We start from the raw sequence: 72,089 nt of genomic DNA on the forward strand, positions 1-72,089 counted from the left end.
GTTAACCGGGGGTCCACTGTAGTCCCGTCTGAGCCCAGGACAGCATTATTATTGTTGTTAGGTAAGACACATATGCAACATTTAGGTATCTTTATTATGAAACGTTTCGCCTACAAAGTAGGCTTCTTCAGTCGAGTACAGAAAAGTTGATAGAAGCAGAAGAGACGAAGACGATGTAATCAGTCCATCACCCTTAAAGTTTTGAGGTGGTCAGTCCCTCAGTCTGGAGAAGAGCATTGTTCCATAGTATGAAACAATCCAGCGGCTGGATTTGAGAGGGACCTGACCTCTCAACATCTGAGTTCTTACCTCTTCTAGTGACCTACGTCTCACCTCTTGGCGCTATATAAAGCTCCATCCTATCACTTCATCTCCATATTGTTTCATACTATGGAACAATGCTCTTCTCCAGACTGAGGGACTGACCACCTCAAAACTTTAAGGGTGATGGACTGATTACATCGTCTTCGTCTCTTCTGCTTCTATCAACTTTTCTGTACTCGACTGAAGAAGCCTACTGTGTAGGCGAAACGTTTCATAATAAAGATACCTAAATGTTGCATGTGTGTCTTACCTAACAACCTGTCGGTATTTTATACCATTTTAATGTTCAGCATTATTATTATAATCAAGGGGGAAGCGCTAAACCCGTAGGATTATACAGCGCCAGGGGGGGATGTGTTAGGCATTCAGGCTTAATTCGGGGAACTGGAGCACAGATCCGATTCCCTAAATCAAGAGCCCCCACCAACATCAAGTATAACTTACGCTTAACGTTGACAAAACCTACTACATTATGTTTGGTAGCAGAGCAGGAGATGCGCAAATTAACATTAAGATCGACAACACTCTAATTACCAGGCATAATGAGGGCAAATTCCTAGGCCTATACCTCGACAACAACCTGAATTTCAGCACCCATATCCAACACATAACCAAAAAAGTATCCAAAACGGTTGGGATCCTCTCCAAGATACAATACTACGTGCCGCAAACTGCCCTTCTCACACTATACCATTCACTTATATATCCATACCTCACCTATGCTATCTGTGCTTGGGGTTCAACTGCAGCAACACACCTAAAGCCAATAATAACCCAACAAAAAGCCGCAGTAAGAATAATCACTAAATCCCATCCCTGGCAACACACCCCCCCACTCTTCATAGATCTAAACTTACTCCCTGTTCAGTACATCCACACTTACTACTGTGCAATCTACATCTACAGGACCTTAAATTCCAATATTAACCTTGACCTAAAACGCTTTCTTGATAGTTGTGACAGAACCCACAGGCACAACACCAGACACAAACATCTCTATGACATTCCCCGTGTCCAACTAAACCTTTACAAAAATTCAATGTATGTCAAAGGCCCTAAAATCTGGAACACCCTACCTGAAAATTCCAAAACTGCAGACACATTCATCACCTTCAAAACTACCATCAGAAAACATCTTATCTCCCTGATACACCCTGTCAACTAATAATACGAATACCACCTGGTGGTTCATACTTACACTCACTCACCCATTTGACCATAAACAGAAATATCCATCTCAATCTCAAAATAATGAATCTTAACTAGCCAAAAGTTGGCCTGTGATACTCCAATACTGAAACTATGTATAGTGCCAAAACAAAAGCATTCACATTGCTAAACTCACAATTAGTATTTAGTCACTTAGCCATAATACCAACTTATCTCATAATTCTGTATCATTTTAAACCTAAGATTTAATATAAGTCTGCCCGAAATGCCTAGCCATGCTAGGCGTTCTAGTGGTACACTCTGTAATTATTATTTTACTACATGTAAACCACACAATAACCAAATTCTGTAAACTCAGCATTGTAATACTTATAGAGAATAAAGTTTGAATTTGAATTTGAACATCAAGGAACCTTCCATGAGGGGACCCAGGACAGCAAAAGAATTAGATACAAGAGTTACTATGGGAGGGGTAACAACAGAGGAGGCTGCAGAAGATGGGACCCCAGAAGTGGGGGAACATTTTGAAACACGAGAAAAAGAAACACTGGGTAGTCTCCCTTGGAGGCGGAGATGAGAAACTGCCATAGCATAAGGGAGACCTTCTGCTTCTTTGAGGCAACGGATTTCACGCTCATTTAAGTAGACCTGGCAATGGCGAGAGTACGAAGGGGGAGCCTCATGACAATTAAGGCAAGAGGGAGGTTGACTGCAAGACGTATTAGAATGGTCGTCGGCACCATAGACTGGGCATTCGGCTATAGATCTGCAATATTTCGCTGGGTGACCAAATCATCAGCAATTTCTACACTGTTGCTGTGTAGGGATTACCTTTCGAACTTGTTACCAATGTCCTGCGACATAAACAAAGGACGGAAATTCACGGCTATCGAAAGTCAATCAAGCCACATTGCAAGGGTATCGTCTCCGCCCACGGGCAGGTAGGACATAAGTGTCTACTTTGAGGATTGGGAGATCCTGGAGTTCCAGCTGTTCAAGAATGTCATTGCCACATGTCTGGAAATTCTGTTGGACTATGGTATGGGGCAGAATGACAGTACCACTACAAGAATTGAGAGAATGATGTTTTTCAATAGTGACAGGAATAGTATCGATATGTGAAAGGAGAGAAAGATCATGAGCTTGGGTAGCATTCTGGACAGTGACGATGCGCGTACCACTCTTGAGAGCATGAAATGAAATATCTCTACCAACATGGCGTAGGAGCGCTTTGCTAATACTATGGTCGAAAAGATAGGCAATAGAAGAAGTCGGTCGTAAAGTAAAGAATTTAGTCCATTGTGTGGTCCGAAACTGAGCGTGGAGAGGGAGTGCATGATGTGTCTGTCTTTTCCGAGTAGAATGGGAAGGTAACGAAGTAACATCATCAGGAGGTTGTCGTTGGATTTAGAAGTGGGACCAGAGTTGGTTCGATGTGGGATGGGATGGCGACTCAAAAATTGCCGCACCGTAGAGGGAGAGGCCGGAAGCATAGTCGAAGGAGGGCGGAGGTCAGACAAGATTGTAGATGAATGGTTCAGAGAACCGACACTTTTTAAATTAGATGCATGTGCAACTCTTGGGTATCTTTATTGAGGAAACGTTTTGCCACACAGTGGTTTCATCAGTCCATACAAAGGAGAATCTTGAAGAACAGGAGGAGAATGAGGTAATCAGTCCATCAACCTTGAGTCGATGTGGTCAGTCCATCAATCTTGAATAGAATACGGCATATGAATGGAAAAGGAGCTTATAAACTGTAGGCAGGAGAGGTGCAGCAGTCGTAGATGGTGTCACATTTGTTCAATGTGAAAGTAAGTTGTGCCCAAGGGTTAGGCAAGTGAAGAATTCCCAAGTACATACATGTATTAAGATCCCAAGAAGTTGCAGTGTCTGACAGGATTGTAGATGAATGGTTCAGAGAACCGACACGTTGATAAATTAGACACGTGCAATTCTTGGGTATCTCATCTACGACTGCTGCACCTCTCCTGCCTACGGTGTATAAGCTCCTTCTCCACTCATATGCCGTATCCTATTCAAGATGGATGGGCTGACCACATCGACTCAAGGTTGACGGACTGATTACCTCATTCTCCTCCTATTCTTCAAGAAAAGAAGGAGAATGAGACCCAAATTTACCACTCACAACTCATCTGAGTGAGCTGAGCTCAGTGTCATACTATGGGACTGACACTGGCTTCCAAGCCATGTTACAATGGGACTGATACTGAAAGGGCTAATGACCCCTTGAGCCATTGGTAGCAGCTGCAAGGCCCAAGGATCGCCTAGAGAAGTAGAAAAAGAGAACACCCTCCTAGAAAGCCCTGATAAGTTTTAAAGTGTAGATAAGCAACATTAAAGAAAACAGTACAAGGATTCTTCTTTCAAAAAGAAGTCTGATCACAATGGAACAAATGCAGTGCAAAATCTGCCAAAGCAGACAGAATAGCAGCATGATCAAATACAATATCCTCAAAGCCTCCCTGGCACAGGGTAGATTAGGAATTGGCTGGAAAGATATCATTTGCAAAGAGAAATCAAGTGGTGATGATGCAACTATGTGAGGTTAACAACTAGAATCCCAAGTGCTGTGAGTATCCAAGTGGCACTGGCCACCACAACAAATGTTAAGAAAAGGATACAACACTGAGCACAAAGTATTGTATAGATGTACAGTGCCCCATGTCCAGCTTGGCTACATTTACATTTCATGTGTCTGGCAGTCGAGTAAAGCAACCTGTAGCATTCTTAGTACACGTGCAGCAGTGGCAGTCATTATTTGTGACTTATTGCGGATTTTTGCTGACCACATTATGCTATTTTGGAATTTTTGGAAGCCAGCAGCTTCATCTTATAAGCCACCTGCCTGCCTGCACCCCTGCCTGACACAAATTGCAAGCCACACATTGCTCCTGTCTCTTATGCATTGGTAAGACAGTCTCCCAGAGCAGGAGCTACCTTTCTGAGGAGAAGAGGGTTCAAGTGTTGACCATGAAGGAAGACAAGTTGGTCACAAAGGAAATAGCAAGGTGGAAAGAGTAATCTGAGCCAACTACTAAGCATTTCCTCCAAGGGTAACAGAACCTGCCCACCACCATGATTCTTGCCTGTAAATCTACTCAAATCTGTTTAAAGATGTATTGGAGATGACTATGCCACAGGCTACAGAGAGACCTCCACCTTCACAGTGTGCAGCTGTAAAACCACTGTTATCGAAGGCTATGATTACCAAGACGCTGGACTTGAGTAATGAATATAATCATCGGGGTTTTGAGCAGTGGAGGAAGGTAATTTTTAGTGATATCCAACTCTTGGTGCATTCAAGGTACACCAGACCAAGTTCATCACCTGTGGTAACAAGAGGTGTAACCCAAAGTACGTATATGGAGAAAAGTATTAAACACTTGTAGTATGGTATGAACTGGGATTCTTTTAGTGATGAGAAGGGATGGATAGGCTTGTTCTTCCTTCCAATAAACAAAACAATGAATGGGAAGCAGTACACTGAGGTAGTAGAGGGTCATCTGAAATTAAAAAATGACATTCACAAAGCACTTTGTCACATCCAAAATACTTCAAAAATGGATCAGTGGTAACAATATTAATATGCTTGACTGGCCCGGTAATAGCCCAGATGTATATCCAACAGAAAGTTCATGGCACAAGACAAAGAAATACACATGGCACAAGACAAAGAAATACACAAAGAAGCAAGACACCTCATCCGTGCCAAATTGAAACAGCCCAAGCACATACAATAAGTCATCAAAGTTAAGGGGAAGATGACTAAATATTAAAACATAATATAGCTTTTATAGTGCCTTTTTGCATTCAAAGTAAACTTTTTGTGTAGAACAGGGTTGGGGCAAGGTTTTTTGCCAACCCTGTATAGTACCTCCTTAATGTTTCTTAATATATTTCTAGCTTATTTGTTACATAGGAATCAATGTCCAACTTTCCTAGGTAACTACAGTGGACCCCTGAGTTTCATGAGCCTTGGCAACTTTTTTCGTCAAAATATAGCCTTGTGTTTTGTGATTTGTCTCGCCATTCACCGGGTCGTATGGAACGCGTCTGAGCAGCCTCGAAGTGGCCGCATGCACACAAAGGCTCCCACACACCATCCAGAGTCAGTGTGGCATTGTTTCTGGGCAAGTGATCATCACCCCATGCATTCATATGATGCATTTCGTAATAATCCATTCTTTTTTGTGCTTGCAACTGCTAAATAAGCCACCATGGGCCCAAAGAAAGCTTCTAGTGCCAGCCCTTCAGTAAAGAAGGTGAGGAAACATGATAGAATTAAAGAAAAAGTTTGTAGAGAAATACAAGTGGTGGTGGTAGAGGGTGGCAGTAGTTGTGATGGTGGTAGAGGGTGGCAGTGATGGTGATGGTGGTAGAGGGTGGCAGTGATGGTGATGGTGGTAGAGGGTGGTACTGATTGTGCTAGAGGGTAGAGCTGCAAGAGCTCTCTGGACATTTATTTTGTGCGATAGGGGTCCAGTGACTTTCAAGCTGGTCCTAGTGCCATTAAAAAACAAAGAAGGGAAGTAACCCCAGACAAGCACTTGGTACCTAAAGTCTTTATGGAAGGGGATTCCCCTTCCATACAATAGAGTAATTTCTCCATCCTCTCCTCTCCTCTCCTCCTGTCTTCCATACACCAACAAGAGTCTTCAATAAAGGTAAAGGTGATGTTATTATTGTTTTATACTTGATTTCTCATTCTTTTCTGTAAATCTATATTTAATCTATAAAAAAAAATAAATTTTGTTAATACTTTTGGGTGTCTGGAATGGATTAATTGGATTTACATTATCTCATATGGGGAAAATGGTTTCGAAATTTGTGAATTTCAACTTTCAGCAGACTCTCTGGTACGGATTAATCATGAAATTCAGGGGTCTACTGTATTCAATATATATTTTAATTTTTAATAATTATATACATTTAGTCCTAGCTTAAACTTGGTGAAAAGCATTTTTGTATAACTGTTAAGTACTCTGCAGAAGTATCATAATATTTTATAGAAAGACATTACTTCTCATCTTATATACATATAAGATTATTATATTTTTAAATACAATTGCTAAAGTTAATTTTTATTATTGCATTTATTAGAAGCCTAGAGTGCTTTTACATTTAAACAAATTCTGTAGTCACAATATATATATATATAAATATTCTGAAAGCTAAATTGTACATACTCATAGCATTAAGCAACTCAAATTCTTCCTAATTACAATTTTCTTACTGTTTATATTGTAGTGGGTGAATGTTAATATTGATCCTGGGCTGAACCTCCTCTTTCATCACTGCTCTAAACAATTTATAGCAGATCAAGACTACAAATATTATACAGAAAAACATACAAAAACAAAGTGTCCTTAGTAACACAAACACAAGTATGCAGTTACAATAACAGATCACTAAGTAAATGTTATGACATTATCAGTGTACTAGTATAGTTGCTAAACAAACTTAACTTTAACTTACTAGCTTAAATAAGACAAAAATGACATTTAAAACTTACTGGGTATATAGTCATACATCACTGCAGACCTGATCAAAACAGAGGTAGAACTACAATTACTAATGACATGAAATTCATAAACACAAAATGCACTAAACATGAACATGCTGAATAACACAAGACCTAAAAGAACACTGCTAATTTACAGTACCCTTAGATCCATTGACAAAATTCATAACTATGAAAAAAGCAGTGGGTATAATCTCTTAAATACAGACAAAAATGTGCCAAGCTAAAGAAAAATGCAAACACTATTATAGCAGGATATACATGTATAAAAATAAGACCAGGTAGACTCCTTTGAATCATGTTACCATGCAAACCAAGACTAAAGGAATATTCTAACTAAACCTATTAAACTTCCCCTCCCAACCACTGAATAAGTAAATACTCTCAACTAAATCATTTAATCTTGACTATATGATCAAATGTAGCCCAAAAAAGTGCCAAACACCTAAGGAAAAGTCAAATAATAACCCATACATAATTAAGCTCTCTATACCTATCACCAACTACTGCAACAGAGGTAACATCAGTAATAAACTGGCTAAAAGCAAGGCAGGAAGCAAACTTAATAAAGCATCACTCACACACATATAAGATTCCTGCACTCGTACTATTACCCACCACTGCAGTACTGCAGACAAGTGGAGCAAAGCCAACAAGTGGTGAAAAAGACAAACCCGAGGAACTTTATTTAGAGGTTTTTGTCAGTGGACAGGCTTCTTTAGTAAACATAGGGATGTGCAAGGAGCTTTCAGTTTAGCCACATCTGTAGCCCAACTCATCTTACATAAAGAAGGTCATGGGAAGAACCTACATGTAGGCCTCCTGCAATTCTCCCATCTCACAATTCACTCCACACAGTGACCTCATGACCCAGCCACTCACCTAACTACACTTGTACAAATTTACTTTGTGTACATTACAGTACATCGACTGAAGAAATCTGGCCACAGGCAAAATGTCTTGCAGTTCCTCTCAGTAACTGTCTTTTCACCACTGCAGCAATGTTTGACAAATCTACAGAAACCGACACATGAACAAGAGTTGAACATGTCTATAAAAAAGCAGAAATTTGACAGAAATTAATAATGACAGACCAATTTCTAGGTTACCATTATTTTTTAATATACTGTATTTTTAAAACTAATGCAAATGCAAAAATATACATTCATAATTAAACAAAGTTCTTAATCCTTACCAGTTTGGTTTTAGGACAAAAGAATCACTAATGATGCAATAATAAAAATATTCAATTCAGAATCACCATTCTAGAAAATAACGAATATTTCTTTACTTATCTACTGTTTAAAATAGAAGAGCATAAATTAAAAGCCAATGCACACTCTTTCATAAAATCCTGATATAATGACACCAATATTTCTTCACTAACACGACGATTTGTTTCCACCGAGGTAGGTTAACCCAAAACAGAGGAAACACATTCACTATCATTCATTCAATCACTGTCTTCCCAGAAGCATGCTGACATTACAGTTCCCATGGCCTTCTGAACTGCAACATCCTCATCCTTCTATAAGAGTACAGGCACAGTACTCCTCGCCTCTAGGACTCAGGTCTGGCTAACCAATTTCCCAAATTCATTCATAAATGTAATCTTCCTCACACTCCAACACCACATCAAGGCACAAGAGCTATTTGCCTCCACTCACTCCACTCTAATTCACTCACATGAGCCTGTTGGATGTTTAACCCCTTCAGGGCCGAGACCACCGATCCTGAATTCGTTCTCAGGGTTGGAAAAAAAAATTATTTTTTTCTTATGAAATGATAATCTTTTCCCGATGGTAATGACACCAAAAGTATGAAATTTGATGAAAAGCTTAGGGAATTATGCTCTAGTGTTATGCGGTCTCGATGATATATACGCATCAGCGATTTCGCACACTTTGAGCCCTATTTTCAGCCAATTCCAGCTTTCCAGTCGACTAAAATCATAACTATTTCGCTACAACTCCATTTGTCCCATCAATTGAGTATAAGAAATTGCCCATTTACTGATTTCAACTACTCAATAAAGTGGCCAGAAACTGGCAATTTGGCCAATTTCACGCAAATTTCAAACTATCCAATTTCAAAACAGGGTCCAGAATAAACAAGACAGACATTCCTGGCACTAAAATAACATTTTCTCTGTTCATTAGTTATGTCTCCAGGCCCCTCTTATGTTACTCTTGCTTTCCATTTTGAATTTTTATTCTCAAAAAATAAAAGATTTACTGTTATGCAAACTTCTGTATTATTGTAAAAATGGTATAAATAATATCAGCGCACTTGCGAAAGAATATTAGACTCGCCAATTGATGTGTATTGGATGTGTGGTGTGATTTGTTTACTCTAGAACATCGGCAAAAATCAAACATTTCTGCTACTTTGAGCTCAATGTCAAGGTACTTTTTATCATGAAACCAATCAAAATCATCTCCATTTCTGTAATATATCTTCCATTCTATCAAATGAGACCAAGAAAATGAGAATACAACCTTAAATACCATATGAAAATACACTGCAAAGTTTTAAACTGAAAACAAGGTCTGAGTTTTTTTTTTTCTCATTATGCACTGTGTGCTGCAGGATTTTTTTTTATACTGCACAGACCCATTCTTTCATATGTAGGCCTACCTGCTTTCTCTCGCTAGATCTGAAGGCGTTAGAATTTACACATACAAGCACAGCACCAACCCTGGCTCTCAAGCCATGTAAGTATGGCACTGACCCTGAAAGGGTTAAGCCCCTACCAGGTAAAACATCCTTTACCCTCCTCCCTCCAACAACCAGATTCATATACCCCAGATTCATATACCCTCCTAGTCATTCAACATATAACCATACATAACATTAATTCTTCCACATCACCATCAGGGTGCCCATTAATATTTCTCCTTCAGAGAAGTAACCCTATCAAATGCATCTCTTTATGGATGAGACTATTTGTGGTCGACACAACTTTTGTCCTAAATCCAGATCTGGCTGACCTCAATATTACAGAAAATGAAGAGCCTGATAAAATCTTTTCATAAATGAAAAACCACAAACTTGTACACAATACTGATAAAATCTACTACACAATATTTGGGAACAGAACTTAAAATATACAAGAGAGTACACGCATAAATAAGACACAAAGAGATGAGGGAAAATTCTTGGCTCACCACCACAACAACAACAAAAAAATTCAATAAACATATCAAAGAAAGCTTCTAAAATGTAGTAAACCCTCTCATAACACAGGAGATTTTACTTGAAAATTGGAACTTCATGCAAATTAGTGTTATTTAAGGTGAAGAATATCTAGGAAAAGAGACTTACATTTCACAGATCTTCAAATTTACCACTTCATAAAAAATAATAGCTTATCTTATTTTACATTTTAGCTGTCACTGTTTGTTGATACTGAAGTGTGTGGAGAGGGTTGACGCAGCTATACTGGGCAGTGTTGGGTATACTTTTATTAACTTAACACTTTGCATACACATATAGTGTGTGTGTGTGTGTGTGTGTACTCACCTATTTGTGGATGCAGGGGTCGAGTCACAGCTCCAGGCCCCACCTCTTCGCTGATTGCTACTAGGTCCTCTCTCTCCCTGCCCCATGAGCTCTATCATACCTCGCCTTAAAACTATGTATGGTTCCTGCCTCCACCACATCACTTTCTAGGCTATTCCATGGCCTGACTACTCTATGACTGAAGAAATACTTCCTAACATCCCTTTGATTCATCTGAGTCTTCAACTTCCAATTGTGACCTCTTGTGTCTGTGTCCCATCTCTGGAACATCCCGTCTTTGTCCACCTCGTCTATTCCGCGCAGTATTTTATATGTCGTTATCATGTCTCCCCTGACCCTCCTGGCCTCCAGTGTCGTCAGGCCGATTTCCCTCAACCTTTCTTCATAGGACAATCCCCGTAGCTCTGGGACTAGCCTTGTTGCAAACCTTTGCACTTTCTCTAATTTCTTGACGTGCTTGACTAGGTGTGGATTCCAAACTGGTGCTGCATACTCCAGTATGGGCCTGACGTAGATGGTGTACAGAGTCTTAAACGAATCCTTACTGAGGTATCGGAACGCTATCCGTAGGTTTGCCAGGCGCCCGTATGCTGCAGCAGTTATCTGATTGATGTGCGCCTCAGGAGATATGCTCGGTGTTATACTCACCCCCAGATCTTTTTCCTTGAGTGAGGTTTGCAGTCTTTGGCCATCTAAACTATATTGTGTCTGCGGTCTTCTTTGCCCTTCCCCAATCTTCATGACTTTGCATTTGGCAGGGTTAAATTCAAGGAGCCAGTTGCTGGACCAGGCTTGTAGCCTGTCCAGATCTCTTTGTAGTCCTGCCTGATCCTCGTCCGATTTGATTCTTCTCATTAACTTCACATCGTCTGCAAACAAGGACACTTCTGAGTCTATCCCTTCCGTTATGTCGTTCATGTATACCAAGAACAGCACAGGTCCTAGGACTGACCCCTGTGGAACCCCGCTTGTCACAGGCGCCCACTCTGACACCTCGTCGCGTACCATGACTCGTTGTTGCCTCCCTGTCAGATATTCTCTGATCCATTGCAGTGCCTTTCCTGTTATGTGTGCCTGGTCCTCTAGCTTTTGCAGTAACCTCTTGTGAGGAACTGTGTCGAAAGCCTTCTTGCAGTCCAAAAATACTCAGTCGATCCACCCCTCTCTCTCTTGTCTTACTTCTGTCACCTTGTCATAAAACTCTAGTAGGTTTGTGACACAGGATTTTCCTTCCCTGAAACCGTGCTGGTTGTCAATTATACACTTGTTTCTTTCCAGGTGCCCCACCACTCTCCTCCTGATGATCTCCATGACCTTGCATACTATACACGTTAGTGATACAGGTCTGTAGTTTAGTGCCTCATGTCTGTCTCCCTTTTTAAAAATTGGGACTACATTTGCCATTTTCCATACCTCAGGGAGTTGCCCAGTTTCAAATGATGTGTTGAAGATCTTTGTTAATGGCTCACACAATATCTCTGCTCCCTCTTTAAGGACCCATGGAGAGATGTTGTCTGGTCCCACCGCCTTTGAGGTGTCAAGTTCGCATAGCAGCTTCTTCACCTCCTCCTTGGTTATATGTACCTCATCCAGCACTTGCTGGTGTGCCCCCCTGTTCTGATTTCTTGGAGTCCTACTGGTTTCCACTGTAAATACCTCTTTAAATCTTGTGTTGAGCTCCTGACATACCTCTCGGTCGTTTCTTGTGAATTCCCCATCACCCTTCCTCAGTCTGATTACCTGGTCCTTGACTGTTGTTTTCCTCCTGATGTGGCTGTACAACAGCTTCGTGTCAGTCTTTACTTTTGATGCTATGTCATTTTCATATTGTCTCTGAGCCTCCCTTCTTATCTGTGCATATTTGTTTCTGGCTCTTCGGCTGATTTCTTTATTTTCCTGAGTTCTCTGTCTTCTGTACCTTTTCCATTCTCTAGTACACCTAGTTTTTGCCTCCCTACACCTTTGGGTGAACCAAGGACTCGTTCTGTTCTTCCCATTATTTCTGTTTCCCTTGGGAACAAACCTCTCCTCTGCCTCCTTGCATTTTGTTGCTACATAGTCCATCATTTCTTGTACTGGTTTTCCTGTCAGTTCCCTCTCCCACTGAATGTCTTGAAGGAAGTTCCTCATGCCTGAGTAGTTCCCCCTTTTGTAGTTTGGTTTTTCCCAGCCTATTCTTGCTACTCTCTCCACTTGGAGCTCAACTATGTAGTCCAAGCACAGAACCACATGATCACTAGCTCCCAGGGGCCTTTCATACATGATACCCTCGATGTCCGAACTACTCATGGTGAATACAAGGTCCAACCTTGCTAGTTCATCCTCTCCTCTCTCTCTGGTAGTGTCTCTAACATGTTGATGCATGAGGTTCTCCAGTACCACATCCATCATCTTGGCTCTCCATGTTTCGGGACCCCCATGGGGCTCCAGGTTTTCCCAGTCAATCTCCTTGTGATTGAAATCACCCATAACTAGTAACTTTGCTCCCCCCATGTGTGCTCTCCTGGCCACCTCGGCTAGTGTGTTGATCATTGCTCTGTTGCTCTCATCGTATTCTTCTCTTGGCCTCCTGCAGTTCTGTGGTGGGTTGTACATTACTGCAATTATCACCTTATGTCCCTCAGACTGGATTGTTCCTACTAAGTAGTCCCTTTCGCCCATGCCATCCATTCCTTCCATTTTCTCAAAACCCCACTGGTTTTCAATGAGCAGTGCAACTCCTCCTCCCCCTCTCCTCCCTCTGTCTTTCCTGAAGATTTGATATCCGGATGGAAAGATTGAATCTGTTATTATTCTGGTGAGTTTTGTTTCTGTGAGTGCTATTATGTCTGGGGATGTCTCTTTGATTCTTTCGTGCCACTCCTCATACTTGTTTGTTATTCCATCTGCATTTGTATACCACACCTTCAACTTCTTTTCTAAGACTGTGGTCTGGGAAGTATATTGGAGTTGGGGAAGTGGGAGACCTGGTAAGGAACTATGGGTTGTTGCTGTGGGGGTGAAGTTTGTAATGTAGTGGGTGGGGGCATTGGATGTGGCATGGGTGTTTTGATTTAGAGTGTTTGGTTGCACTGGGGTTGATCTGGTTGGGAGTGTGTGTGTGTGTGTGTGTGTGTGTGTGTGTGTGTGTGTGTGTGTGTGTGTGTGTGTGTGTGTGTGTGTGTGTGTGTGTGTGTGTGTAAGGAAACAAAGAAAAAAAAAATATATATATATATATATATATATATATATATATATATATATATATATATATATATATATATATATATATATATATATATATATATATATATATATATATATATATATATATATATACATACACACACACTTTTTTTTTTCAACACGTTGGCCGTTTCCCACTGAGGCAGGGTGGGGAAAAAATATATATATCATAAAATTAAGTTATATTTCTTTACCAGTTGTGGCAAAAATACATGAATTCAGTACACCTATACCTTACAAATACTGAAGATAAATGTTTTCAATAAAGCAAAAACAAAGAAGAAATATTAATAGCAATGACTGGCATGGAGCATAAGCTATTAAGCCACCACTATCACCTGCCATAAACATGTTGACATCAATAAAAATAAGTCATATTTCCTTATCAAACTGTACCAAACAAACAAACTCATCATACCAATGTCAAACACATGCTAAAAGTAGAATTTATTTGAGGAAGTAATAACCTAAAAGAATGAAACAGTATTGTAAAAAATCACCTCTGAAGTCGTTTATGCTGCTTTTTAAAAACTATGACAGGCTTGTATCTCATAAGCCTCGCTCCCAGTGGGGTGAGAAGTTGTGTCCAGGAGATATGGAGAGCTGACAACTATGGACTGATATAGCTCAATAAAGTATAAGCTATAGTGGCCCAATAAACACCCAGCACACATGAATTTGTCATGTCTGCACCTCAGTCAAGATCATACCTCCACAGTACAACTACTCATCTAATAACTATTTGGCATTTTATTATGAATCATCAACATGTTCAATAATTGTAAAAATACAGCTAGAGTAAGTATGGAAAAAATATGATGCACAATACTAGCTTACTCTACTAACCTTTGGGGTTAGTTAATCCAAATAGTAGTCTTAATCTACTGAACTTCTGAAGATTCTTGAATATTAACACAAAGAATATTCTCTTCAAATGTTTATAGGTATTTTATATAAATTAGGCATTTAAAAGTTAAGAGAATTCTGATAAACATTAGTTTAGGCAAGAAAAATACTATTTAGAGGACTTTATGTAGCATAAATTTGAGGGAGGCTTAGGGCTGGTGAGAACTTGAATCTAGTGAGCAAACTGTAAAATTGAATGCTAGTTATTACTCAAATTTTGCCCAATTTTTAGATTTTAAGAGTAAAATATCAAAAACTTCCTATTATATAAAAAAATTCAATTTGTTAATAGATCACCTAAAATTGTTTCATGAAGGGTTGCCTTATGAGAGGGTATACTGTATAATAATATGAATGTCATACAGAATATTATGTTATGTAGAGCTGTATTATGAGAGGGTATAATGCATGATACTATGCATGTCATACAGAATATTATGTTATGTAGAGCTGCATTATGAGTATACTGTATGATACATGTACAGTATGTCACACAACATTACTCACTTTGTGCTACTCACTAATCTACCCTTAACTGACTTACGGTATAGGCGATTGGGGATTTACATTATCTAAAATCTATCAGAACTCAACAGCCTACTCTAAACAATGCGGATCGAGACAACCCATATTACCATTAGGAAAAACTTGAAATGTACTCAACAAAGTAGCCACATAACCTGCTGTGCATACTTCATATACAAGAAGGTCAATACTAATATTAACTCAGAGTTATAAGTTTTCTTGGAAAGCTGCAACAGAGTATGACTTAACCTGAGTAGAAACTCAATACAAATAAAAAGACAAAAAATATGAAACATACTAACAGAAGAATTCACAAGTTGTACATCTGCCAACAGATTAAAAAAATATTGTATAAAAAACACACCTCTTGAAGATGATGTACATCAACCTGGATTGAATATCAATGTGTAATATACTCACTGTAACCTGTTTCTTATGACTCGTATCAACACTCATACTCAGGCACTTAATGTCACCACTATATTTCTACCCTCAATAACTATTACTGTGCAACCATAATAAAACAATGTATTTTAAATTATTACTTCATCATAATACTCATTCTAGTTTAATACACAGTACTGGTGATTAAAATTATGACTTTACTACATTTAATAGTTATTCTCAGAGAAACAAATTGTATTAACCCTTAAACTGTCCAAATGTAGTTCTATGTTTGCACACGTAGCACTCCAACCTTGATTTTCTCCATAAGAAAGTATGTAGAAAAAAAAGTAGATCTACGTTCAGAGCGCTACTCGAGTGAACGTAGATCTACATTTGGAGAGTTTAAGGGTTAAACTAATAATCCAAATAATCTGCTCTGAGAAACAGATTGCAAAATTACAGTGGGGGACTATGTAGCTACTGCTGCCAATGACATGAATAAACTATTCCTACAATGGGGAGAGTTATATATTTTGTATACCTGAATGGAAAAATCCCACCAAGGCAGGGTGGGTACATGATGTGGAGAAAAAAAAAAAAAAAAAAATGACCCAAGTGACTATGTAATCAACATGCCTACACTATGTATGTAGAAAGGTGGCTCTGATAAAGTATATATCAGTGATATGGAGGTGCAGGTGCATCTCTTGGCTCTTCCTTTATTGTTAGCAACTATGAAACCTGATGGCAGGTAAATGTCTACAATAGACCACTGAAGGACCAATGAGCCCAAGTGGCTGAATAATGTCTAATGTTTCCTGTTGCACTTTGATAAAACACAAGATTAAGATAATAAAAGAGAAAGTGGTCTCAGCTAAACTTAAGAAACTCACCATGCCCTCAGTATTGATGTTACTATGAAAACACAACAAATAACTACCATTATTATTATTGATCTGTTCAATTCTCCCATGTCAGACTGAAATGAAAACATGAAAACCCAGCGAAGGATATGTTTCGAATTCTGAACACTGAACAGTCCCACTGTGTCTGATGGAGAGCCACTGTAACCCAGCTGCCATTATTCTACAGCTACAGGCAGAATCCCCAGTCTCAAAAGTTGGTATCGGTACATTTCCTTCATAACTGGTTAATAAATGCTTTAGTTTACTGCATTTTCAGTTTGGGCTTGTAAACTCTCCAGCAATCTATTAGCTCCTCACAGGAGTAAAGAGGGACTGCTACTTTCTAGAAGATATTCTCATTCGTTCACTAATAAATTGAAAAACTATGTGCTTTTACAGAGGCACTGAAACATTTGATGAAAATTGTCTGACCAATCATGCATTTCTTGTATATGAACACATTGGACAATGTAGGACACAGCTTAAGAACAAATGACCTGGGGTCCAACCAAAAGGAGAGAGAGACTGTCAGTGTGTGTAGAAGCTAAACTCTAACCATATCCAGTAGGAAGAGAACTGAGCAATAGTTTCAGGAATCTGAAGGATCAGACTGCCTAGGAGCAAGTGCTTCTACTACTCAAAGAAGAGCAAGAGTTCATTCTCAGTATGGATGCCTCTAACATGGAATTGGGTGTGGTTTTCCTATGAGTATCAAGGGCGAAACAGAACTGTTACCTTTATCATCAGGACTGATGTTTCCATGGGAAAAAGCTTACTCAAAGATAGAATGCAAATGTTTGCCATTGGTATTAAGTTAGAAAATTAATTCATTGTGTTACAGAAAAGGAAATTTTTCCAGACAATTTATTAGCCCTTAAATCTTCTTAAGACTGCTAACTGGCCCTTAGGATATCTAGAAACTGCTAAGACTTTGAGCTCTAGTTTCCAATTTAAAAATTAGTATGAGAATCATAAAGAAAGAGTTTTTACAATTTCTAGTTTAGTGTGAATACATCATGAAAAAATATGACATGAGTACACAGCCTAAATATATTTTATTCACTTGATTAACCTCCATGCTGAGGCTGGCAGCTGTGCAGTCCAGTGTCCTTAATAAAGCGGGTAACCTGGCAACCCAGAGAAGTGTGGTACAGTCAAGCATACTTCAGATCAATTCACACAGCAAGGCATCTGCCATCAAACACACCCGTAAGATCTGGATTGCGAAGGACCTCACCGAACACGTCCATTCTGCTGCAAGCAGCCAAGAGTATTTCACCTTCAGCCTAAAACTTAGACTGGACTTGTCTAATCTAAAGCTTGCAGTGAAGTGTTTGCACTGTGCAGAAGAATTGGTTTATATGTTCATGTGATACAATTAGTCCCTTCTCAAATAAGTGCTAACAGGATGAAACAGGTACACTAAAACAACATTATAGTATTTTGTGAATTAACCATAAACCACAGATTTCATTACTACTCTATTCCATTATTATCTTATATTTGAGTTAGGATACCACTGATTATTACAATATATTAATTAGTGATTGATGGGAGGACTATGCTTTAAGCATTTGTCTGTAAATATCGTTGAACTGTTTTCATTTCACTTGTGTAGTGATGTACAAACAGACATGCTTATTTTAATAAGCGACAAAAGAATTACGAAAGGAAGAGACAGGAAAGACATCAATAGTGAATTCAATTAAGCAATGAGGTTTACTCTAGCGGAGGAACTTCTTAATGCTTGAAGTTTTACTAAACTTCAGATGCATCCTTCACACTGTCAATAACTTGGACATGTAAGGCCTGATGATGAAAGAAAAACAGCAAATTTAGTTTACATATGAAGTGTAGACTACTGGGAGGATATGTTGCACTTAACATAAGAGAGAAGTGATAGACATACTGGACTGACTGGGAGCAGCAGTTTCTCAGGGAACAGCTGGCCAACAGATTACCACTGTCCCGACTGCCTGCTTCATGAGACCCGAGAGTAATACACACAGATACACATATATATACAGTCAAGCCTCAAACTTGCAATGCCCATTTTGTATTGTCATATAAAAAATGTATCATATTCACATAATTTATATAGGGAATCCCTATTTTGCTTGGGATTATCTCACCCCCAAAATTATAAACCAACCATGGGATATTATTCAAATGTCCTTATTGAATTTCCCCCACACATGAATCTTTTCTTTCTGGACATTATTAAGAAGTATCAAAACTAATGAGGCTAGAAATTTGGTCTTTGGAAAACAAGCCGAGCTCTAATCTAAAACAAAACTGATTATATAGGCAGATAATCACTGTTTTTGGACTCACAGGGACCTCCAGAAATTTAACTCCAGAGAATTTCCAGACCTGACTGAAATACATAGTTAAATAATTTGACCACAGTCAAAGGACATCATCTAATCAGGACAAACGAGACCAAGCTAAGGCTAATACGAGCAGGATGCTCGTGTCCTGTGATGTGAATGTTTTACACATGATTCCCTAACATCCTTCAGTCCTGATGCATGGTGACCTGAAGGGCAACCAATCCAATGCAGGGAAACAACCCATATATAAGGCAGCAGTTAATGTGGCCCTTACCAGCAGTCAAAACAACAGGGTATGTCCTAGCCATCTCATATCGGCTCAATGGCACCCAAAACAACCTGCTACAAAGACAGTTTGAAAATTACTGTTGAATTTTGGGAAAGGTGATTTTGGGTCCACTGATCATGAGCGATTCCTATCAGCTACGTTATGCTGAGTAAGCCTTGAGAAGAAAGCTCAAGACTGATGTTGAAGGCATTCCAGCTTGCACCTGGGTTATATTAATTCTCTGACAAGTAAGTTGTATTAGAGTAATCTTCAAAATGTTTTAGACACAATACACCATTATAGTTTCACTCTGGCCTGTTTCATTCTTTAATGTTTCTCTCTGGAATTTTTGTTCCTTTAATGATTCTCCCTGGAATGTTTTTGCCTGGAATGTTTCTTCCTGGAATGTTTCTTTTGGTAATGTTTCTTTTGGTAATGTTTCTTCTTGTAATGTTTCTTCCTGTAATGATTCAGCTTGGAATGTTTCAGCTTGGAATGGTTCAGCCTGTAAAGTTTCTCCCTGGCATGATTCTCCTTCATAGGCTTCTCTCTGACATGTACTCTTAATGTGTTTTATTAGATTTGATTTAGTTTGAAAGTCTTTTAGACACACTGAACACCGAAAAGGTTTCTCTCCTGTATGAACTCTCATGTGTATGGTTAATTTAGGTTTCTCTGCAAAGTCTTTTGGGCACTCTGTACACTGATATGGTCTTTCACCTGTGTGAATTCTCATATGTTTTTTCAATGTAGAGTTTTCTGAAAACCCTTTCAGACATACTGAACACTTATAAGGTTTCTCTTGAGTATGAACTCTCATATGTATTATCAATTTATTTTTTTCAGCAAAGTCTTTCAGGCACAATGTACACTTGTGAGGTTTCTCTCCTCTATGAAGCTTCATATGTTTTACTAAAGTTGATTTTTCTGCAAAATTTTTTAAACATTCTGGACATTGAAATGGTTTTTCTCCTGTATGAAGTCTCATGTGTCTAATGTCTGGCTTTCTTTTAAACTCTTTTTGACACTCATGACAATAAAATGGTTTCTCTCCAGTATGAACTCTCATGTGTATTATAAACTTGGAGTTGGATTTGAAGTCTCTTGGGCATTCTGGACATTGAAATGGCCTCTCTCCTGTATGAAGTTTCATGTGTTTTCTTAAATCAAGCTTTTTTTTATATTCTATTCCACACACTGAACATGGATATGGCTTCCTACCCATGTTTATATTATAAGTTTATTTAGAAAAAATCACTAACATCCAAAATAGTCTTTCACAGCGGGTCACTCAACACTCTGTATGCCAGAAAAAAATAAACAGCAGCAGCAGCAGACTTAAGATACAATGGGTGAATCAGCACAATGATGAGGTAATCCAAACTGGTGCAACAGGTCAACTGTGGATAAAAAGCAAAATCATATAATTTATTGTCATACAAAGAGTCCTCCCCCATAATTTATTTGATGTGAGGTGTATTTCATAATTATGATTCCATGACTCAAACTTGATACAGTACATCAGTTCTCACAAATTATATTCTAGAATTCTCATGATCTATTAACCCTTTCAGGGTCCAGAGGCCAAATTTCAAAGTGTGCACTAGGGTCCAAGAATTTAAAAAAAAAAAAATTATTTTTTCTTGTGAAATGGTAGAGAATCTCTTTCTGAGGGTAATAAAACAAAAAGTACAAAATTTGATGGAAAATTGACTAAATTATGCTCTTGTGAATTTTGACGTGTCAGTGATATTTACGCATTGGCGATTTTACTGACCGACTCCCATTTTAGGCCAATTACGTTATTCCAGTCGACCAAATTCTTAGCTATTTCACCAGTATTACTTCTATTCTATCGATTGAGCACAAGAAATTGCCAAGTCAACTGTTTCAACTACAAAATAAAGTGATCGGAAATTGGTGATCTGACCAATTTAAAGCAAAGTTCAAAATATTCCAATTTCAAAACAGGGTTCAGAATAAACAATGTAGGCATTCCTGGCACTAAACTAACATTTCCTATGTTCATTAGATATGTTTTCAGGCTTTACAAATGAATTCCATTTTGATTTTTTATTCACATGAATTTTTATTCAAAGCAAAAAATTTAAGATTTACTGTTATGCAATATTGTAATAATTGCATAAATAATATCACCACATTTGTGAACGTATATTAGACCCACCAGCTGGCGTGTATTAGACGTGTGAGGTCATTTGATTACTCTTGAACATTGGCAAAAATTTAACATTTCTGCTACTTTGAGCTCAGTTTCAAGCCATTTCCAATACTAAAACTAATCAAAATCATCTCTACTTCTGTAATAAATCTTCCATTCTATCAAAAGAGACTAAGAAATCGCAAATACAACTATAAAAAACATACGAAAAAACACTGCAAAGTCGGTTTTAATAAAAAATTACGGTCTCAGTTTTTTCTCTCATTATGCACTGTGTGCTGCAGGATTTATGTGGTGCACACATACCACATAGATGTATTCTCTCATATCTAGGCCCAAATTTACCACTCACAGCTAATCAGAGTGAGCTGAGCTCATGGCATAGATCTACGGTTTGAACCCTCAACTCAAAGCAGTAGAACGACAGCACGGACCCTGAAAGGGTTAGGACACATTTTTAAGTGTTGATATAACTGAATTTTTATTGTCTGAAGAAACTGAGCAGTTATGTGGTCTTAAAAACAAACCTTCTCAAAGCATATGGATCACATTCTTGAAAATCTACACATAATGTAAAACAGCATTATGAATATACATGTACAGTATACAAAAACAGGGTTACATTCAAGTAAAACCTTGATTTAACAAACCCTAATTTAAAAGGTTTTGGATCTAATGGACAAAAATCTGTGGACAGAGAATATCCAGAACCAATAAACACAATCTGTTAAATCTAAAATTTCCATTTTTGTTACAATTATGGGAGAACCTCAACATGAGAATTTAAAGGACAATTGGCATTACTAACCCACAACCTTCATTTGTCCTTTAAATCATTCATTCAAATCTGCCAAAGATCTTATTTATATCTTATTTATAATGCACAAAGAAAAAATTACTACAGTAAAACTTCATATAAACACTAGAATAGAGGTTAGGAGTTTAACCCTAACAGGGTCCAGACCCCCAATCTGAAACTTGTCCACAGGGTCCAGGAATTTTCAAAAAAAATTTTTATTATATTTACCTATGAAATGGTGGAGAATCTTTTTCTGAAGGTAATAAAACAAAAAGTACGAAATTTGAAGAAAAATTGACGAAAGTACACGCTCTCGTGATATTTACGCATTGCCGATTTTGCCCACTTTGATTCCCATTTTAGACCAATTACATTATTCCAGTCGACCAAATTCTTAGCTATTTCGCTAGTGTTACTTCTATTTTATCGACTGAGCACAAGAAATTGCCCAATCAACTATTTCAACTACCCAATAATGTGATTGGAAATTGGTAATTTGGAAAATTTCACACAAAGTTCCAAATATTCCAATTTCAAAACAGGGTTCAGAATAAACAATGCAGGCATTCCTGGCACTAAAATAACATTTCCTCTGTTTATCTGTTATGTTTCCAGGCTTTACAGATGAATTCCATTTTGATTTTTTACTCACAATGTATTTTTATTCACACCAAAAAATAGAAGATTTACTGTTATGCAATATTGTAATAACTGTATAAATAATATCAGTGCATTCATGAACACACATTAGACCCACCAGCTGACGTGTGTTGGACGCATGATTTCATTTGTTTACTCTTGAGCATCGGCAAAAATCGAACATTTCCGCTACTTTGAGCTCAGTTTCATGCCATTTTCACTACTAAAACCAATCAAAATCATCTCTACTTCTGTAATATATCTTCCATTCTATCAAATGAGACTAAGAAACTGCAAATATATCTGCAGAAAACACACAAAAAACACTGCAAAGCCGCTGTTTTAATCCAAAAAGATGGTCACAGTTTTTTTTTTTATTATGCACTGTGTGCTGCAGGATTTGTTTTAAATGGTGCACACTTACCACGTACAGTAGGGTCCAGCTTTACGCCGTTTCGCTTTACAGTGCTCCACTAATACGGGCATTTCAAATGATGACCAAGACTTGGTATACGGCTCCCCCCACCTAACTTTCTAATACGGTCACCGCGCCCCACCCGGTTTGTTTACATTCTCCGTGAGCTCCATAAGCACCAAGTATCTCCATTATGTCTGGAAACTCCAAAATTTCAAGTGTTTTTAAAAGTTACTTCATATTTTATATATACAGTGGACCCCCGAAATTCGATGTTATCGACATTCGATAAATCCAACATTCGATGCATTTTAACGCAAAAATTTCGCCTCGACATTCGATCGAAAACCCGCTATTCGATATGATTCGTATGAGACGTGTTCACGTGTGGCCTGAACTGCCCCGTGTGTGCCAGTGTTTACAAGCCAGCCAGTGTGCGCGCATCTAAGGATACATTTGGTACATTCCATATTATCCATATTATCACTGTTTTTGGTGCTTGTTTCTGCAAAATAAGTAACCATGGGCCCCAAGAAAGCTTCTAGTGCCAACCCTTCGAGAAAAAAGGTGCTAATGACTATGAAATGAAGAAAGAGATAATTGCAAAGTGCGAAAGTGGAGTGCGTGTGGGGATGTGGAAGGGGATTCCCCTTCTAAACACTAACACCATCCACACTCTCCCCTCCTCCCATCCCATCAATCATCACCAGATCTTCATTAAAGGTAAGTGTCAATTATTCTATTGTTATTAATCTATTGTTATTGTTGTTATTGTAATTATTCTATTGCATTAAACTTAATATTTCATGTGGTAAATTTTTGTTTTCATACTTTTGGGGGTCTTGCACGGATTAATTTGATTTCCATTATTTCTTATGGGAAAATTTAATTCAACTTTCGATATTTTCGACATTCAATGAACTCTCAGAAACGGATTAATATCGAATCTCGGGGTTCCACTGTACTCTGATAATTATACTTGTGTATACCTGTACATAAATAAACTTACAAACTGTGCTGGCATGCAGGTACACATTAAAATCAGTAAGAGTGTCTTATGTCTCAAGATGCCATATTAGTAATGATAATAATAAAAATAATAATCACTGAGCCTCATTAAATAAGAACATAAGAAAGAAGGAACTACTGACCCATGCATAGCAGGTCCATGTCCCCCCCCAAATTAGACCAATGACCCCCCCCCCCTGGAATAGCCCAATGACCCACCCAGACTGGTCACCTCCACTCAAGGATGGAGCACTGCACCAGACCTAGCAGCACAAGCTAGTCAGGTCCAACTCACACCCACCCACACCTACTCATGTATTTATCTAACCTATTTTTAAAACTACACAACGTTTTAGCCTGAATAACTATACTCGGGAGTTTGTTCCACTCATCCACAACTCTATTACCAAACCAGTGCTTTCCTATATCCTTCCTGAATCTGAATTTTTTCAACTTGAAAGCATTGCTGCGAGTCCTGTCTTGGATGGAAATTTTCAGCACGCTATTTACATTCCCTTTATTTATTCCTGTTTTCCATTTATACACCTCGATCATATCCTCCCTAATTCTATGCCTTTCAAGAGTGCGCAGATTCAGGGCCCTCAGTCTATCCTCATAGGGAAGATTTCTGATACATGGAATCATCTTTGTCATCCTCTGTACGTTTTCCAGAGCATTTATATCCATTCTGTAATACGGTGACCAGAACTGAGCAGCATAGTTTAAATGAGGCCTAACCAAGGATATATAGAGTTGAAGAACAACCTGAGGACTTCTATTATTTATACTTCTAGATATGAAGCCAAGAATTCTGCTAGCTTTATTGCAAACACTAATGTACTGTTGTCTTGGTTTTAGATTACTGCTAACCAGAACTCCTAAATCCTTTTCGCAATCAGTAGTATTAAGATCTACATTACTTAGTTTATATGTGGCATGGTTATTTAACTGTCCAACATTTAGAACTTTGCATTTGTCAATATTAAACTGCATCTGCCACTTCTCCGACCATTGCATCAGTCAATTAAAATCTTCCTGGAGTGCTCTAGTGTCCTCATTAGAATGAATTGGACAGCCTATTTTGGCGTCATCAGCAAATTTGCTTATGTCGCTATTTGTTACCTCATCTATGCCGTTTATGTAAATTGTGAACAACAACGGGCCCAACACTGACCCCAGAGGAACACCGCTTGTGACGTGCCCCCATTCTGATTTCTCCCCATTTATGCAAACTCTCTGCTGTCTATTTATCAGTCATGCCTCTACCCAGGAAAAAATTTCTCCTCCTATTCCGTGTGCCTTAAGTTTCCTTAATAGCCTCTGGTGTGGAACTTTATCGAAAGCCTTACTGAAGTCCATATACACAATATCATATTCATTACCATGATCTACCTCCTCAAACACCTTAGTGAAAAAAGTTAGTAAATTCCTAAGACAGAAATGCCCCTTTGTAAAACCGTGCTGAGATTCATTAATCAATCTGTGCCTGTCAAGATGGCTACGAATTGCTTCGGCAATTATTGATTCAATAAATTTTCCCACTATGGAGGTAAGGCTTATTGGTCTATAGTTCGAAGCCAAGGACCTGTCACCTGCCTTGTAAATAGGTATTACATTTGCCATTTTCCACTTATCAGGCACTATGCCAGTTTGTAGTAATATGTTAAAAAGATTAGCCAAAGGTATACTAAGTTCCTCTTTACATTCCTTTAACACCTTTGCAAACAGTTCATCAGGGCCTGGGGATTTGTTAGGTTTTAGTTTCTCTATTTGTCTGAGGACCATGTCACTAGTTACTGCAATTGTACATAGTTTATCATCATCCTGTTCTACATAATCTATTATTTCAGGAATATTGCAGGTATTTTCCTGGGTGAAAACTGAGAGGAAGTAGGTATTGAGAATTTCACACATATCCTTATCACTGTCAGTGATCTGACCAGAGTTACTCTTAAGTGGGCCAATCTTGTCCCTAATCTTACTTCTGTATACCTGAAAGAACCCTTTTGGGTTAGTCTTTGAATCCCTTGTGACCTTAGCCTCATAATCCATTTTTGCTTTTCTTATTCCTTTCTTTATTTCTCTCTTTAATTGAATATATTGATTTCTTAACTGCCCATCCCCTCTTTTGATATGCCTATATATGCCTCTCTTTTGACCAAAGAGATGTTTTAATCTATTGCTCATCCGTTTGGGATCATTTTTGTTAGATCTAAGTTCCCTACTCTGAACAAAAGTTGTCTGGGCAGCTAGAACTATGCTCTCAAAAACGTCATATTGGCAACCAAGATCACCTACCTGACCCATAGCCAGGACATCCCAATTTAGCCCACCCAGGCAATTTTTCAGCCCCATGAAGTCGGCCAAGTGAAAATCTGGGACAGAGATTTGATTGCAGCTATCTGGGTAATTCCATGATATATTGAAACTAAGTGATTTGTGATCACTTTTCCCAAGCTCATCATTAACCTCAAGATTATTAATTAGTGAATCTTTGTTGGCAAGAACCAAGTCAAGCAGATTGTTTCCTCTAGTTGGTTCTGTCACAACCTGTTCTAAAAAGCAACCCTGAACCGTATCAAGAAAGTCACTAGACTCGAGATTTCCTGTCATGTTGTTCCAATCAATTTGTCTAAAGTTAAAATCTCCCATTATCACAACATTTTCGTATCTAGATGCCTTATGAATTTCATCCCATAACAGCTTACTGCCCTCCCTATCAAGGTTTGGGGGCCTATAAATCACACCCAAAATTACTTTGTCACGTCCCTCAAGAAACTGTAGCCAAACAGATTCTGTGTTCGATATTTCTAATCTTATATCATGTCTAAGACAACAATTTAAATTTTCTCTGACATACATCGCCACACCACCACCCTTGCTGTTGACCCTATCAGTGTGGAACAGTTTATAAACCTGTATGTTGCATTCAGAAGGCATTTCTCTATCTTTCAGGTTGAACCAGGTCTCTGTTATACCAATAATATCTATATTACCTACACTTGCAAGTAATCTTAGCTCATCTATCTTATATCTTAGACTCCTACTATTTGAATAGTAAACCTTAAGGGAGCTAGTCACTCGTTGCCCCCTACTATCTCTCTTTGTTTGTTGATCAATTGATTTGCCATTACTAGCAACTTTATTTTGAATACAGTGGACCCCCGGTTAACGATATTTTTTCACTCCATAAGTATGTTCAGGTGCCAGTACTGACCGAATTTATTCCTATAAGGAATATTGTGAAGTAGATTAGTCCATTTCAGACCCCCAAACATACACGTACAAACGCACTTACATAAATACACTTACATAATTGGTCGCATTCGGAGGTAATCATTATGCGGGGGTCCACTGTATTGTCTTTTAACCCTTTGACTGTTTCCGACGTATAAATACGTCTTACGAGCCAATGTTTCTGACGTATTTATACGCACAAATTCTAGCGGCTTCAAATCAAGCGCCAAAGGCCTGGTAGGCCTACACGAGAGAGAATGGGTCTCAGTGGTCGGTGTGCACCCTGTGAAAAAATCTGGGACCCAGCGGTGCATTGTGGGAACGGCATGTTGTTAGTCCATTTTCACCATGCCTCTCGGTAAGAAGTTCCTCACTCCTCGGCGGATTGGAGGTCTTTTGTTCCCAAGTGATAGCTCTAACAGCGATGAAAATGTCAGTGACTGTGAATTCCAGGGTTTTGTAGTGAGTGTTACCGGAAAAAGTGCCCAGGATAACGTAAATAGTGATGAAAACCCAGATGACCCACAACCTTCCACCTCTGGTGCTGTGCCGGCTTGTTCACGTTCACGTTCGCCTGTACCAGGACGAAAGAGGAAACTATTTAGTCGTGTACAACACCCAGATGATAGCAGTGATAGTGATTTCAAGGTCATTGAAAGCAGTTCTAGTGACAGTGAGAGTGAATATTCCGCAGTGAAGCGGCAGTATGTACGACGTAGCATGAGGTCTGGTAGTGTTTCATATGTTGTTCCAAGGGGAAGGAGAAACTCTGGGAGCTCATCTCGTGGCCCTACACCACGACCTGATAGTGAAGATGACGATATTGTAACGATGATTATGAATGGTGACAGTGAGGGAGGAGGCAGTGGTGGTGATAGTGAGGGTGGCACGGCCCATGTGGCACCATCAGCGGGCCACGCTACTACCCACGCTGCTGACGCAGCACAACAACCAGCCTCACCCTGCCCCACACTCCCACAACCTGCACAACCACAACCACTGTACAATATCCAGACCCCACCAGCAGACCGCATCTGGGATTGGCAGGACGGTGACGAGTTTGTTCCCAGTCCCCATGACTTCGATGAAACACAAAGTGGAATAAAGCCATCTTGTCCACTTGGGAACAATGCCAGTGAACTGGACTGCTTTGAGTTATTCTTCGATGAACCCCTGATGAACATCATTGTCAGGGAAACAAACACATACTGTGATTACACCATGGCAAATACAATTCTCTCACCAAAATCACGGCTACACAAGTGGAAGGAGACAACTGTGGCAGAGATGTACCTGTTTTTTGCCACAATAATGCTTATGCCACATGTGTATAAGCACACTGTCACCACATACTGGGCAACAGAACGCCTGATTTCAACTCCAGGTTTTAGTGACATTATAGGTGTCAATCGTTTCCTGATACTGTTACGTATGTTGCACTTTTCAGACAAAACTAGGCCTGACAGAAGCGACAGGTTATATAAGATCAGAAATGTGTTTATGTACCTGAAACAAAAGTGCTGCATGTATTTTTATCCCTTCAGGAAGCTTGTTATTGATGAGTCCTTGATTTTATTCAAAGGAAGACTCTCATTCAAGCAATATATACCAAGCAAGAGGAAACGCTTTGGTATAAAGCTATTTGTACTGTGTGATTGCAGAAGTGGTCTAGTTTTGGATATAATTGTGTACACTGGCAGTAATACTTTGAGAGATACCATGAAGTTATTGGGTATCTCTGGTGATGTGGTTCGAACAATGATGGAACCATATCTTGGTAAGGGGCATATGTTATTTACTGATAACTGGTACACAAGCCCCTTACTCAGTGATTTCTTGCGAGTGAACTTGACAGACGTGTGTGGCACAGTGCATGGTAATCGTAAATATATGCCAAGGTTCAACGCTGGCACTCGCAGAGCTGAGGTGCAAGCATTTGCTGCAAATGACATCATGGCATTTCGGTGGCATGACAAACGTGATGTCACATTGTTGACATCAGTTCACAGAAACGAAATGGTACCCAGTGGCAGGGACAACAGAAAGACCAATGAACCCATTCTAAAGCCTGCAGCTGTCATGGACTACAACCTCAATATGCGCTTAGTGGACAAATGTGATATGCAGATTGGGTTTGCAGACTGTGTACGCAAGAGTTATAAGTGGTATATAAAACTTTTTTTCCATCTTGTTGATATCTCTATGCTAAATGCTTATAACATATACAAGTTGAAGACCAACAAAACACCAAAATATGGTGAATTTTGCCTGTCAGTAATCAGACAAATAATTGCAAAGTACCAAGGAGCAACTCCTGCAATAGACCAGCGCCCACAGACGTCATCTCGTTTGAGGCCTGGTGATCACTACCCTATACAACTGCCTCCTACTACTGCCAAGAAAAATGCTCAGAAGAGGTGTTATGTATGTATGCATACCACAAAACGCCCACAAACACGCAGAGACACTCGTTTTATGTGTGAGGAGTGTGAAGTGCCCCTCTGCATATACCCATGTTTCAAAGAGTTCCACAAGCTGCAGCAGTTCTAGGAACGTGTTTAGTGACTGTACATATGTATATATATTATGGAACAATAGTAATAAACATTGTTTTGTATTGTTTGTTTGTGTAACCAAAGTGTATACACAAACTAATAGTGATAAAGTTTGTTCTGTTATTGTGTTGTAAACAATGAGTGTATATTTGAAGAATGCACCTTACATTGGTCTCACAGGCCACATAAGTTACCTGGAACAGAAAAATATTGAAAAATGCAAGAAACCTTTGAATTAGAGTAAACAAAAGAATACCGGGTGGGCGGCGGTCGCCGCTGTTGCCGTATGCACGTCACTTTCTGCAAACTTTGCCGCTCTATATCTCGGTAAGTACTGATGGCAAAAAAATTTTTTTAGGCTTAAAACACTACTAAAAATATTCCTAACATTTTCATAAGAAATTTTTTTTTTTTCGAATATTTGGCGACATAGAATGACAGTTTCAGAGAGGGGCCTGAAACAGTCAAAGGGTTAAACATATCTTTGAGGTATCCTGGTAATAACTGCTGTTTTTAACCCTAATGCTGCACCCTGATTGTTTCCCACAAACACCCATACCTCTATAATCTATCAGTTTAAATTCCTAGACAAGTCATCAATTACCCTCTCAATTGAATTGGCTAATGCAACCACTCCATCCCCAGAGAGAGGAATCCCATCCCTTGCATACATATCACGTTTGCCAAAGAATAGGTCCCAATTATCAATGAATGGGATTGCAAGTTCCTTGCAGTACCTGTCTAACCAGCAATTTATACCAATTGCCCTAGACATCCATTCATTGCCCACTCCCTTTCTAGGCAAGATGCTACATATGACTGGGATCCCTCCCTTAGACCTAACTACTTCTATGGCTAACCTGTACTTATCCAGCAGCTCCTCTCTCATGCCCTTCCCAATGTCATTACCCCCAGCACTAAGACAGATAATGGGCTTGTTCCCATTACCTGCCATAATATTATCCAATCTGCTATGTCACCAACGCCAAATGTCGTATATTATGTTAATATACACATTTTCATTATTCCATATATGATATTTTTTCAAAATTATATAATAAACACAATACATAACATATAATGATAATAAATACACCCCACAATAGAATAAACAAACATAACTTTGAGATGTGGTAGCCAGAGGACTTATATGAGTGATGCCATAATAGTAATGATAATAATAATAGTAATTTTTTTTTTCAACAAGTCGGCCGTCTCCCACCGAGGCAGGGTGACCCAAAAAAGAAAGAAAACAATTTTCTTCTTATTCTTTTTAGTAATCTTTACAGGAAAAGGGGTTACTAGCCCATTGTTCCCGGCATTTTAGTTGACTTTTACAACACGCATGGCTTACGGAGGAAAGATTCTTATTCCACTTCCCCATGGATATAAAAGGAAAAGTAATAAGACCAAGAACTATTAAGATAAAATCAAAGAAAACTCAGATGAGTGTGTATAAATAAATGTGTACATGTATGTGTAGTGTGACCTAAGTGTAAGTAGAAGTAGCAAGATATGCCTGTAATCTTGCATATTTATGAGACAGACAAAAGACATCAGCAATCCTACCATCATGTAAAACAATTACAGGCTTTCGTTTTACACTCACTTGGCAGGACGGTAGTACCTCCCTGGATGGTTGCTGTCTACCAACCTACTACCTACAATAATAGTAATATACTCAATAATAATCACCGAGTCTCATTAAATGTTGCATATTATGTTAATATACACATTTTCACTAATCGAGCTATGATATTTTTTTTTTAAATTATATAATTTAGAGAGGGTGTGGTATGTAAGTTTGGGGGTGCCAGGTGTAAATGATAATGGGGGCCCCTTGAGTGAACTTTGTATAGAAAGGAGCTTGGTTATAGTTAATACAGATTTTAAGAAAATGAGGATAAATAAGTATACAAGATATGATGTAGGGCATAATGACAATATTTTGTTGGACTATATTGATAGATAAAAGTCTGTTGGATAGACTTCAGGATGTACATGTTTATAGAGGGGCCACAGATATTTCAGATCACTTTTTAGTTGTAGCTACAGTAAGTAAAAGGTAGATGGGATACAAGGAAAATAGAAGCAGCAAGTAGGAGAGAGGTGAAGGTTTATTAACTAAAGGAGGAGGCAGTTACAGTAAGATATGAACAACTACTGGAGGATAGATGGGCTAGTGAGAGCATAGGCAATGGGGTTGAAGATGTATGGGGTAGGTTTAAGAATGTAGTGTTAGACTGTTCAGCAGAAGTTTGTGGTTACAGGAAAGTGGGTGCGAGAGGGAAGAAGAGCGATTGGTGGAATGATGATTTAAAGAGAGTAGTAAGGGAGAAAAAGTTAGCATATGAGAGGTTTTTACAAAGTAGAAGTGATGCAAGGAGGGAGGAGCATATGGAGAGAAAAAGAGAGGTTAACAGAGTTGTGAAGCAATGTAAAAAGAGAGCAAATGAGAGAGTGGGTGAGCTAGCCATCTTGACAGGCACAGATTGATTAATGAATCTCAACACGGTTTTACAAAGGGGTGTTCCTGTCTTACAAATTTACTAACTTTTTTCACTAAGGTGTTTGAGGAGGTAGATCATGGTAATGAATATGATAATGAGTATATGGACTTCAGTAAGGCTTTTGATAGAGTTCCACACCAGAGGCTATTGAGGAAACTTAAGGCACATGGAATAGGAGGAGAAATTTTTTCCTGGGTAGAGGCATGGCTGACAAATAGGCAGCAGAGAATTTGCATAAATGGGGAGAAATCAGAATGGGGACACGTCACAAGCTGTGTTCCTCAGGGGTCAGTGTTGGGCCCATTGTTGTTCACAATTTACATAAATAACAGATGAGGGAATAAATAGTGACATAAGCAAATTTGCTGATGACACCAAAATAGGCTGTCCAATTCATTCTAATGAGGACACTAGAGCACTCCAGGATGATTTAAATAGACTGATGCAATGGTTGGAGAAGTGGCAGATGCAGTTTTTATTGACAAATGCAAAGTTCTAAATGTTAGACAGTTAAATGACCATGTCACATATAAACTAAATAATGAAGATCTTAATACTACTGATTGCGAAAAGGATTTAGGAGTTCTGGTTAGCAGTAATCTAAAACCAAGACAACAGTACATTAGTGTTCGCAATAAAGCTAGCAGAATTCTTGGCTTCATATCTAGAAGTATAAATAATAGAAGTCCTCAGGTTGTTCTTCAACTCTATATATCCTTGGTTAGGCCTCATTTAGACTATGCTGCTCAGTTCTGGTCACCGTATTACAGAATGGATATAAATGCTCTGGAAAACGTACAGAGGAGGATGACAATGATGATCCCATGTATCAGAAATCTTCCCTATGAGGATAGACTGAGGGCCTTGAATCTGCACTCTCTCGAAAGGCATAGAATTAGGGGGGATATGATCGAGGTGTATAAATGGAAAACAAGAATAAATAAAGGGGATGTAAATAGCGTGCTGAAAACTTCCAGCCAAGACAGGACTCGCAGCAATGGTTTCAAGTTGGCAAAATTCAGATTCAGGAAGGATATAGGAAAGCACTGGTTTGGTAATCGAGTTGTGGATGAGTGGAACAAACTCCCGAGTACAGTTATTCAGGCTAAAACGTTGTGTAGTTTTAAAAATAGGTTAGATAAATACATGAGTGGGTATGGGTGGGTGTGAGTTGGACCTGACTAGCTTGTGCTGTTGGGTCTGGTGCAGTGCTCCATCCCTGAGTGGAGGTGACCAGACTGGGTGGGTCATTGGGCTAATCCGGGGGGGTGGGGGGGGTGGGGGGAGGGTTCATGGGTCTTATGGGGGGGGAGGGACATGGACCTGCTCCGAATGGTCAGTAGGCCTGTTGCAGTGTTCCTTCTTTCTTATGTTCTTATAATAAACATGATACATAACATATAAAGATGATAAATACACCCCACAGTAGAATAAACAAACATAAATATGAGATGTGGTAGCCAGTCAACTTGTATGAGTGACGGCAAGAATAACGTTTTCTCTAGTCTAACATAAGAGAAAATGTGTTACTGGGGGTAATTGTGGAAAATTATTCCTTTCGTATGCCTTCACTCAGAGCATCATTTCTTCTAAAAATGGTGTTACATGAGAATGAGAGTGTTCCTCTTTATTTATTCTACCGTATCAACGTAGACAACTTGTATACAATGTAACTTGTACACAAACCAGATGTGTTCGCATGGTTTGTTTACAAAACTCGCATTCGCCTGTTTTTTTTACATAACTCCGCGAGTGTCATCTCTCATGTACTCATTTACTCGTTTTATCTCTTTTACTCACCTCTGACCCTACATTAAGACTACAAATATTTTATGGTATGTAACGAGTGAGCTGTATATGCATTTTATAGCTCTGGGACGCTTAAATATCATAGACTATTATGTGTCGGTGGTTGGCCTGGTATGGTATGGTATGGTAGCATGACTGGCTACCATACATACGACACTTGATTTCTCACAATAAATACTACTCATCTCACACTAGATTAAGACTACAAATATTTTAAGGTAAGTAATGAGTATACTATATGTGTATTTTACTTTTTTATTGTTATTTTAATGCCTAGTTCTATTGCTAACTTAATATATGTTAGTGTAAACTTGTTATCTAGTATTTATATGCATTTATAAATGGAAAAAAGGTGTTCCACTTTACGACAATTTCCACTTTACAGCGGTAGCCTGGAACCTAACCCGCCGTATAAGTGGGGCCCTACTGTAGATGCATTCTCTCGTAACTAGGCCCAAATTTACCGTTCACAGCTTATCTGAGTAAGCCAAGCTCATGTCGTAGAACTATGGCTTGGACCCTGGCTTCAAAGCCGTAGAACTATGGGATGGACCCTCAAAGGGTTAAAGATCAGTTTTAACAGCAAAAACTAAGAGGTCAACTTATTTATTTGTAATATGTCTGAAGAGCTAAAATTCATATACGTACTGTGCTGTGCTCCCTATAATGAAAAACACAAGTACAGAATAGAATGGCAGTAGGTCTCTTGGACATGATGGTGAATTTTTGCCCACAGTAACATATTCCACTCATCTACAACTTTGGTAAACCAGTATTTTAATTCTCATATCAGAAATACTAGAAAAGCATCTCAATAGGCCTACTGGCCTATGTTGAGCAGATTCAACTCTCATCTAACAATTCCCACTCATTAATCTGTCTAAATTTTGCAGATATTTCTATTCACCCACAATTTTATTGCCAAACCAAAACTTCTAAGAGCCTTTCCAAATCTGAACTTATCCAATTCAAATGACTGTTTCAAGTTTGAGGTTGATGGGCGGACTTCTGAATGTGCATGTTGATAGAGAGCAGCAGACAGTGGCGTCTCGTCAAAAAATAGAATATAAGAACTGCAGCTACTCGCTGCCAGATGTAACACCAGTAATTCCTATACTATCGTACCACATCAAACTTCTATTTTTAATCATTTATCTCGTTTCAACAAAAAAAAATAAAAAAATTGCTTATAAATACATTGAAAACAACATACAACAGATTTGTTCTGTAATATATTTTTCAGTTGCAAATTATTTTAGCCTAAGGCTGATGAAGTCATATGTCTGGCAGTGAGCATTTGGGGGGACTGCAGCTCTGCAGCTCCTATGGACAAGCCACCACTGGCAACAGATATATCAAATCATTTTATAATTGTAGCTACAGTGAGAGTAAAAAGGTAGATGGGGTACAAGGAGAACAGTATCATAAAGTAAGACAGAGGTGAAAGATCATACACTAAAGGAGGAGGTAGTCAGGGTAAGATATACGTAACTAATGGAGAAAGATGGGCTAGTGAGAGAACAGGCAATGAGAACGTTGAAGAGATATGGGGCACATTTAAGAATGTGCTGTTAGTGTGTACACAACAGAAGTCTGTGGATATAGGAGGGTGAGTGCAAGAGGGAAGAGGAGCAACTAATGGAATGATGAGGTAAAGAGAGTGGAAAGAGAGAAGTTAGCATATGAGAGGTTTTTACAAAGCAGAAGTGATATAAGGAGGGAAGAGTATATGGAGAGAAAAAAAGAGGAGTTAAGAGAGAGGTAAAGGAATGTAAAAGGGGAGCAAATGAGGGAGTTGGTGAGGGGTTGTCAACAAATTTAACTAAGAATATGAAAACGTTTTGGAGTGAGATCAATAAATTGAGAAAGCCTATTAAATGACTGGATCTGACATTTAAAAACAGAAGATGGGAATTATTATATGGAGAGCTCGAGGTACTGGGAAGATGGAGGGAATGTTTTGAGAAACTGTTAATTTGCTGAGGGTCCGTCCCGTAGTTCTATGGCTTTGAAGCCATGGCCCAAGCTGTAGTTCTATGCCATGAGCTCAGCTCACTCAGATAAGCAGTGAGCAGTAAACTGAGCCTAGATATGAGAGAATACACCTATGTGGTAAGTGTGCACCACATAAAACAAATCCTGCAGCATGCAGTACACGAGAAAAAAAACTGCGAGCGTATTCTTGGTATAAAACAGTGATTTTGCAGTGTTTTTCGTATGTTTTCTACAGTTGTATTTGCAGTTTCTTCATCTCATTTGATAGAATGGAAGATATATTACAAAAATAGAAATGATTTTGATTGGTTTTAGTACTGAAAATGGCATGAAACTGAGCTCAAAGTAGCGGAAATGTTCATTTTTTGCCGATGTTCAAGAGTAAACAAATAAGACCATGCGTCCAATACACGTCAGCTGGTGGGTCTAATGTGTGTTCATCAATGCGCTGATATGATTTACACAATTATTACAATATTGTATAACAGTAAATCTCCTATTTTTTTAAATGAATAAGAATTCATTATGTGAATAAAAAAAATCAAAATGGAATTCATTTGTAAAGCCTGGAAACATAACTAATAAACAGAGGAAATGCTATTTTAGTACCGGAAATGCCTGCATTGTCTATTCTAGACCCTATTTTGAAATTGAAATATTTTGAACTTTGCATGATATTGGCCAAGTTACTAAATTCCAATCAATTTATTGGGTAGTTGAAACAGTTGACTGGACAATTTCTTTTGTTCAGTCGATAAAACAAAAGTAATACTAGCGAAATAGCTAAGAATTTGGTAGACTGAAATAATGTAACTGCCCTAAAATGGGAGTCAAAGTGGGCAAAATCACCAATGCATAAATAACGCTGATGTAGCAAAATTCGCAAGAGCAAAATTCTGTCAATTTTCCATCAAATTTCATACTTTTTGTTTTATTACCTTGAGAAAAAGATTCTCTACCATTTCATAAGAAAAAAATTACAAAAAAATTTTTTTTTTAAATTCTTGGACCCTGTGGACAAGTTTCAGATTGGGGGACTGGACCCTGAAAGGGTCAAATGATGATGAAGAGAGGGAACCTGCTACTTCAAGCATTGGCCAGAAAAGTATAACATCTTTTAGGAGTGAGGAAGAGCCAGTAGCGAGTATGAAGGATGTGCATGAGACAGTGAATAAAATTAAAAGGGATAAAGTACCTGGGACCGATGGGATCAAAACAGAAATACATATTAACCCTTTCAGGGTTTCTTATGCTCCAGGGTTATTGACGTACTAGCATGCATAAATTCAAGCGCCTTCAAATCTAGCGAGATAAAGCTGGTAGGCCTACATATGAAAGAATGGGTCCATGTGGTCAGTGTGCACAGTATAAAAAAAATCCTGCAGCACACAGTGCATAATGAGAAAAAAAAATCCGACCTTGTTTTTGGTTTCAAACAGCGACTTTGCAACGTATTTTCGTATGGTATTTATGGTTGTCTTCTAGTTTTCCTGGTCTCATTTTATAGAATGGAAGACATATTACAGAAATTGAGATGATTTTGATTGGTTTCACAATGAAAAGTACCTTGAAATTGAGATCAAGTAGCAGAAATGTACAGCTTTTGCCAAAGTTCATGCCACGTGTCCAACACACGTCAACTGGCGAGTCTAATATTCTTTCACAAGTGCACTGATATTATTTATACTATTTCTACACTAATGCACTAGTCTCTATAACAGTAAATCTTCTATTTTTTGTGAGAATAAAAATTCAAAGTGAAAAGCAAAGGAAATGCAAGAGGGGCCTGGGGACATGACTAATGAACAGAGAAAATGTTATTTTAGTGCCAGGAATGTCTGTCTTGTTTATTCTGGACCCTATTTGGAAATTGGCATCTTTTGAAATTTGTGTGAAATTGGCAAAAACTGCCAATTTCTGACCACTTTAATGGATAGATGAAATCGGTAAATGGGTGATTTCTTGTACTCATTCGATAGAAAAAATGGAGTTCTAGCAAAATAGTATTGATTTTTGCCAACTAGTACACTGGAATTGGCCGAAAATAGGGATCAAAGTGGGCAAAATCGTCGATGCATAAATATCCTCAAGAACGCTGACTTTGCAAGAGCATAATTCTGTAAGTTTTCCATCAAATTTCATACTTTTGGTGTCATTATGATTGGAAAAACATTCTCATTCATTTCCTAAGATTATTTTTTTTTTCCGAAAAAGTTTTGACCCTAAGAACAAGTGCCGGAGAGGGTCTCTCGGCCCTGAAAGGGTTAAATCAGGTGGGGCTATAATTTTGAAGTGTTTGGTGCTTTTATTCAATAAGTGTATGAAAGAGGGAAAGGATTGGCAAAGAGCATGTATAGTGCCTTTGTATAAAGGCAAAGGGAACAAAAGTGACTAAGAATTATAGGAAAATAAGCCTGTTTATTATGCATGGATAAATGTATGGTAGAGTTACTATTGAAAGAATTAAGGGTATAACAGAGAGCAAGATTGCAGATGAACAAGATGGCTTCAGGAAAGGTAACGGGTGTGTAGACCAAGTGTTTACAGTGAAGCATATAGGTGAACAGAATTTTGAAAAGGGAAGGAGGTTTTTGCATTTATGGATTTGCAAAAGGCATATGACAGGGTGGAATGGAAAGCAATGTGGCAGATGTTGCAAATGTAGAGAATAGGTGGTAAGTTACTGATAGCAGTTTAGAGTTTTTATAAGGATAGTGAGGCTCAGGTTAGGGTATGCAGGAGAGAGGGAGATTATTTTCCAGTAACAGTACGCCTTATACAGGGGTGTGCGACGTCACCATGGGAGTTTAATATGTTTATAGATGGTGTTATAAGAGAAGTGAATGCTGTGGTATTGGGAAGAGGTGTGGGATTGGAAGATGAAGGATCTAATATAAAACTAGGAGTTGTCACAGTTGTAGTTGTGAGGAATAGTGTTGCAATGTGATGCAGTGGTGTAGGGGTAAGTTGTTGTGAGGAATAAATTTATAAGAGGGAGTGTAAGAGTCTGGAAGTGTCTATACAGGAGTGTGACAAAGTAGGGGGTTGTTAGGAATTTTTAAGAATTTAAAAGAGAGGGTTGTCACAATGTGGGAGCAAGATAAAGTGGAGGTGTTGTAAGAGTGAGTTATAAGGGAATGAGTGTGTGCTGTAGGAAGTTGAGAGTGGGTTGTAGAGGACTGGGAATGAGCTGTAGGAGAGTGGGAGTTGCAGAGTGAGTTGTAGGATAGTGGGTGTTGTAGGGGAGTGGTGTAGGGGAGTGGTGTAGGGGAGTGGTGTAGGGGAGTGGTGTAGGGGAGTGGTGTAGGGGAGTGGTGTAGGGGAGTGGTGTAGGGGAGTGGTGTAGGGGAGTGGTGTAGGGGAGTGGTGTTGGGGAGTGGTGTAGGGGAGTGGTGTAGGGGAGTGGTGTAGGGGAGTGGTGTTGGGGAGTGGTGTAGGGGAGTGGTGTAGGGGAGTGGTGTTGTAAGGGAGTATTGTTAGGGAGTGTTGTAGGGGAAAGGATGTTGTAGAGTTGAGCTGTAGGAAAGTGGGTGTTGTAGGGGAGTAGGAATAGGTTGTAGGGGAGTGGGTGGTGAAGGGGTGAGTTGTAGGGGAGTGGATGTTGTAGGGGAGTGGATGTTGTAGGAAGTGGGTGTTGTAGGGGAGTGAGTGTTGTAGGGGACTGGGTGTTGTAGGGGAGTGGGTGTTGTAGGGGAGTAGGTGTTGTAGGGGAGTAGGTGTTGTAGGGGAGTAGGTGTTATAGGAAAGCAGGTGTTGTAGGGGTGAGCTGTAGGGGAGCAGGTGTTGTAAGAGTGGGTTGTAGGGGAGAGCTGTTGTAGGGGACTGGGTTGTATGGGTGAAGGGGTGGGTTTTAGGGCAGTGGGTGTTGTAGGGGTGAATTGTAGAAGAGTGGGAGTGAGTTGTAGGTGTGTGTGGGAGTTGATGGGGTGTGGGAGTGAGTTCTAAGGTTGCTGGAGTTGTAGTCTGGTGGGAATCAGTTGTAATATATACCTAATAAATAACAATCCCAAAAGCTGGACCTTAACTGAAATAAGGCAATGAGCCCAGAAACTGGAGTTCAACTTACTGCAATGCAGCTAGGTAGAAAAGTTGTGGGGCCAGGAACTGTAGCTCAACCTTTCAACAGGCTTTGTATCTGGAATTGCAAACAAATGAAGACAGGTGTAGTTAGAAAAATCGAAGAGCTGTATTAGCTGTATTTAGAACATTCACAGATAACTGCATTTAGAACAATCAAAGATGGCTGTATTTAGAACAATCAAAGATGACTGTATTTAGAACAATCAAAGATATCTGTATTTAGAACAATCAAAGATGGCTGTATTTAGAACAATCAAAGATGGCTGTATTTAGAACAATCAAAGATGGCTGTATTTAGAACAATCAAATATGGCTGTATTTAGAAACAGAGGCATTGTAAAGATATTTAATGCATCTATTAAGTCACACTACACATATATATACAAGCATATATATATACACCCCTTTGAGTTTTCTTCTATTTTCTTTCTAGTTCTTGTTCATTTCCTCTTACCTCCATGGGGAAGTGGAACAGAATTCTTCCTCCGTAAGCCATGCGTGTTGTAAGAGGCGACTAAAATGCCGGGAGCAAGGGGCTAGTAACCCCTTCTCCTGTATATATTACTAAATGTAAAAGGAGAAACTTTCGTTTTTCCTTTTGGGCCACCCCACCTCGGTGGGATATGGCCGGTGTGTTGAAAGAAAGAATTAAGCAATTCAGCAGCTGAAGGTCAATTCTCTCTCAAAACCAGTTTACATTGGAAGCTAATGTCTGACCTTTGTTAACACATGAAGTTAATGTGTCAGACAATACTTTACACTTGAGGTTAATGTGTCAGACCACAAAGCAGGAACTCTAAATTCTTTACAGTTAGGAATATGAACAGAGGGGCCAAGAGGTGTGTCTCAGCACTCATAATAAGCCTCAAGGACTGGAACTCAGTCCTTGGGAAAGTTAAACATCTCAGGGAAGTGTCAAAGCACCAACAGTGAAGTTTTTATTGGTACTAAGTTACATCACAGAGTACCTTTATCAGTCAATAATTTGTTGAGGTCAATTTGTAGTGAAACACTTTGGCATTCTATCTGACTGGTACTCATACCCTCAGGGGTATGGAGAGGAAATTTTTGGTGGGAATGGGGTGAGCTGTTACATAGCAATTACAGTGGAACCTCTACTTGCGAGCGTGTCCACGTGAGAGTTTCTCCAAATACGAGCAGTTGATGGGTCGAATTTTTGCTTCCATACGCAAGCAAAATTTCCACAAGCGAGCAGACCTCAAAGCAGGTTCCTTGACACTGGTGAGGGACTCTTGCTCTTGATCTCGGGAATTGTATCTCATTTGTTTGTTGGATTATCTTATTGAAACTTGGGCAATGTATGTTGGAAAGATGCTTCTTAACGTACACCAAAAATGAAAGAAATCTAAACATAAATAATGGAGTTCACTTCACAGCAATTAGCCACCCCTTTGCGGTATTTCTGAATGGTTTTTATGGTTGTATTCTCGTTTTTTTGGTCTCATTTGATAGAATGGAGATATATTAAAGAAACAGATATCAATTTAATTGCTTTCACGGCGAAAAGTACCTTGAAATGGAGCTAAACCTAGGAGAAATGGTCCATTGATTGGCTGTTTCAGAGTAAACAAATAACGTCACTGTCCATTCCAATATGCACTCATGAATAGCTTGACATTATTTATACAATTATTGCAATAAGGAATAACAGTAAATCTTATATTTTTTGTTTGAATAAAAATTACAAATTATATAACAATAATAATAATAATAATAATAATAATAATAATAACAATAATAATAATATGTACAATATAATAATATTTATAATAATATTTATAATAATAATATGTATAATAATAATACATATAATAACAGTATAATAATATAATACAATAATAATCATAATAATAATATAATATGTATAATAATAATACATATATAATAATAATGTACTACATATAATTATAATAATAGACAGCTTCAAATGGCTGTCACTAGATGGCAGTGTTTACCACAACAAAGAGGGAGTGGTTGTGGCCACCTACACCTGTTACATAATGACATATTTTATTCATTTTAGAGTATATATCATGTTTCTATGTTATTTATATTGTTTGTTATGTCATATTAGATGAACTGTGATAGATAAATAAGCCGTATAGATGATATTAGCGAAATTATTCATGAAGTATTTTACCCGGTCTCCAGACAAGCTCTCATCCACCGCCGACACTGCCCATATCACTACATGAATGGCATATTTTATTAATTTTAGAGTATATATCAGGTTTCTATATTATTTAAACTGTTTATGTTATATTAGATGAAGTGAGATAGATAAATAAGTCAGAGAGTTGATATTAGCAAAATTATTGAAGTACAGAATTCCACTAGAACGGATTAATTGCATTTCAGTTAATTTAATTGAGGAAAACTGACTCTGCAAACGAGCAAATCCAGTTGCGAGCAAGGTCATAGAACGGATTAAACTCACAAGTAGAGGTTCCGCTGTAATTGCATTACACAAATAACCTTCACATAGGAGAAAGAATCTTAAGATTACATTTTGGTCTGCCTTATGCAGGTTATTTGTGTACTGTTCCTGTCACAGTATTGTGCCTTTCTGTTCTTTAATTAGTTGCATTATTTTTGTCGTCACTGATCTTTTTCAAATTTATACACTCATATTTGGTATTACGGTGGAACCTCGGTTTTTGTCTTCAATCCACTCCAGAAAGTCTGATGAAAACCAAATTCAACAAAAACTGAAACAATATTTCCCATTAGAAATAATGTAAATCCAATTAATCCGTTACAGATACCCAAAAGTATTAACAAAAAATACATTTTATAGAGAATAACTACAGTTTTACATACAGAAAACAATGACAAATAAATATAAAGGACTAATGAAATGGATAAATGAACATTTAACATAACTTTTTTTACCTTTACTGAAGACTCTTGTTGGTGTATGGAAGATGGTGAGGAGGGGAGAGGGAGGAGAGGTTATTGTTTGCAAGGGGAATCCCCTTCCATAAGGGCTTCAGGTATCAAGTCCCTATCTGGGGTTACTTCCCTTCTTTGTCTTTTACTGGCACTAGGCCCCGCTTGAGTCACTGGACCCCTATCACACAAAAAATCTGTCCAGAGATGTCCGTTTCTGGTGTCTCTTTAAGATTTGCCTAAAATGGGACAAGGCATTGTCATTGAACATGCTGCAGATACGGCTTGCAACAGCTTTGTTAGGGTGATATTTCTCCACAAAACTTTGCAACTCACTCCACTTTGCACACGTCCTTAATCACTGAAGAAGGCTCATTCTCCCCTCTCTTTTCCTCCTCCTCTGAAGCAATTTCCTCAGCTGTGATCTGTTGCTGTTCCAGCTGAAGGTGTTGCAGCTCTTCAGTGATTAGCTCTTCCTTGTGGTTGTCCACCAACTCTTCCACATCTTGGCCACTCACATCCAACCCCATGGACTTCCCCAAAGCCACAATAGATTCCACAACAGGTGTAGGGTTGTCAGGGTCAGCCTCAAACCCTTCAAAATCCTTCTCTTGAATGCATTCTGGCCACAATTTCTTGCCTTCTTTATCAAAGAGCTGGCACTCAGAACTTTCTTTGGCCCGATGATGGTATAGTAATAATAAACCAAATCGTTAGCGTGAAAGCTTGCAAAGTTTAGCATATATGTACTAATTTTATTACATAATCATCCAGTAGTTATAAGTTAACTCTAAGGTTTCCCAAAGTGCTCTGAATAACCTGTCTTTCTATAAAGTATGCCATTCATATCAACTAATCCAATATCATCTGTATAATGTACTTAAAAAATAATAATAATTATTATTATTGGATAACTTGTGGTCATATTCTGAACCATCCATCTGGATAATGCAATAACTTTAATTTAAAAACTTTTTAATAAGTCCACAGTTGTGGAATAGATACAAATGCAACACTTAGGACAATTAATTAGGATATTTTACATCCACTTCTTTTTAAAGTCCCTAGAAGTTGAAACAGCATAATTAAATGTCATAGGTGCTGCATGTGTGTTTACTCCAGTTTGCCAGCACTATCATACCCACACTGGTACCTGATTTACACTCTTGAAGAAATGTTAGTATATTCATGGTAAAGCTGCGAGTTGTGCAATATTCTATACAAAGTTATGTTAAATACATTGGTTAATACATGTAAACTAAAAATGAGTAATGCTTTATCTTGCCTAGTTGTTGACACGCTTAACAGAAGTTGGTTTTTGCAAACAAAAGTGTAATATCTCGCCTGTCATCCAGGAAACAATAGTTTGTTTAGCCAGATTACAGGTTCACAATGATGGTTAAGCAAGATGGTTCTCAGTGAACCCCGGCTCCTTCACCTCTGCAATCTCTTACAACCAACCAGTCAGCTATATGCTGTGAGTCTTATTTTTATGCTGTAGTTCAACACAGATCTCATTTTTATTGTCCTGTGATGTCTTATCTAAGATCTAAAAATTAAAATGCTTCTAGAGGACCACGAGGAAATGTTTGTTAAGACTGAACGGTTCAACATATCGCAGAGGAAAGCCAGTATTTTCCTGTTTTCAAAAGCCAAGACATATCTTACTAGCTCACACCTTATATACAACTATTGCTGCTTACCTCAACTGCTAAATCCTTGCCACAAATCCCTAAAGTTCTTCGTCTAATGAAGATAATTGGCCAAACTTGTGGAATTTCCCACCATCACCGCCGCCCTTGTTATCGATTGTTGTTGTTGTTGATGTTAAAGGTGAGGCTAGCCTGAGCCGTCTCAGCCCCGCCTCTCTCACTAAGCCGGCCAACAATAATGCCAACTATGGCAACGTACTTCAAAGAAAAAGATTATTAGTGTGCCCAAAATGTAAAGATGGAACAAGCAGCAGGGAAGCTGGAAGGTGAGAGGCATACACAGTAGCAGGACAATGTACGTGTCTGACAGGAAGTGGGTGGAGCAGGGCAGGGTGGTGGACCGGCTTCACAACAGTGCCGTACTTGACCTGCAGCGCCACCGGTATTGACATCTTGTGGCTGATTCAGGGCTGCCAACTCAGGCGCTACCACATACTCATGTATTAATGCTGCTGCCCATGTTATATTGACTTACGATCTCTTATATTACAAATTATGTTGATGCCTTTGCTTGTCCAACCATACCTCGATATCTTGCCTTCAATATTACTAACATACTAAAAATTTTATAGTTATCTGTTGTCTGTGTTTTAAAACGTTGTTGGTACATAATTTCATAGCATAAATATGTAAATATTTAATTTACAGTGTAACATTACTAGCAGTTTACAGTGTAATATTACTAGTAGTTTACTGTGTAATAGTAGTAGTTTACAGTTTATTTTTTGTAGCAGTTTACACTAATATTACGAGCAGTTTTAAGTGTAATATTACTTGCAGTTTACAGTGTAATAGTCTGACTTTTTTGGGTTATCCTAGATTCTCTACACATATGCTGCTATGTATGATAATTCTATGTAACTGTATTTGTGTATACCTGAATAAACTTACTTACTTACTTACTGGGTAATATTACTAGCAGTTTACTGGGTAATATTACTAACAGTTTACTGGATAATATTACTAGCAGTTTACTGGGTAATATTACTAGCAGTTTGCTGGATAATGTTACTAGCAGTTTACTGGGTAATATTACTAGCAGTTTACTGGGTAATATTACTAGCAGTTTACTGGGTAATATTACTAGCAGTTTACTGGATAATATTACTAGCAGTTTACTGGATAATGTTACTAGCAGTTTACTGGGTAATATTACTAGCAGTTTACTGGATAATATTACTAGCAGTTTACTGGGTAATATTACTAGCAGTTTACTGGGTAATATTACTAGCAGTTTACTGGGTAATATTACTAGCAGTTTACTCGGTAATATTACTAGCAGTTTACTGGGTAATATTACTAGCAGTTTACTGGATAATATTACTAGCAGTTTACTGGATAACATTTGTGAAAATTTGTGTGGACTGCCTCCAAGTGAGTCGCCTACCCTGGCAAACTCTGTTGACACCGAGCTCTGAGGTGGGTACCTCAGCCTCACAAGTGGCTTATAGGACAGATTTTCACAAATGATTGATGTTGCAAGAAACTCGCCTGCATGCACGTATAAAGGACTAACTTACTTGGTGTTGCAGCATATATCCTGATCTTCAACTGGACTTTGCCTCAGAAACCACGTGCAACCGGGAGCCTTAATTCCTGCAATATTCAATCGTTATTAGTGTCCTGCCTGCACCTCAGAAATTCCTATATCCAAGAGGGTATGTATCCCCTAGTATAACTATGCAGACACGGACACTAGCTTCCAGACTGCTTTGAGACCCTTGAACTGTGAACGTAAATATTGTAATTTGACGGCATCTGACAAATCGTCTCTGTCATCTATCTGGGCTTTAAACTGATCCCAGAAAGCAATGTACTCTGTTAAGGTTCCGTCGAACGTTGGTAAATTCAACTGGGGCAATCTGGGCAACACATTAACAGGCGTGCTGTTGTTCATGTTCCTTGAAACATTTGCTGCCCCTGCTGTACCGACCTTCAAAGTCTTTATTAACTTCCTGCAGAGTCTCAACTCTGCTTTACACTCTGCCCTTCGTTCGTCATAGTCCGTCCGTGCTACTTCGACTGTGTATTCAGACTCACCTGTAGTATAGGCCTCTGTCTCATAAAGGATAAATGATCTCTCAAAGGCCTCCAGTCTTTGCTCCAAAGGTTTCAGGCAACTCTCTAGTTCCTCCCAGTCTACGTCCTGATCTTGCCTGACCATACGACACTCCTCACATGCTTTGCTCAGGCGCCCCTTATAGGCTCCCATAGACTGCTTTAATTGACTTAGAGCTGGGACAGCTGGTACTACATCTTCACCTACCATAGTTGCGGTTTAGTTAAGATCACGGTACTAATTTGTACTTCAATTAGCCCACCCCACAGCACGAACGGTATTAGGCAAGAATGAACGAGTCTTAAGGCTTCTCAACAAGCTTAACAATTCCCTTTGTTATATTGACTCTACTCTGACTTAAAATGTACACTGTTAGCTCTCAAATCCCAATCAAAATGTGTATCGATGTGAAAGCTTAGCCTAGCACTTTCCTGTACAATGCCAGCAAATAATTACAGGACTTAACCTAGTCTCAGGTACAATTCACAAAACCCACATTAAAATGAATCAAAGACAATGAAAATCACACAATAAAAAATGCAGTATACAAATTAAAATCACTTGGTTAACACAAATAAATTCAACAATTCAACTTGTGAAACAGTAAATAAATAATGTATGTAAACTGCTTGGCCTAACTGTGCCCAGCTTACTCTGTCTAGCGTGGATGGTTGGATAAGGTAAATCCTAACCTAACTAGTGTGCTATAACTTAAACCTGGCTTTTAGAACTCCCTGTAAATAATAACTAGGTTAACTCTGTCCTAGCTACTATAACTTTTGTAAATATTGCACAAGCCTAGCCAAACTGTGGCTACCTTGCAAATCCACTGTAAGTAATTAACCCACAAGTCTCCTACTCTGGATTACTTGTAATCACTGTAAATAATTAAATTCACAAGCTTCTCTAGCCTACCTGGCCTGCCTGTAAATTACTGCAAATAACAACTTCTGTGTATAGTCAGCTTGGCCTAACCTGAGTAACTCTGGGCCTAGGGTGCTAATTTAACCTAACTCTGTTATACTGGTTCCTAACTGTGGCCTAGCTATGATAGCTTAACCTAGCTATTCCACATCACGGTTTTCGAAGGACCACTTTTGTGAAAATTTGTGTGGACTGCCTCCAAGTGAGTCACCTACCCTGGCAAACTCTGTTGACACAGAGCTCTGAGGTGGGTACCTCAGCCTCACAAGTGGCTTATAGGACAGATTTCCACAAATGATTGATGTTGCAAGAAACTCGCCTGCATGCACGTATAAAGGACTAACTTGGTGTTGCAGCATATATCCTGATCTTTAACTTCCCTAAGCTTAGCCTTAGCCCCTCTGGACTTTGCCTCAGAAACCACGTGCAACCAGGAGCCTTAATTCCTGCAATATTCAATCGTTATTAGTGTCCTGCCTGCACCTCAGAAATTCCTATATCCAAGAGGGTATGTATCCCCTAGTATAACTATGCAGACACGGACACTAGCTTCCAGACTGCTTTGAGACACTGGTACTTACTGGGCATGCTCTGCCTGTTGCACACTGGGCCCACAGATCAACTCACTCACAATCTCCCCAGACACTGGCCAGAAATCTACGAGATAAAGGAGGTCTTGTCTTACTGTATGGGCCTGACGGAGGTCATCTACGGTACATCGAGGTGCCTCTACCAGATTTCCCCAGGTCTCAAATGTGTAGACACGTGGGGGGCGCCGTCTGCTGATCACGGCACGTCTTGTCCAGTTGGTGTCTGTCTTAAGAAGAACGAGCTGGTCCCTCTTCCAGACCCTCGTCTCTTCGTTCAAACTAGGGCTGCCAGTTCTCCCTAGCTAACTTATCCTAGTGTTTGCCTACATTATCGGCCTATTACTACCTATGTTAAGGTCTTAGGTCTACATTATTATTATCTACAGTTGCCTTAGTAACCCTAATATTAATATACTAACAGTAAAACTACCTACTCCTTCCCTGAAGAGTAAATCTATAAATTAAATATATGCCTACCAACAATCCATTGCCAACCAGAGAGAATGCTTTCATGTTTGGGTGGGGTATAAGGGCCATCCAGCTCAGCCGTCCCGTACGGCCATGCTGGATCTGTCCTGTGGAACTTTAGGGACCAAATAAATTTCCACAATATTACTAGCAGTTTACTCGGTAATATTACTAGCAGTTTACTGGGTAATATTACTAGCAGTTTACTGGATAATATTACTAGCAGTTTACTGAGTAATATTACTAGCAGTTTACTGGATAATATTACTAGCAGTTTACTGGGTAATATTACTAGCAGTTTACTGGGTAATACTGCTAGCAGTTTACTGGGTAAACAAACTATGGAAAATTTTTAGGGGTGTTACTTGTATGTACCTCAGCATTACGTGCATACGAGTAATCTCATTGGGAGACAACAACTATATTGTTTACCGTAGTCACCCCGTGTAGACATGTGAGAAAACTTACCCACCCCTGGTCACTACAGGTGGCCTTCGACACTCACAATCTTATCCATATCTATCCGAGACCAGTGTAAATTGGATAGCACCCACAAGTACGGCGCTACTAATTAATTGTGGACTGTAGATTATATTAGTTTAACTGAATGAAGGGGGGGAGGGTAGGTTACACATGGATATATCCATCAAAGAAGAACCATTTGTACATAATCCCACCACTTACCAGATATTCTCTGGTCACTTGATGTAGCTGGATCACCCATAACCTATCCAATTACAACATACCTAACTGGCCAGTATCAGTCTGCTATAACTAGAAGGGTACTTAACTGAGGGTGATTGATACTCCTTATTTCCTCCATTCACCATCTCATTTCGATGTCTTGCTACACCGACACAGTTCTTATTTCAGCAGGACGAGGTATCCGTTGGTTTGTCCCGGTTTAGAAGTCGTGACTCAATAAACTTCACTATCCTCGGGACGGGAACAACGTGGTCTAGCATGTTCACTCAGAGCAAGGCGACGTATTTCACTTCACGCATTCTCTTAACTTAGTGTTATTATCATTAATTACATTACAATTCACAAGACGATTTAATGTCTCATAATTATTATACACATTAGAGGTCACTCCATTAAGATCTGAGACCAATGAGTGATGATTAAACCACGGGTAATTTTCCCCGGGACACAGTCCATGGCGACGCGCCAGTCACCACCGGTCCTACCCTTATTCACTCATTTTACCACTCTATTACGGTGGTCCCGTAAATCCTGTTCCCTTACTCTTCACCAGGAACAGTTATGACACTTCCTATTATGAAGTGAGGCCTATACTAATCCTTAGGCCGCCATGAACGCCAGTTTCCTGGTCCCATGTTTTCACAGCCTCCTCACTACATTCAAAACACTCCCACTAACCCATGCCCTGAGTCGACCTGTCCCCCCCGCACATCCGCGCAGGCGCAGGGCGAACCCGGTTGGTTCTATTCAAAATACAAACACATTTCGACCCAAATCAACACATTAAACACTTATTAGGCACTATAGCTTCGGAAATTAAATAATTTCCACACAAACCATACCACGGGTGGGGTTTGAACCCACGGTCACATTTGCCACTGGGCTAACGGCTTTGAGGGGACTTGAGCTAGAGTTCGTCATGGCCATACTAGCGGGAGATTCGTCTGTAAAAACTTGCATTTGTGGACACAGTGGTGCCTATGCTAACCTTCCTATGGTGTAGAAATATACCTAGTTGGACAAATATTATTGTGGCTAGCTGGTCCAGTGGCTAACGCGACGGTCTGGAGTTTTGAGATTCTCTGATCGCGGGTTCAAACCCCACCTGTGGTATGGTTTGTTTGCAGTCGTGTCATTACGATTTCGTGAGTCATGTTTTACTGGGTAATATTGCTAGCAGTTTACTGGGTAATATTGCTAGCAGTTTACTGGATAATACTAGCAGTTTACTGGGTAATATTACTAGCAGTTTACTGGATAATATTACTAGCAGTTTACTGGGTAATATTACTAGCAGTTTACTGGATAATATTACTAGCAGTTTACTGGGTAATATTAGTAGCAGTTTACTGAGTAATATTACTAGCAGTTTACTGGGTAATATTGCTAGCAGTTTACTGGGTAATATTACTAGCAGTTTGCTGGGTAATATTGCTAGCAGTTTACTGGGTAATATTACTAGCAGTTTACTGGGTAATATTACTAGCAGTTTACTGGGTAATATTAATAGCAGTTTACTGGGTAATATTGCTAGCAGTATACAGTGTAATATTACTAGCAGTTTAAAGTAATATTACTAGTTCTCTAATATCCATACCAGGGGGGAAGGAGGGGGGAGAACAATAACAACACTTATATGTATTTCAGTGGTTGTGTGAACCCAGAAGGTATCCCCGTGGTCCACAAGCCCAGCTTCCTCCACCTCAATGCACACAAAAGGAACACTGAATGGTATACCTGGAGGGTGTTCCGGTGTCAACGCCCCCGCTGCCTGGTCAATGACCAGGTCTTGCGGTGGATCAGGGCCTGATCAACCAGACTGTTAGTGCTGGCCGTAGGAACTGTAGCAAAATATATAAATATGAACACGAGTGTTTATGTTTCAGCGTATGAATTTCTGCATGTATGTACACTTTCGTATATATACAAGCAGAATTATCACACTAAACAGGTGATATACAAAACCACGGTTCCTTGATAATGTGAGAAATCTCGAAAGCGCTTGAAATTTCACTACGTTTTTCACTGCATTTATTTTGCATATGTATACATGTTTCTTTTTGTATTCGAATGTATGCATGTGTGCATTTTTGCATTTACATATGTAGAGAAATTGTATGTATGCGTGTGCAGTTGTATACTTATGCATAAATATTTGGGCGTGCGCACGCACGCACACCCATGTTGAGGAGCTAAATGTGGGATTCAAAGAATATTCACAGTGGAGACAGAAAAGACTGAGGAAAGACGGAGAGGTGGGATACACCAAATGCTGGACACGATACCTGCAACCGAGAATTAGGTGAGGAGGCTGCTAAAGGAACTAGATATCTCAAACTCGATGGGGCAAAACAACATCTCTCCAAGGGTCCTGACTCCTGAGAGAGAGAACAGAGGCGCTCTGTGTACCACTAACAAGAATCTTCAACACATCTGTCGAAACAGGGCAACTAGGTAGTTACACAAATAACAAAAAAAGCACAATACCGTGACTGGTACGATACACAAATAACCCGCACATAGAAGAGAGGAGCTTACGACGACGTTTCGGTCCGACTTGGACCATTTACAAAGTCACACTAGGTAGTTGCTCTGTTTCGACAGGTGTGGAAGACAGCAAATGTTGTCCCAGTTTTTATCATACTTCCTAACATCCCTGTGATTCATCTGAGTTTTCAACTTCCAGTTTTGATCCTTTGTTGCTGTGTCTCATCTCCGAAACATTCTGTCCCTAAACACCTTGTCAATTCCTCTCAGTATTTTATAAGTCGTTATGATGTCCTCTCCGTCCCTCCTCTCCTCTGGTGTCGTCAGGTTGATTTCCCTTAACCTCTCCTCGTAGGACATATCCCTTAGTTCTGGGACTAATGTTCTTGCAAACCTTGGCATTTTCTCTAATTTCCTGATGTGTTTGACCAGGTGTGGGTTACACTGGTGCTGCGTACTATAGAATGGGTTTGACGTACAATGCCCTCAAAGACTCCTTACTTAGAAATCAAAAAGCTATTCATAGGTTTGCCAGGCGCCCATATGCTGCATCAGTTATTTGATTGGTGTGTGCCTCAGATGTGCTTGGTATGATGCTCACCCCAAGATAATTTTCCTTGAATGAGGTTTGCAGCCTTTAACCCCCTAACATGTATTCTGTCTGTGGTTTCCTTTGACCTTCCTCAATCTTCATGACTTTGCACATGGTGAGGTTAAAGTCCAGGAGCCATTTGTTGGACCAGGTTTGTAGCTTGTCCAGATCCATTCGTAGTCCTACCTGATCCTCGTCCGCTTGAATACTCTGCATTATTTTTACATCGTCTGCAAAATAGGACACCTCTGAATCTATCCCTTCCGTCATGTCATTCAAATATACTATATTATTATATATAAAAGAGAAATAGCACAGGTCCTAGTACTGACCCTTGTAGAACCCCGCTAGTTACATGCGTCCACTCTGACACCTCGTCACGTACCGTTACTCGTTGTTTCATTCCTGTCAGGTATTTCCTGATCCATTGTAGTGCCTTTATTATTCCTACCTGCTCCTCTAGGTTTTGCATCAATCTTTTGTGTGGAACTGTGTCAAAAAACCTTCTTACAGTCCAAGAAAATGCAGTCTACATATTCCTCTTTCTCTCTCCTGTCTTACTTCTGTTACCTTGTCGTAAAACTCCAGTAATCAAATCAAATCAAGTTTATTCTCTATAAGGGTTACAATGTGGGGTTTACAGGATTTGGATATTGTGTGGTTTACATGTTATAAAATACTAATTACAGAGGGGGCCACTAGGACACCTAGCATGACTAGGCATTTCGGGCAGACTTATATTAATTATTAACATTAAATCCTTACTGATTATGGTATTAAGGCTAGGTGACTACATTATAATTTGTGAGTTTAGCAATGTGAATGTTTTTGTTTTAGCACAATACAAAGTGTCTATATTGGAGTATCATAGGCAAACTTATGACTAGTTAGGATTCATTATTTTAAGATTAAGATTAGTATTTCTGTGTTTATAGTCAGTGGGTGAGTGAGTGTAATTGTGAACCATCAGGTGGTTTGTGATACAGGATTTCTCCTCCCTGAAACCGTGCTGGTTATCGTGTATAAGTTCATTCCTTTCTAAGTGCACCACCTGCCCATTTTGCCCTTTGGGAAGCTTGACATTCTCTTAAGCGGGTGTAGGGGAGACTATGCCCCTGTTAGTGCTCAGTTTCTCTGGTTTTGCCTTGAGGGTAGATTATAGACTGTTCCATATGTTCCACCTTCTGTACCGCCGTTTATGGGGAATTCCATAGTATTAGTAACTCTGCTTAAGCCCTGTGCATGAATATAGTTACACAAGTTTATGTGACCGCAGCATACATAGTAATATATACGTGAGTTTCCTAGAGAAGTTGGGTAGAGTAACATATCACCTGTGGGATCCTAGTGTCACGAAGCAGAGTAGATAAATACGATGGAAGTAAATATGTAGGGATCTTTGTAAATAATCTTCTCTGCTGGCACTTTCTGAAACATTCTATGATGCATGATAGTACAGCTTGACAACTAATGAATCAGATTCGTATAACAATGCAATGTTACGTGAAGCTCGAGTTTGGGGGTGTATTAACCACTTAATTATTATTATTATTATAATCAAGGGGAAGCGCCAAACCCGTAGGATTATACAGCGCCTGGGAGGGACGTGGAAGGCATTCAGGCTTAATTCGGGGAACTGGAGCACAGATCCAATTCCCTAAATCAAGAGCCCCTCACCAACATCTAGGAACCTTCCCTGAGGGGCCACTTAAGTAAAATGATCCCGTATTGCACTAAATCAGTTGATATCGATTAGATGTGGTTTTGGGCTGACTACTGCATTTCCTTAATATTCTGTAACTTGTTTTCTTTAAACTTCTGAAAGCCCCCTATCCCTTCCCCTGAAATGGTGTGACGGGATGGGGAAGTAGTCGTAGGGTTAGTGGCTCATTCACTTTGTGTCATGGGCCGCTACCAGTTACCCGGCACAACGGGAACCTCAAGTAATGAGGTTTGACGGAAGCCAAAAGCGTCCAGTTGAAGTCACTTGGTTTCAAGGCAGGTGAAATTGCTGACCTAGAAAATGTACAGAGAACCTTCACGGCACGCATAAGGGAGATAAAACACCTCAATTACTGGGAGCGCTTAAAGTTCCTGAACCTGTATTCCCTGGAACGCAGGCGGGAGAGATACATGATTATATACACCTGAAAAATCCTAGAGGGACTAGTATCGAACTTGCACACGAAAATCACTCACAACGAAAGCAAAAGACTTGGCAGACGATGCAACATCCCCCCAATGAAAAGCAGGGGTGTTACTAGCACGTTAAGAGACAATACAATAAGTGTCAGGGGCCCGAGACTGTTCAACTGCCTCCCAGCATACATAAGGGGGATTACCAATAGACCCCTGGCAGTTTTCAAGCTGGCACTGGACAAGCACCTGAAGTCGGTACCTGACCAGCCGGGCTGTGGCTCGTACGTTGGATTGCGTGCAGCCAGCAGTAACAGCCTGGTTGATCAGGCTCTGATCCACCAGGAGGCCTGGTCACAGACCGGGCCGCGGGGTCGTTGACCCCCGGAACTCTCTCCAGGTAAACTCCAGGTAAAGCATACCGTGAATGTAGAACCCCAGACCTGCTCAGAACGTTCCAAGCTGCACTAACAAATGCAAGGAATAGAAAGCAAGAACTTAGGCAACACGAATAGGAACAATTTGTTAGTGGATTAAATAGGTCCACCCCTTTAAGTTTGGCTTGGAAGGTTTAAATAAAATAACCAGGAAAAAGACTGGCAATGTTGCTCATCCCTTTCTTCTTGAAAAAGCAAATGACCTCATAAATGACTGGTCCAAAACATCCAGGCATGAAAACCTTCCATCTCATATTAAAACAAATTTAGAGAGTACTTCTGAAGAAGTGTTGAAATTAATTAATTTTATGAGCCAAAATATTGATGAGAGTGATTGCCTCTTCACCGAGTATGAATTAGATAACACATTAACTAAAGGTCGATCAACTGCTCCTGGAGAGGATGGTACAACCTATGATATTCTCAGGACTCGAAGACACGTACCTGATAACACTTTGTTGGCACTGTATAATCTCAGTTACATTGAGGGCGTTCTTCCTACTTCCTGGACCAATAGCTTCATTGTGCCTGTCCCTAAGCCCCAACAGCCTGATACATTTAGACCGATCTCCTTAACTAGTTGTCTTTGTAAAACTTTTGAAAGAATGATACTTAACAGACTGTACTACAAAATCAGACACCAACTTTCCCCCTACCTCTACGGATTTATGAAAGGTAAAAGTGTGCAGAACTGTATTTCCGCCTTTCTCACTGCACACACCTCTACTAGTTTTACCACTTTTCTTAATCTAAAATCTGCATTTGATATTGCGAATAGAACCGTTATACTACATGAACTAGCCAAAATGAATATTGGTGGTAGCTTACTCTGCTGGATAATAGGATACCTGTCAAATAGAGTATCCTCTGTCCTTTATCAAGGCTTTAGAAGTGAGTCTAAAGAAATGTCTTTAGGTACACCGCAGGGAGGAGTTCTTAGTCCCATGCTATTTAATATTCTGATTAATGCTCTCCTAAATGCTCTACCTGCCTCACCTAAACATATAGCTATAAGCTATGCTGATGACATCCTGATACATACAACAGGGCATAAGAAGATGAGCACCATTCTTAATGAAGTTCAAGCAATTTGTAATCGACTAGGCCTCATAATATCTTCATCTAAAACAAAGATATTAACAAGCAAACGACATCCCCCACCCATCTATTTGCAGGGTGAAATCATTAGCTACGTTAAAACCTACAGATATCTTGGTGTACATGTACCCTTTAACAAATCCACTATACCACAATTAAATAAGAAATGCAAAGGTAGGCTAAATACTCTCAAAGCTGTTGCTGGCTGCAACCCCAACTATGGTGCTAATGTGAGAATCGTGAGAATGATGTACATAGCCTATGTTAGGTCCTTAATTGATTATGCTGCTCCCATGTTGATATTAGCTAGGGAAAGTTCTCTCCGGCCCTTGGAGTTAATGCAGAATGAAGCTCTCAGAATTATTCTTGGGTGTCCCAAATTTACAAGGTTGTTAATATGAGGAAGGAGCTTGCTATTTCTAGTATCAGTGATAAAATTGTAGAGATTAACACTGTACTCGGTATTAGAATGTTGAGAAATGAACCAGACTCTGTCACGATGAATCTTACCAAGTGTCTAGAGATAAATACACACAGATCTAAATGGATTGTGAAAACGTGCAATTGCATTAAGTTTTATAACCTGCATGAACTGTATCACTGTAGGCAACAAGAGCATTTCACCCCTCCATGGAAGATGTGTTCATTTAATATCACATGCCTACAAGTCCCTCCCAAGAAGCTCATTGCTAGTAATCGCTTCCTTAATCACTTGTTAAGGCAACTGCTCAAGAAGAAATTTCTCGCCTAGCTGGTAGTAATAAGTTATCACAAGTTATATACACTGATGGATCTAAACAGGAGTGTTCTGGCAGGGCTGCATCTGCTCTTGTTGCCACCTTCCTAGTTAAGAACGATAATAAATTTGTTGAGTTAGGCATAAGAATTAACAACTGGGCGTCTACACTGCAAACTGAATTGTTTGCAATCCTAATGGCGCTAAAGCTAACCTATGACACCGAGCTTGACTATCATCATTACTGATTCTATGTCATCACTGAAGGCTCTTGACTCATATAATGACTCCAATGACATGCTCATTGGAGAAGCCAGGTATAGATACTCAAAAATCAGGGACAAATTCAAATTCAAATTCAAATTCAAAATTTATTCTCTATAAGGATTACAATGCTGAGTTTACAGAATTTGGTTATTGTATTGTTTACATGTAGTAAAATAATAATTACAGAGTGTACCACTAGAACACCTAGCATGGCTAGGCATTTCGGCCAGACTTAAATTAAATCTTAAGTTTAAAATATTACAAAATTATGAGGTAAGTTGGTATTATGGCTAAGTGACTAAATACTAGTTTGTGAGTTTAGCAATGTGAATGCTTTTGATTTGGCACTATACATAGTTTCAGTATTGGAGTATCACAGGCCAACTTATGACTAGTTAAGATTCATTATTTTGAGATTGAGATTGATATTTCTGTTTATGGTCAAATGGGTGAGTGAGTGTGTTAACCACCAGGTGGTATTCGTGTAATTAGTTGACAGGGTGTATCAGGGAGATAAGATGTTTTCTGATGGTAGTTTTGAAGGTGATGAATGTGTCTGCAGTTTTAGAATTTTCAGGTTAGGTGTTCCAGATTTTAGGGCTTTTGACATGCATTGAATTTTTGTAAAGGTTTAGTCGGACACGGGGAATGTCATAGAGATGTTTGTGTCTGGTATTGTGCCTGTGGGTTCTGTCGCAACTATCAAGAAAGCGTTTTAGGTCAAGGTTAATATTGGAGTTTAAGGTCCTGTAGATGTAGATTGCACAGTAGTAAGTGTGGATGTACTGAACAGGGAGTAAGTTTAGATCTGTGAAGAGTGGGGGGGGGGGTGTTGCCAGGGATGGGATTTAGTGATTATTCTTACTGCAGCTTTTTGTTGGATTATTATTGGCTTTAGGTGTGTTGCTGCAGTTGAACCCCAAGCACATATAGCATAGGTGACGTATGGATATATAAGTGAATGGTATACTGTGAGAAGGGCAGTTTGCGGCACGTAGTATCGTATCTTGGAGAGGATCCCAATCGTTTTGGATATTTTTTTGGTTATGTGTTGGATATGGGTGCTGAAGTTCAGGTTGTTGTCGAGGTATAGGCCTAGGAATTTGCCCTCATTATGCCTGGAAATTAGAGTGTTGTCGATCTTAATGTTAATTTGCGCATCTCCTGCTCTGCTACAAAGGAATTAATGTACAGTTGCTATGGATCCCATCACACATTGGATTACTCCTTCATGATAAAGTTGATATGTTAGCCAAGAAGAGTACCAAGGAGGAGAATGTAGAATATAACTTTGATGTAACTGTGTCTAGCATTAGGAATAATATTAGGAGAGAAGTAAATAATGAAAATGATTGTTATAGGAATGCATTTAGAAGCCTGAGTAGATCCATAACCCACAATGATAACATGAACGTAGATAAGTATGTTTATGGAGCAACGTGCAATGTGAACAGATTGGCTGATGTTGTAGTGGCCAGGCTTAGGCTTGGTTACAAGTACTGACTGATGTTGTAGTGGCCAGGCTTAGGCTTGGTTTCAAGTACTTCTGGCAGTTTGGGAGACACACAGTTGATGATAAAACTAAATGTAAATTATATGATCAGCCATATGGTCACTGTCTTGAACACTATGTGCTTAATTGTCCACTTATTGAGGAATACAGAGACAGACAGTATAATAACCTATGTGACATGTCAAGATATCTTATTAATGAAAATAAGATACCAGATATACTAAGCAAATTTCCTAAATTTGCTTGTAACAGATAAGTGAACTATAGATACGTAGATATAAATCCATAAGCATTCATGTTAACCCTTTGGGGCCTAGTTCCTGGGCCTTTTGTGTATCCATGTGCTCTTGCGCTACCGTCCACAGGATGGATATGGGGTGCACAATAAACTAGCCACATCGGTGACAAAATCTAAATCTAAATCTATGCTACCCTGACACGTACTTGTCATACTCTGAAGCCGAAGGGAGTGGCGTCGCCAGTTTCAGAGAGATCCAGAAGACCATCAAATACACAGGGATGCCACCTTGCTCCAAGGGTCTCTAACCCTTGGAGCATGAGGCAAGTGTGTACTAAAATTCCTGATAATTTCAGAGAATCAGTGTTGCAATCCAGAGGGGAAACGCCTGCAACATTCTGAGCACATGGCCCACCACCCGGGAGCTGGATGAAGTATTTGAGATGCAGGTCCTGAGATGTCTTTTAGGTTGTTCTTCCAATTCAAGGCATGCTAATAACCATAAGACAAACATTACTTGTCTTTTAACAGCACGATTTCCAGCAGCCTCTCCCTGTATATCCTTTTGGGGTGCCATCTCAGTGTCCACAGGGGCTGTTGATTAACAAGTGAGTTGGTGCCCCGTTGCCTGGTGGCTAAAGGTCTTGTTTCACACGGCGAGGGTCTGGCTTTGATTCCCAGCGAGGGTAGAAACATTGGGTGTTTCTTTATACCAGTTGTCTATATTCCCCATCAGTAAAATGAAAACCTGGGAGTTAGTCGACTGGTGTGGGTCGCATCCTGTAACAAAACTGACCTAATTTTCCCGAAATGCTCTGCATAACAAGCAGCTTTGTACATAGAAGTATGTCATTGATGTCAGCTAGGCCTGTATACCTTGTACATGTACTTGTAGAAATAAAGATATTATTATTATTATTATTATTATTATTCATACAGTTTGCCCCAAAGGAGAGTATATCCAGCATTTCACTATTATCTGAAATGTGTAGTGATACACACTTGGTTTTGGGTGAATTACCCACGCTTCACGAGATTTATTGGTAACTCCAGCCAAATCTTATCTCTTCCTATCTGCTGCAGTTAATGCAAGAAGATGTGGATGTGACTGAACTTACCTGGGTATTGTAACTGTGTAGTTATGTCCTCACTCGTTGATAGGGAGTCACTTTGGTCATTCGTTACACGAGAGTAATATCTTGTCTCTTTGTTCATAACATCCGAATTCATACCGCAACACAAACTTTTAACTTTATCGGGATTATACCACTCGTGTTTCTTTTTAACACCAGTTTTCCTAGTGAAGATTGATAGTATTTCAGAGCTTACCGCACAAAGTCATTATTTTCTTTGTTCTCAGTGGGAGATTTGTGACGTGTTAACGCTCTGATGTCTGAATTCAACCTAGCTTGTCTCCCTGCCCAACACCCCCCAGGTCATCGTCCCCACCAAAAGAACTGCTGAACTCAGCTTTATATACCGTCCTTCCTACACACTGCAACAAGGAATAACACAATAAGGTTGTTTCCTTGTTGTTTAGCTGTATAATATTAGTCATAACGTCCCTGACTTGTAGAACAAGTGGGGCGCAGGTTTTCTCTTAATTTCCCTAAGGGAAAAATGAGTAATTGCTCTCGTTTAACCCTCATTGTGTTTACCTGGAGAGGGTTCCGGGGGTCAACGCCCCCGCGGCACGGTCTGTGACCAAGCCTCATGGTGGATCAGGGCTTGATCAACAAGACTGTTACTGTTGGCCGCACGTAATCCGACGAACGAACCGCAGCCCAGCTGGTCAGGTACTGACTTTAGGTGCCTGTCCAGTGCATTCTTGAAGACAGGCAGGGGTCTATTGGTAATCCCCCTTATGTATGCTGGAAGGCAGTTGGATTTATTATATATATATATATATATATATATATATATATATATATATATATATATATATATATATATATATATATATATATATATATATATATATATATATATATATAATGAAACCACAAAACAAGTGGTACTGAAAGAGATAATAAAAAATAAAAAAAAATATATATATATATATATATATATATATATATATATATATATATATATATATATATATATATATATATATATATATATATATATATATATATATAAGAAGCACACTCACAATGTTATCAAGATAATACCTGGAGTAACTTTGAAATCAGGTTAGACATATAGGAGAGAGTAGTTATGTTTGAGAAGACTCAGTTATGGGTCAGTGTGCTACTGTAGTGCTCAAATAACAAAAAAAATCACAAGTTACATAATTAATTTATATTTTCTCTGGTTAAATGTTAATAAAAAATAGCATTTCGTTTTTATTTTTTATTTAAATGAACGTTGTAATACAACATAAATGTTCTTTGCCTTTTTATTATATACAAAATTTAATGCTTACGTCTCTTGGCCACACATTGATATTAGTTTCATGCACTTTAGGGAGTTTGAGATTATTTCTGTATATTTGCTTAACATGGTATTATATTTAATGAAGCACTAAATCCGGGTGGATTATTTAGCACAATGAGCCGTGAAGGTTCGAACCTCCGTCCACAACAACGGTTTGGTGTCTTAGATATATTTCACAAGCAAAGTCTCCATAACTGGTCCTAGTCCACTGTTCAGAACTGAGAATTTGTCAGATTCGTACGTTGGTTAGCTGATGATAGTTATGGCTTTGATTCAGCTGGAAGAGGAAGTGCCAAACCAACTGTGAGATAGATTAATAGCGGTCAAGGGATAGAGTAGTAATTAGCCAGCTGTGGGATGTGTGTGTGAAGGTGTACGAAACGACAACAGCTTGCGACAGTAGCTTGATCCGCAATACGGGACGCGATCTTCTGATGTCTGAGACAAGACAGAGTACAGTGTCCATGTGATGGGGACAGGTGAGCCTGGCTGTACTAGCGGAGATGTTGGACATTCCTCTCTTCGTCTTCTGGATACGTCAAGTTTACTTACATGTTCTTCTGCTCATAACTGCACGAGTTTTAGTCACTGTTGGTTGCTTGTTGTGTTGGTAGTGATGTTTGTTGTCACTGATGGTTGCTTGTGTTAGTAGTTATGTTTGTTGTCACTGTTGGTTGCTTGTGTTGGTACAGTGATTGTTGTCACTGTTGGTTGCTTGTGTTGGTACAGTGATTGTTGTCACTGTTGGTTGCTTGTGTTGGTACAGTGATTGTTGTCACTGTTGGTTGCTTGTGTTGGTACAATAATGTTGTCACTGTTGGTTGCTTGTGTTGGTACAGTAATTGTTGTCACTGTTGGTTGCTTGTGTTGGTACAATAATGTTGTCACTGTTGGTTGCTTGTGTTGGTACAATGATGTTGTCACTGTTGGCTGCTTGTTGGAGTTATCTCAGCTTGCTTGTGCTGACAGACTTGTTAAACAGCGATGGAGAAGCTGGTGTTCCTGCATCTGTCGCTGTTGGCCCGTTTTCTGTTGTCCCTGTCCACCTCAGTCTCACTCATCTCCAAGGTGTCGCAGCTGTGTGCGGGCGTGGAGTGCCCGTGGGCGTGGCAACGACCCATGCCTCCCGTCGTCATCACGCCCACGCCTGCCCCCACCACTCCCTTGTTGCTGCTGTTCATCATTCCTTTGTTGAGCTCTCCTAGGCCAGTGTAGCTCCCACTCCCGCTCGACCTGTAATGACACAAGTGCCAACAAACAACGGAACGGGTGGGGTTTGAACCTATAAGTCACTCGCCATGCATTCAAACCTCACCCGTTCCGTGGTTTAACGATTATTACTATTATTATTATTATTATACCTTTCAAGAGGACGAGTTTTCTTAATGCTAGTAGAAGGCTCTTCATCCAAGGAATTAGAACTGCCAACCTTTATTTTTGAGCGTATATGACTACTTTTCCTCTCAGAGGCGCTATGTGATATTTATAAACAAGTGTTGAAGGTGACAGGTCCACGCAGTGCCTGGTGTTGATGATGATTATGTTTATTAGAGGGGAAGGAGGGTAGCTCCAGTTCTTTGGATCAAGAATACTTCTGTAGCAAGGGAGGAGATGATATAAACAGGTACGCTAATAGAGAGAGAGAGAGAGAGAGAGAGAGAGAGAGAGAGAGAGAGAAGAAGAAGAAAGAAGAACGAGAGAGGGAGAGAAGGACTCAACACAAGAAATGTCATTCTAAAACAACTCACCATCCTAAGAGAACCCTCCATCCTAAGAGAACCCTCCATCCTAAGAGAACCCTCCATCCTAAGAGAACCCTCCATCCTAAGAGAACCCTCCATCCTAAGAGAACCCTCCATCCTAAGAGAACCCTCCATCCTAAGAGAACCCTCCATCCTAAGAGAACCCTCCATCCTAAGAGAACCCTCCATCCTAAGAGAACCCTCCATCCTAAGAGAGCCCTCCATCCTAAGAGAACCCTCCATCCTAAGAGAACCCACCATCCTAAGAGAACCCACCATCCTAAGAGAACCCACCATCCTAAGAGAGCCCTCCATCCTAAGAGAGCCCTCCATCCTAAGAGAACCCACCATCCTAAGAGAACCCACCATCCTAAGAGAACCCTCCATCCTAAGAGAACCCACAATCCTAAGAGAACCCTCCATCCTAAGAGAACCCTCCATCCTAAGAGAGCCCTCCATCCTAAGAGAACCCTCCATCCTAAGAGAACCCTCCATCCTAAGAGAACCCTCCATCCTAAGAGAACCCTCCATCCTAAGAGAGCCCTCCATCCTAAGAGAACCCTCCATCCTAAGAGAACCCTCCATCCTAAGAGAACCCTCCATCCTAAGAGAGCCCTCCATCCTAAGAGAACCCTCCATCCTAAGAGAACCCTCCATCCTAAGAGAACCCTCCATCCTAAGAGAACTCTCCATCCTAAGAGAACCCTCCATCCTAAGAGAACCCTCCATCCTAAGAGAATCCTCCATCTTAAGAGAACCCTCCATCCTAAGAGAACTCTCCATCATAAGAGAACCCTCCATCCTAAGAGAACCCTCCATCCTAAGAGAACCCTCCATCCTAAGAGAACTCTCCATCCTAAGAGAACCCTCCATCCTAAGAGAACCCTCCATCCTAAGAGAACCCTCCATCCTAAGAGAACCCTCCATCCTAAGAGAACCCTCCATCCTAAGAGAACCCTCCATCCTAAGAGAACCCTCCATCCTAAGAGAACCCTCCATCCTAAGAGAACCCTCCATCCTAAGAGAACCCTCCATCCTAAGAGAACCCTCCATTCTAAGAGAACCCTCCATCCTAAGAGAACCCTCCATCCTAAGAGAACCCACCATCCTAAGAGAACCCTCCATCCTAAGAGAACCCTCCATCCTAAGAGAACCCTCCATCCTAAGAGAACCCTCCATCCTAAGAGAACCCTCCATCCTAAGAGAACCCTCCATCCTAAGAGAGCCCTCCATCCTAAGAGAACCCTCCATTCTAAGAGAACCCTCCATCCTAAGAGAGCCCTCCATCCTAAGAGAACTCTCCATCCTAAGAGAACCCTCCATCCTAAGAGAACCCTCCATCCTAAGAGAACCCTCCATCCTAAGAGAACCCACCATCCTAAGAGAACCCTCCATCCTAAGAGAACCCTCCATCCTAAGAGAACCCTCCATCCTAAGAGAACCCACCATCCTAAGAGAACCCACCATCCTAAGAGAACCCACAATCCTAAGAGAAACCACCATCCTAAAACAACTCACCATCCTAAGAGAACCCACCATCCTAAAACAACTCACCATCCTAAGAGAACCCACCATTCTAAGAGAACTCACCATCCTAAAACAGCTCACCATCCTAAGAGAACCCATCATCCTAAAAGAACCCACTATCCTAAGAGAACCCATCATCCTAAAACAAATCACCATCCTAAGAGAACCCACCATCCTGAGAGAACCCACCATCCTGAGAGAACCCACCATCCTAAAACAACTCACCATCCTAAGAGAACCCTACATCCTAAGAGAACCCTCCATCCTAGGATAACCCACCATCCTAAAACAACTCACCATCCTAAGATAACCCATCATCCTAAGAGAACCCACCATCCTAAGAGAACCCACTATCCTAAGAGAACCCGCCATCCTAACACAAGTCACCATCCTATGAGAACCCACTAACCTAAGAGAACCCACCATCCTAAGAGAACCCACCATCCTAAAACAACTCATCATCCTAAGAGAATGCACCATTCTAAGAGAACCTACCATCCTAAGAGAACCCACTATCCTAAGAGAACCCACCATCTTAGCATGAACCTACCATTCTCTCAGGACTTCCTTTTACTGCTCCACAGCTTCGTGAACCATTTCACAACTAGTTGAAGTCTGAATGATTAGACATGCCTTCCCCATCTGGTGTGTCTATTACACATTGACCTCGTACTAGTCTTTACTCCCCACTATGTTTCCTTGTCCGTATTGACGCTGATAATACTTGTGAAGGTTTTCTTAATAACCCGTCAGTCGTAGGGGTGACAGTGAACTAGGTTTTAGCTAAGGATCCATCAGCTTCATTGACACTCGAATTGGTGAAGTTAACCCTTGAGAAGACGAGAAAAGATTATGACTGGGAGAAGAGGAGATGGATATTTTAAAGTGCAGAAATCAGTATCCTTGGTACTTGTTTTCCCTGAGCAATTTTTCGACTCACTCGAGAATCAGTTATCAGTCTAGCATTGGGCAGCACTTATTATTACATCAAGGTAGGGTAAAGCACAGGAATTTATTTCTAACCAGAGTGATGAGGGGCTTCTCTTATTACGGCACTATAATGGTTATGGTACTCAATGTATATGAATGTATCCCTGCCAAGTACAGACGTAAATTCGTTGAAAATGCGTTAAAAAAATTAATAGAGCAATTAATTAATTCTGAAGTATCACAAATTGACGTCAGTTTTGGAGGCAGCAAAAGTGGCTGATACCTTCAAGTGAGAGAGCCTAAAAATTCTTTTCCCAACAGTATTGCAGTGATAATGAACATCGGGGAAAGTGATCTGCAGGTGGCATGAAGACTGAAGCTAGGAGTGAACCACAGTGCGCATCTAAACAATAAGCAGGTGCTAGCAGGAGAAACCACTTTTGTTACTGCCATAAACCTGGCCATCTTTTATCAGACTATTCCAAACTCCAAAGAACGTCCAGAAACCCATAGGGTTAATTAGTAATCCCGTTTCTCAGAACGAAGTGCAAGTGTGTTTGGACTTCACTTAAAGTGAATGACAGATGGCATTACAAGAGTCAGACGCTCCTGTAACTGATAAGACTTTCCGGAATACGGTGGCATACTGTCCCCTTTCATGAGATGTGGTACTTACCACGTCCAAGCACACGACTTCATAAAAATATGCTATTATGTTAATATGGATCTCTACTTAATGTTTCCAGCATCTTGTTGAATTCATGCCACGAGTAATTCATGTAGTTTCTGGAGGCAAAGGGGAATCCTTTGCCTCTAGAAACAGCCTGAAGTGGCTGGGTGTATAGTGGGATTAATAAGTGAATAATGGGCAGAATATACGAGCAGGAGACAACAGGGAGAGACATCATGAGGGGGAGGCATCTGGGAAGGAACCATCATGAGGAGACATCAAGGGAAAGAGATATTTGAAGAAGAAATCATGTGAAGAAGATACAGATAGGAAACATCATTAAGAGAGAAGAGAGAAGCCACCATAAAAGTGGTGCCGTCATAGGAAGGAGGATTCATAAGGATGAGACATCATGGGGAAGGAACTTCAGAAGGAATAAACATCTTCGGAAAAAGACATAACTGGGAGGAGCCATCATGGGAATGAGGCATCATGGAAAGGAGTAATCATGAACAGGAATTGTCTTGATAAAGAGACTAATAGGAAGGATACATAATTATTAAAAGAAATCATGAGGAGTAGCCACATGGGGAAGAAATTATCATAAGGAGGAGATATCGCAGACAAGATAAATCATGTAGGAGTTATCACTGAGAGGAACCATCACAAGGAGGAGAATTCATGCTGAGAAGCCATAATGGAGGAAAAAAAACTTCATTTACTGGGCTTTCATGGGAAGGACCATCAAATAGACGAGCCATAATGGAAGAGAGCCATTATATGGAGGAGCCATCATGAGGAAGATGCATTAAAGGGAAAATTCATAGTGAGGAGAAGCCATCTTTGTGGAGATTTCATGGGGCATAAGACATCATGAGGAGAAAACTTTGAGGAGACAACATAGAGAGGAGCTATGTAATGAGAAGACATGTGTTGGAAACAGATATCATGGGGGGATAAAGAGACAAATGTAATATAGATCTGTTTCCGACTTAATAAAGGCAACAGTGTGGGCTGTCAATAAGTGATCACATCATGGGAGGACCTACCTGGAGTGATCACATCATGGGAGGACCTACCTGGAGTGATCACATCATGGGAGGACCTACCTGGAGTGATCACATCATGGGAGGACCTACCTGGAGTGATCACATCATGGGAGGACCTACCTGGAGTGATCACATCATGGGAGGACCTACCTGGAGTGATCACATCATGGGAGGACCTACCTGGAGTGATCACATCATGGGAGGACCTACCTGGAGTGATCACATCATGGGAGGACCTACCTGGAGTGATCACATCATGGGAGGACCTACCTGGAGTGTTCACATCATGGGAGGATCTACCTGGAGTGCTCACATCATAGGAGTCATCCTGGGAGAACCTACCTGGAGTGATCACATCATGGGAGGAGTTACCTTGGGAGAACCTACCTGGAGTGATCACATCATGGGAGGAGTTACCTTGGGAGAACCTACCTGGAGTGATAACATCATGGGAGTAGTCATCTTGGGAGGACTTACCTGGAGCGGGAGCGGCGGGGTAAGCTCTTCCTCTCTTGCAAGGGAGAGGTCACTGTGCTGGCGTCCGACGCTACGTACAACAGATCTGCCGGTAGATTTACACTCCTCCGTTATCTTATGTACAAACCTAATTTTAGCTGTGAATACACACATACGCATAATATATATATATATATATATATATATATATATATATATATATATATATATATATATATATATATATATATATATTATTGTGCCCACGAACATGTGGCATTGATCAATAACAACACTGCGACTAGCCAAGGACTCGAACCCAAAGCAGCATGGGTTCGAGTTCTTAGCTAGTCGCAGTGTTGTTATTGATCAATGCCACTTGTTCGTGGGCACAATATAAAATACTGCTCGTTGTACTAGTACACCAAACAGGGACTAGAATGAAATTAGCCTAGAGTCATCCACACCATCGTGTGTCCTTGGATAGCGAGTACAACATCCAGTTCTGCTGGATGTGCTACTCTTAAGAATTGTATGGTCCCGTGGATTAAGGCGTCATGAGTTTTCACCCACCATGAGGCAGGACAAAGCAGCATGGGTTCGAGTCCTTGGCTAGTCGCAGTGTTATTGATATATATATATATATATATATATATATATATATATATATATATATATATATATATATATATAGAATGTGTGTGTGTGTGTAATATATGTTAGACACGCCACGGGGGATGGAAATCTTGTACTGCATTGTTCAGGTAGCCTGTCTGCGATTGTTTTGCAATTTGAATGTACACACACAAACACTACAAACCTCACTCAAGGAAAAGGATCTTGGAGTGAGTATAATACTGAACATATCTCCTGAGGCGCACATCAACCAATAACTGCTGCAGCATATAGGCGCATAGCAAACCTAAGAATTGCTTTCCGACATCTCAGTAAGGAATCGTTCAGGACACTGGACACCGTGTGCGTCAGGCTTATATTGTAGGATGCAGCACCAGTTTGGAATCCACACCTGGGTAATTATTATTATTATAATCAAAAAGAAGCGCTAAGCCACAAGGGCTATACAGCGCTGCAGGGCAGGAAGGAAGCGAGGGCATTAGGTGGCAAAAGGGAGATGGATGAGTAATAGGTTACGGAGAACAGCGGGGCAGTGGATGGTGAAAGGGTAAAGGGCAGCAAGAGACTGAGCTAGAAAGGGCTGAGGAGAGTGCGAAAGGCATCATCATCAGAGTTTGTGGAGTAAATCAGTCGTTGTCAAGAAGTCAATGAGAGAGTCAGGATTAAAGGAGGGTCCATCAGCAAGAAGGGAATGTAAAGAGAGAGTAGTAGAACGAAGACGACGTTGGAGATAAATTCTGCGTGCTCATTGATAGAGAGGGCAGTCTAACAGAATGTGGCTAATCGATACAGGAACTTGACACTGCTCACAGAGAGGAACAGGGTGCCTCTCCATGAGATACTCATGAGTAAGACGATTGTGGCCAATGCGAAGGCGGGAGAGAGTGGTCTCCCAACCTCGGCACTGATGACAAGAAGACGGCCAGTAACCTATGCTCGGTTTAATAGAATGAAGTTTGTTACCGAGTAGAGATGACCAACGTTGTTGCCAACGGGTGTGAAAGTGGGTAGCTACTGCAGCAAAATAGTCCAGAAATGGAACACCTCTATAGGAAATTGGTAGGTCATGTACTGTTGACCGCACAGCAGTGTCTGCCTGTTCATTGCCCTGTACGACGACATGACCAGGGACCCAACAAAAAACAATATCTTTATGCTTGGCAGAGATACGGCGTAGCCAAAGTTGGATACGGAGAACTAGGGGGTGAGATGTATCAAATTTTCATATAGCCTGTAGAGCACTAAAGGAGTCTGAGACTACCACAAATGATGACACAGGCATAGATGCGATACGAATAAGTGCTGCAAGAATGGCATACAATTCAGCAGTAAAAATGCTAGCCGAAGATAGTAAATGCCCCCGCACGACGCTGTCTGGAAACACTGCTGCGAATCCGACGCCGTCTGAAGACTTAGAGCCATCTGTGTACACAGCGATGGCATGAGAATGAGAGTGGAAGTGATCAAGAAAAAGAGAGCGGGAAGCCACAGTAGGCAGTTGGGCTTTCGAACAAGGGAGTGAGAAAGAACAGACCCAAACAGCTGGAACTTCCCAGGGAGGTAGGGAAAAGTGAGATGCGACATAAACATATAAAGGTGGTAACTGAAGGGAAGACAAGAGCGAATGTAGGCGAAGAGAAAAGGGACAAAGAAAAGGGACGGAGCAAACAGAGGCGGCGAACAAATAAAGAATGTCTACTAATATCGGTGACAATTCTATAAATGGAAGGATTGTGGAGATCGTGAGAGCGTACATAGTAGCGAAGGCAATGGGCATCACGGCGATCAGACAAGGATGGAACATTCGCTTCTGCATAGAGGCTCTCAACAGGGGAAGAGCGAAAAGCACCAAGGCATAAACGTAATCCTTGGTGATGGATGGGGTTAAGGCTAGAGAGAGTAGCAGGAGAGGCCGCTGAATAAATCTGGTCACCATAATCGAGTTTCGATAAAACGAGGGCTGAATGTAGGCGAAGCAGAGTTCGACGATCAGCTCCCCAGGAAAGATGAGCAAGGGTTTTAAGAAGGTTTAGCTGGCTGTGACAAGTTGCCTTCAGAGAGGTAATGTGAGGTTTCCAGGATAACCAACGGTCAAAGAGAAGGCCTAGAAACCTGACTGTATCACGTTCGGGGATACGGGAACCATAGAGATACAAAGGATGATCGGAGATGACAGAGCGTCTAGTAAAAGTAATTTGGTGAGTTTTGGTACTGGAAAATTTAAACCCATGCATGGTGGCCCAAGTGGAAACAAGGTCGACCGCATGCTGGAGAGAAACTGCAATAAGATGACAGTCAGCGCCTGTGCAAGCAATAGCGAAGTCATCAACATAGAGTGATGACCAAATATTGGGTGGAAGAACAGAGGCCAAATCATTTATAGCAAGGAGAAAAATTGTTGTGCTCAGAACACATCCCTGAGGGACACCTTCAGCTTGGACGAAGTCCGGGGAAATCACATTATTGACTCGAACACGGAAGTGTCTGTCAGTTAAAAAATTCTTAAGGAAGGATGGTAGATTGCCTCAGAGGCCTAAGGAGTGGGGTTGGGCCAAAATATTATACCTCCAAGCTGTGTCATATGCCTTCTCAATGTCAAAAAATATGGTAATAACCGAGTGATTATTCGCAAAGGCATTACGAACATACTATCCAAGCGTAGTAAGGAGTCTATGGTAGAACGGCCCTTACGAAAGCCATATTGACTAGCGGAGTGACTGTTGTGTGTCTCTAAATACAACATTAAACGTCGATTTACCAGACGTTTCATCACTTTGCAAACTGCACTAGTAAGAGCGACGGGACGATAGTGGGAGGCATCATGTCCTGTAGTACCCGGCTTGCAGAAAGGGAGAACAATGGCAGATTTTCACAGCTGGGGAAGAACTCCTTGTGCCCAAATATGATTGAAGAGGTGTAAAAGGACTACAAGGGCTGACTGATGTAAATGTTGTAACATACGAATATGAATGTCGTCAGGCCCAGCTGCCGATGATCGGCAAGCTGAGAGTGTTGCCTCCAGTTCCTGAAGTGTAAAAGGCACATTACACTGTTCTTCTCTGAGAGAAGAAAAGTCCAAGGGTACTAACTCTCTGGCAGACTTTGAGGAAAGAAACGAGGGGCATAGATGAAGCCCCCTGGAAATACGGACCAGATGAGTGCCAATTTCAATGGCAACGTCAAGAGGGTTTGCTACATCATTACTGGCGACCCATAGAACAGGAGCCGGGTCAGGAGAGTATTTACCACTCAATTTCCTCACTTTTTTCCAGACTACACTCATAGAGAAAGCAGAGGTGATGGTGGAAACATAGTCTCGCCAGCAAGTGCATTTAGCATCACGGAGGACATGGCGAGCGATCGCACGCTTCTGCTTAAAATCAAGAAGTCTCTCATTGGTTCTATTGTATCGGTACCTGCCCCATGCAGTGC

At 40.0% G+C, this 72,089-nt stretch overlaps 2 protein-coding genes across 2 annotated transcripts in view; both read right to left on the reverse strand.

Annotated features, from left to right (window-relative positions):
* Nucleotides 1-18,725: 18,725 nt before the first annotated feature.
* On the reverse strand, nt 18,726-45,084 carry LOC138854069 (zinc finger protein OZF-like). The gene is made up of 3 exons (XM_070094869.1): nt 44,950-45,084; nt 40,323-40,391; nt 18,726-20,510 (listed from the first exon to the last, which is right to left on the reverse strand). The coding sequence occupies exon 3, from the start codon at nt 20,333-20,335 to the stop codon at nt 19,391-19,393; it is 945 nt and encodes a 314-aa protein (XP_069950970.1). The 5' UTR covers nt 20,336-20,510; nt 40,323-40,391; nt 44,950-45,084; the 3' UTR covers nt 18,726-19,390.
* A 16,464-nt stretch (nt 45,085-61,548) lies between these two features.
* The window catches only part of LOC138854057 (uncharacterized), a 72,859-nt gene continuing 62,318 nt past the window's right edge, over nt 61,549-72,089 (reverse strand). Inside the window, exons 7-8 of the mRNA XM_070094794.1 lie at nt 68,043-68,127; nt 61,549-62,880 (exon numbers count right to left, since the gene is read on the reverse strand). Of these exons, the coding sequence (XP_069950895.1) occupies nt 62,622-62,880; nt 68,043-68,127 (344 nt within the window). The 3' untranslated portion in view covers nt 61,549-62,621. The remainder of the gene's footprint in view (nt 62,881-68,042; nt 68,128-72,089) is intronic.

The sequence above is a fragment of the Cherax quadricarinatus genome, chromosome 48 (genome assembly GCF_038502225.1).
Source record: "Cherax quadricarinatus isolate ZL_2023a chromosome 48, ASM3850222v1, whole genome shotgun sequence".
NCBI lineage: Eukaryota > Metazoa > Arthropoda > Malacostraca > Decapoda > Parastacidae > Cherax > Cherax quadricarinatus.

Excerpts from the sequence above, each read along its gene's own strand:
- LOC138854069 (XM_070094869.1), bottom strand. The coding sequence starts at position 20,335 with ATGGGTAGGAAGCCATATCCATGTTCAGTGTGTGGAATAGAATATAAA.